Genomic DNA, 72089 nt, shown 5'->3' with positions numbered 1-72089 from the left:
TTGAAAATTCATAACTTTCCTCCCTGCCCTAAATCTCCTTATTATGTAGGCTGGGTAGGGTGAAGGTCAAGAGACTTGCAAGCCTTTAGATGGCATCTGTTTGCTCTCTTGCCATACTCTTTAGAATTTGAGGTGTTTATTGCCTATTGTCCTGAATTTTAAGGCTTCAACGAAAATTCTGAGACTGCAGGAAAAGACATCATCCACTTCTTGATACACTTGCAACAACCCCGTTGGAAAGTAGTATTACCTCTTTTTATTAGGTTTAGCTGACTCCAAAGCCTGTGCTCTTAACTGTATCCTTAACTGTCTCCTGATTGCATACAGTTGCCAGGCACGTGAACTAGTGCTGAATTGGCTAAGTGTTCTTTTTTTCTCAATAGGAAGTCCTTTTGGTCTTCAGATAACTTCAGATACTTTATAGTTGAGATAAAGAGAATGTCCAAAGGCAGGGTTGTTGATTGATTGTTAGAAAGCAAGAGCCAATTACAGGGTTTTTTGTTTTTTGCTTTAGACTAGAAATTTCTAGGCAGGAATTTCATGGCAAAAAAATAATAAGTTATGTAACTAAAATTGAATACAGTGCTGTGCTTCTGTTTTCCAGTGAAACGTGGGAAGAATGTGCTCAAAGGGAAACCTGGGAAGAAGCAGCTCTTCGCTTGAAAAATGTTCGCTTTGCCTCAGTCGTGAATGCCTTTGATGAGAAAGAAAATTACCATTATGTGACAATACTAATGAAAGGGGAAGTGGACATGACTTATGATTCAGAACCAAAGAACACAGAGCCTGAAAAAAATGAAAGTAAGAGAATTATGTGTAATAATTCATGTTCTTTGAGGAGTTTATCATCTGAGTATTACATTATGTTTGCCATGCAAAGAGAATTAGTCTTTTCATACAGAAGTGTAAATACATATACTTAAATCCTGGAGACATAAGCATATAGCAGGAAACAGAACTGGCCTGGAGCCAGACTACTTGCCTTGCATCCTGGTTTTTCCACGTAGAGGTTTGTAACCTTGGGCGAGTTATTTCATGTCTCTGGGTCTCTTTTCTCCTCTGTGATAATAGCAACTACCTCCAATGGGTTGTTGCAGGGATAAAATTAGTTAATACATATAAAGAACCAAATGAACACTGTAAGTACTCAGTAAGTCTTAGTTTTATTTTTAGCATTTAATTTTGCTTCAGACTGATTTTAAGCAAAACGTTGAAGGTGCCATCCTCAGTTTTCTCTCTTGTGTAAGAAAGATACAAATTTCCTTGCATGGAGAGTGACTAACCTGACAAAACAATTATCCTCGGTGTTGAGTCGAGTGCTCTGAAAGCTTTAACAACATTGATGTGATTTATTGTGTGCTAAGCATTGTCCTAAGGGCTTTACATGGATCATCTCTCTTCAAATTTCATAAAACTCCATGAGAAGGAATAAAATATCAAACTTACCAAATATATTCTTTGCCTTGTGAAACCTTATCCAAGCGGTCTTGTGTACTGGACCTCCCCTATAAACATTTAATTTATTCTCCACTATGGAAGAATCCTGTCATTCAACAAATGCTTACTGAGTACTGCATGCCAGGTACCATTCTAGGCGCTAAAGAAACAGTGGTGTGTGGAACAAAGTCCCTCCCCTCTCAGGTTTTACATTTTTTTTAATCCGGGGGAAAGGCAACACATTAGCAGATACTTTACAATGTAATGATAAGGAATAAGAATAAAAGTAAAACAGTGTAAAGGATAGTGACCCATGGGTGCTGCATCAGACAGGGTGGTCATGGAGGGCCTCTGAGGAGGGGCCATATGTGCCAAGGCCTGGAAAAAGTGAAATTTCTAGAATGGATAAATCATGAGTTAAGTGGTTTGCAGATTGAATTCATTGACTGAACAGAAGGGCATGTTCTACCCTAAGGCCTGTTGAGTCATATACGACTTTTTATAAAACAGGTAATGACTTGGAATCATCTCAAGTGAACTAGCAACATCTGAGCTATTTTTACTCACTACACTCCAACACCAAACCTGTGGCTCTTTTCTTCACATCAAATAGTTCTCTGGACATCAATTGGATGCCCTGTAATTCAGTTACATTCTTGCACTGTCTACCTGGAGTCAGTGTCAGATCCCAAACATTACAGAGTCCGTCCCACAAGACTGCACCCACTTCAAATACCAGTCGCTAAGTCCTGGCCTCCTGTACTTCTGGTCACCTGGCTATAAATTGGGGTTCCCACAACCTCCTCCTCAGGTTCAGTAATTTGCTAGAATGGCCTTCAGAACTCAGGAAACCACTTTACTTACATTACCAGTTTGTTATAGAGGAAACAGCTCAGAAACAGCCACATGGAAGACGCACTGGGCAAGGTGGGCAGAGGGAGGGACGCAGAGCATCCGTACTCTCAATGAGCACCTTGACGTGTTCACCTCCCAGAAAACTCTCTGAATCCTGTTGTGTGGGGTTTTCATAGAGGTTCGTATGTAATGGGATTGGTACATATTATCATAGTCTCTATGATTGATTAAATCATTATCTGCTGGTGATTAATTCAATCTCCAGCTCCTCTCCTCTCTCCTCAGGTGGGATGTATCTTTCTGGTCACCAGCCCCCAATTCTGAACCTATCTAAGGATAGGTTCAGCCCAGCCACCCATCAGCTTATTAGCATAAACTCAGGTACGGTTGAAAGAGGCTTATTATGGATAGCAAGTGTTCCTCTCGTCCCTATCTCTTAGGAGAATACAAAGGTTTCGGGAACTCTGTGCCAGAAAACAGGGAGGAAAGCTATATATAGATTATGATATAAGGAATATATCACATATATTCCTTATATCACAGTGACACACACATCAATACCCAAGAAGTTTCCAAAGGCTTTCAGTTGGCCTAAGGTACAACTAAAATCATTCATGCCTTAAGAAGGGCAGGTGAGAAAATGTACCAGGTTCACTGGGGGTGCTGTCTACAAGTTCTTCTATCTCTCACATCCCCAATGATCCTGGATAAAAGGAGGAATAGGAGAGAGGGGAGTCCAGAATAACAGTGGAAACAAAACTCAGTAGTCTTGACATCCTGAAGCTGTGGGGAGGAACAGTTACTTGTCTTTTTAATATTAACTTGCAGTGTAAATATGTATATTTCCACTTTAATACTTTTTGTAGGACTCAATTTACTTTTTTTCTTTAAAGCAAAGTACAGTTCCCATAACGGAATTTTTAAAAATTAGTTCGAGGTGTCATATATTCAGGCAGTAAGCACAGATTATTATTGTTCTCTTAAAAGAGAGCCCTAAACTTGGAAGGAATGACCATATCCTTATTTTTCTCTTTTCTACCAGCAGCAAAAACCTGACACAAGACGAGACAAAATGATGAAATACTTTGGTTTTGCATACTTAGCGTCCTTCACAAGGAGCAGACATAGTATTCATTTGTGGAGAAGGGCTGAGGGGAAAACAGCAGAGCCACTGACTCTCCCATCAGTTCTGACCAATCTCCAGCCGGCTGCCTCTGCCTCCCCGCCTCCGCCTCTGTTGGGGTTGCTGAAGCCTGGAGCAAGGCACGACTTCCTGTCCTGCTCTGCACTGTAGGCCTGTATTTCTAGTTTTCTTCCCCTGACGTTAGAAGGCATCTCAGGTTCAGTTGGGGTGTTCAGCTTCAAATCGTACTCGCTAGTTTTCCTTTACTGAACTTTGAATGCATAAAGAGCAGATGTTTGGGCTCATTCACCTTTGACTCTCCCGTGCCTGGCTCCTATTCAGAGTATATTGTTCAGACCATGTTGAAGGAAGAAGGGAACAAGGGGATGAGGTTCTTCAGTATAGTATCTAGACCGGCCTACATTTAAACAACTTCTAAAAGATTATTATCCTATGTTATAAAGTTCTGTGTTAGTTTTTGTTACTATGTTATGGTATGTAATGTTTTTCTCTTCCTAGAATCTGGTAGTTTTGACTCATTTTTACATGCCTTGTGATTTTTTTTCATTTATATAACTTTTTTTGAGCTTGTCCACCTTCATTTTGTTGACCTTCTCACAGGCTAGTAATCTGAGGTCACACAGTATGATTTTATAAGGCCCAAGGTTACTAGCACCAAGTCAGATTTGATCAGAAACACTGAATCCTCAAAAAAAAAAAGAAAAAGAAAAAAAGAAACACTGATTCCTCTCTAGCCCTTCATGACAACATAGCAGGAGTTATTTTCACTTGCTGGGTAGCCAGCTGCACCACAGCCAGGGTGCAGCAGCTCTGTGGTGGTGGTTTTATTTATAGCATAAAGATGCATTTTCTCTCCCATGTTCGTCAGATCCTGGATCTGGATCACCTGCTTCAGGTTACTGGTTATGACATCTTTTCTCCAGCCATCCAATTATAATCAGGAGGATCAGCCAGATGCTTCATTTTCTCGCAGACAGGATAAACTTTACAGACAGCTCCCTTGAGACCGTTAATTCCGCATCTTGCAACAAATTGTTGGGTGACACCTCTCTCCCTCTCTCTCTCTGTCTCTCTTTCTTTCTCCCTCCTTCTGTCCTACTCTCTTTCTCTTAGACTCTTAGGTCACAGTTGCTGATCACTCCTTCCTGAACTTGTTCTAACTTCATGGATTCTTTGTCCCCTGTCCCAGAGTGAAACTGCACACCTGTATCTTACAGGCAAGAAACACTTAGTGGAAGAAACTGCATTTAAACATAAGTATATGCGTGTGACCATGAAGAAACTTAGAACATGGAGTGTACATCTTAGTAACATAATATTTATATATTCACCTGTTATGAGCATCTGTGCTTTCATGTTCCTTACATTTAAGTCATCAAAGAGAATACTGTTGCCTAGAGCATTTTTCTAGGATTTTGTGTATTTCACAATAGATACTGTTAAATCTTTCCTTTTTCAATGGATTTTTGAAAATCAGTCCCATCCATATTGTCTTTCTATCTAAAGTGTACCACAGCCAGAGAATATTTTTATTCTCTGCACAGTTTCCATTACTTTTTAACAAGATGGAGGATAGCTTAGAAATGTAACTTACCTTATTCTATAGGTGGGGCAGCTGGTTTGTTTTCATGTAGTGTTACCACCTGTCATGCGTAAAGTTCTGTATGTTTTGTTCAGCCAAATATTCAAGCAAAAATTGAATTCTCTTAAATCTGGATTTTACCATCATGGGGCCCTTGTAAGCTTGGTCTCATGTTGAAATAACAGCATGTTTTAAATGATCCCCCTTCTGTTAAGATCTTCATTCTAAAGGCAAATGATGTTGGTACAGCTGAGCTAATGCATGGCATCACTGTGATTAGTAGCATGTTATTATTAGTTGCAAGTCATTTTTATATTTAATTAATTTTTTCAAAGTATAGGTTAACTTGCCAAAATAAATATTCTTTGTTTCCTTCCAGCTAAATAAATTGATTTGGTATCTTTCTTTTCTAGGTTGGGAATGGGTTCCCTGGGAAGAATTTCCTCCACTGGCCCAGCTTTTCTGCGCACTGCGGTGTTTAAAGGAACAAGGCTACAATCCATTTAAAGAAGATTTAGATCACCTGGTAGCATACAAAGGTCATCATCTCTAGGGGAAGAAGAAGATAACCTGATATACTTTGAAAAAACAAAATAAGGTTCTGTGAGAGAATGAAAAATACCTACATTTCAGAACAACTCCATCTTACGTAAAAATTTCTATATGCTTGCCAGTTGATTTGCCGCCTTTTAATATACCCACCACCCTTTCAGCCAGTACTTATGAAAAATTTGCTGGCATGATGTCATCAATTGCATTTCAGACTCAGAAAATGTGATGAATGGTGATATTGTGGCAATTCTGCTTTCTGTATTATTCTGTGATATTTACTGTGCAGTTTGTCATTACCAGCCTGCCCGGCATGGAGGGCTATAGAATCTGCCCTAGTGTTTCTGTTCAAATAAAGATCCTAATTCAGATGCTAACACAGTATGCCTGTTGCGGAATTTATCACATTTGTTGACTTTCCTTGTCTGTTTTATTTAAAACAAAATTTTTGGTACTATAGTGTGACAGTCTTTGCAACTGGAGGGACAGGACAGGTCATTAGGGTATATTTCCCAGGTTTCTGATTCAGAAGCTACCTCAAGAGAAGTGAGACAAACTGTCTGAGATATTATACTGTCATTAACAGGCCATGGACTTTTGGATTTCTCACATAATCTTTGTGAGATCCAGCTTCCTTATAGGTAAAATGAGATTAGACTAGGGCAGTGGTCCTCCAGGTGACGTCTGGGGAGGTCCATGAGACCCTTTCAAGGGCACTCAAGGTCAAAGATGTTTTCATAATAGGCAGGACATTATTTTCCTTTCTCATTGTCATTCTTTCATGAGTGTACAGAGAAGCTGTCCAGAGGCTAAGTGATGTGTGGTACTGTAACAGATTGAATTTAAGAGGAAACCAGGCAAGCCTTATGGATGAAACCGTTCCATAGGTTTATCTCAAATATAGTGGATTGGGAATTCATTGATTCTTCAGGTTAGTGATTATCCAAGCAGATGTCTTATAGCTTCAAAAACTTACCACAAAGTAGAGTTTTTCCATATCTGCTACTTTAAATTCTTAATGGACAGGTTCATTAGGAGCTTATGAGATTGTTTTTTGTTTTTGTTTTTGTTTTACATACACATAATTAGATACGAAGGTTTATGGAAAGAAAAAAACTAACCTGGGCTATATGTGGAATTTGAGAAACTCAACAGATGAACATAGGGGAAAGGAAGAAAAAATAAGATAAAAACAAAGAGAGAGGCAAATCATAAGAGACACTTAAATGCAGAGAACAAACTGAGGGTTGTTGGAGGGGGGGTCTGAGGGAGAGGTGGATTAAATGGGTGATGGGCATTAAGGAGGGCATTTTGCAGGATGAGCACTGAGTGTTACATGTAAGAGATGAATCACTGGGTTCTACTTCTGAAGCCAAGACTATACTGTATATTAAATAGCTTGAATTTAAATAAAAATAAAATGAGATGAAATTTAAATAAGTATTTTCAATAAGATGGTGAAAAAAATTTTTTTAAGTTTCATGTTAGAAGGGGATTTCATTTTCCCCAGCACCTAATATGCTCCGTTGGCATCCGTAATCACTCAGTAAATATTTCTCTAAATAAGCAGATGACTGGAGGAGGATTTAGAACTCTTAGGTAAGCAGTTAATTCTTAGATGGTTTGAGAATTACCTTTAATGGAAAAAAACTAATGCTGACTACTAGCAATATTCTCATACAATTAAATGTCCGCTACAGTTCCTGAAGTATGCCTCGCTCTGCCAGGACACTGGGGAGTCTGAAATATCTCTTCCTTCATCTGTGTGCCAGGTCAATCCCTGAGGTGTCCTGTATCCCCTGATAAGCAAGTGCAGTATCCTAGCAAAAACCCTCCCAGTGGAGCATGTGGTGAATTCAGCCTCCCTTGGAGAAACAGTTCTTTAATAGCTATCCAAATAAGGCAAATGCTTTCAAATAAAATACTGTCTTTGGGGCAGCAAGAATCACATTAACTGAGAACTGTGGAGAAGGAAACTCAGGGAATCATCTACGGGGGAGAAAACAAAGTCTTCTTCCAACATAAGATCAGTCATATCAATGCTGCCTTTTTAAAAAATAATTTGACTATTCATGTTGTACTTAGAAGCCAGTGCTTTGCTTGAGTAGCCTTTGTGAAGAATGCAAATAAAGATAACAGCACACAATGACTGAGAGGCATGGACCAAGCCTTCCGCTTTATGGACTTGACAAAGTGAACACGTGAGTCCATAGTTAAGATCCTCCATAAGCATTTAGTTTATACCTACTGTGTTTCAAGTACTATGATAGGTACTTAATTATATTGTAAGTTGAATCTATCACATTTAATCCCAAATTTCCATTCTAGATTTCCCATTTTTAGTATGCTATGTTTAAGTATTTGGCTTTTTGCCTAATAATAATGCTCAGTAGCTCTGTATGCAATGACATAGGACTCCTCATTTTACTTATCAGAACAGATCATGGGCAGAAGGAACAAAGTAGCAGGTGGGCAAGCCAAGCTGTTCACCAGCTTTTTTGACTTCATCCTCCTGTCCTCTGTTCTTTTCCTTCTTTACAGATTCACTTTCCACCCATTGTTGAGGACTCTCCAAAAGACATTATGTATAGCTCGGACCTTTTTCCTAAGCTTCAGACCCAACCACACACCACCCATCTCTACCTGAGCTTTTCCGTCCTTCTGTTATGTTCCAAACTGAAGTTGCCTTTGTATTCCTCTCCAGGAATGACTCCATCACCTGCTGAATTGCTCAAATTAGACTCCCTTCCCCCACGTAAAGCAGCCACCATCTCTTGTCCATTCTGTTTCTTTCATGTCTTCTGAATCCATGTCCCGTGAGGTTGTCCCAGCTGCCTCTCCTCTAGTGTAGGGGTGCTTGTCCTCTTTTTCCCAGACTGCACCTGCAGTTTTTACCCCTCCAACTGAGGTCAAATACACATGACATAAAATTTATCCTGACTTATTTTTGACAGTACGCCTAGAGAGCCTTTTCAGAAAATTAAATCTCGTGGTCATTTGGCTCGTTTCCAATTGAGGCTGTTACAAATAAGGCTGCTATGAGCATGTGCGCATGCTTTCTTTAGGGTTCACATGTGTACTGATTTCTGTCGGATGTAAACCTACAAATGGGAAGGCTGGGTCACAGAGTATACAAATCTTTGCTAAAGAGATCTTTTTCATGTTATTTATTTATGTATTTATTTAAGTAGGGGAGGGGCAGGAGACAGAGATGGAGAATCTTTTTTTTTTAAGATTTTATTTTTTAATTTACATCCAGGTTAGTTAGCATACAGTGCAGTAATGATTTCAGTAGATTCTAGTGATTCATCCTCTACATATAATACCCAGTGCTCATCCCAACAGGTGTCTTCCTTAATGCCCCTTACCCACTTAGCCCATCCCCTCACCTACACCCCTCCAGCAACCCTCAGTTTGTTTTCTGTATTTAAGAGTCTCTTATGTTTTGTCCCCCTCCCTGTTTTTATATTATTTTTGCTTCCCTTCCCTTATGTTCATCTGTTTTGTATCTTAAATTCCACATAAGTGAAGTCATATGATATTTGTCTTTCTCTGACTAATTTTGTTTGGCATAATACCCTCTGGTTCCATCCACTTTGTTGCAAATGGCAAGATTTCATTCTTTTTGATTGCTGAGTAATACTCCATTTCATATATATACCACTTCTTCTTTATCTATTCATCTGTTGATGGACATTTGGGCTCTTTCCGTACTTTGGCTATTGTCGATAGTGCTGCTGTATACATTGAGGTGTATGTGCCCCTTTGAAACAGCACACCTGTATCCCTTAGATAAATACCTACTAGTGCAGGTGGGTTGTAGGGTCGTTCTATTTTTAACTTTTTGAGGAACCGCCATACTGTTTTCCAGAATGGTTGCACCAGCTTGCATTCCCACCAGCAGTACAAAAGAGATCCTCTTTCTCTGCATCCTCGCCAACATCTGTTGTTGCCTGAGTTAATATTAGCCATTCTGACTGGTGTGAGGTGGTATCTCATTGTGGTTTGGATTTGTATTTCCCTGATGATGAGCCATGTTAAGCATTTTTTCATGTGTCTGTTAGCCATCTGGATGTCTTCTTTGGAAAATTGTCTATTCACGTCTTTTGCCCATTTCTTGACTGCATTCTGCTTTTCGGGTATTGAGTTTGAGAAGTTCTATATAGATTTTGGATACTAACCCTTTATCGGATATGTCATTTGCAAATATCTTCTCCCATTCCATTGGTTGCCTTTTAGTTTTGCTGATTGTTTCTTTCCTTCATTATGCAGAAGCTTTTTATCTTGATGAGGTCCCAGTTCATTTTTGCTTTTGTTTCCCTTGCCTCGAGACATGTTGAGTGAGAAGCTGCTGCACCTGAGATCAAAGAGGCTTTTACCTGCTTTTTCCTGGCAGATTCTGACGGCTTTCTATCTTACGTTTAAGTCTTTCATCCATTTTGAGTTTATTTTTGTGTATGGTGTAAGAAAGTGGTCCAGGTTCATTCTGCTGCAGGTCACTATCCAGTTTTCCCAACACCATTTGCTGAAGAGAATATTTTTATTTTATTGGATATTCTTTCCTGCTTTGTCAAAGATTAGTTGGCCATATGTTTGTGGATTCACTTCTGGATTCTCTATTCTGTTCCACTCATCTAAGTGTCTGTTTTTGTGCCAGTACCATACTGTCTTGATTACAGCTTTGTAATACAAGTCCCAGATTGTGATGCCTCCAGCTTTAGTTTTCTTTTTCAGGATTGCTTTGGCTATTCAGGGTCTTTTCTGGTTTCATACAAATTTTAGGATTGTTTGTTCTAGCTCTGTGAAGAATGCTGGTGTTATTTTGATAGGAATTGCATTGAATATGTAGATTGCTTTGGGTTGTATCGACATTTTAACAATATTTGTTCTTCCAATCCAAGAGCATGGAATATTTTTTCATTTTTTAAATGTCTTCTTCAATTTCTTTCATAAGCTTTCTATAGTTTTCAGTGTATAGATTTTTCACCTCTTTGGTTAAGTTTATTCCTAGGTATTTTATGATTTTTGGTGCAATTGCAAATGGGATCGATTCCTTGATTTCTCTGTTGCCTCATTATTGGCGTATAGAAATGCAACTGATTTCTGTGCACTGATTTTATATCCTGCGACCTTGCTGAATTCACGTATCAGTTCTAGGAGGTTTTTGGTGGAATCTCTGGGTTTTCCATAGAATATCATGTTAGAGAGACGGAGAATCTTAAGCAGGCTCTGTGGGGCTTGATCTCACAACCATGAGATGTCTTGAGCCAAAATCAAGAGCCACTTAACCAACTGAGCCATCCAAGCACCCCACTAAAGAAATCTTAAGTGCTCTCTTTATAAGGTGCCTCTTCAGACCTTGCTGGGGGTATTATATAACATATGATATATAGAGAGATATAGATATAACATATGATATGTGGATATATCTATATATATCCTGCTTTCTAAAATATTTTTAAAAATCCAAATTGTGAAATACACTTAGACCCCAGGGTTTTGGATGAGAGGTCACAGAACTGCATACATAAATTTAAGGTGAGTCTGTAGATAGCAGTTTGATGTCACATGAGAACACAGAAAGAAGGCAAGCCAATGAGAGACTTGCCAAACCTCCCTACACCTTGAGCTTGGACTTCTAACCTCTGGAACTGTGTGAAAATAAATTCCCGTTTAAGTCATGATTCTGTTTTTGTTGTAGCATACCTAACAAACTAAGCTAACAGGTGGCCTAAATCTCAAAGCTTAAGGAACTGTAACAGAATCAATGAACATTTGCTATTGTGGATTCCCACACTTTCCATGCCTGCCATCCTTGAATTGGAAGTTTGGCAGCAACAAAGGCATCTCGTATAACAGGGTCCAGAGTGTGAAGTTAACTTTTGATGTGGAAAACAAAAAATGTTAATATGAAAATTTTCAAATATATCAGAAGTAGAGAATAGTACAATGAACTTCCATACACGCTATACTCAGAGTCAGCAGGTACTAAGATTTTGCCTTATTTGGTTCAGCTCTCTCCTTTCCACCTCCTTCTTTTCCTTTTCCTTGGCTGCAGTGTATATATATATATATATATTTTTTTTTTTAATTAGACAACCAATATTTTATTATACTGTATAACAGACACTGTTATAACCGCAATTTATGTATAGTGGTATGCCATTGGATTCACATTAATATGAAAGTAAAGAAATTGAACTGTGAGGTAATTTATACTTTCAGTTAGAATTCCAAACTAGGATACTCATTTCATTCCATGTATTATTAAAGATATACTTCTAAAAAATGTACTTTGTTCCCAGGAAATTGCAAAAGTTGGAAGACAAATGTTTTTCTATAGGTCATGTTTCATTTAAATATTAAAAAGGAAAAAAAGCTAGAAAAATCGAATTTGCAGTTCATTGCAAGGATGTGATTAAAAACTATATAGCACCTCAGGAAATACATTCTCATTTAAAAAAATGTATATATATGTGGATTTTTAAATCCATCCCATCTTTTATCTTTAAAAAAGATAAAGAACCAAAATGTTAATTTCTATGATCTCTAGATAGAATGTTAGTTTTATTTTCTTTGTACTTTACTATACTTGCTAAATGTTCCACTATGGATGTTGTGTTACTTTTGCAAATCAGAAACAAAAATTTTTTTAAGTACACTAAAACTAATACATCAAAATGTAGTTGCGTAAGCACATTATTTAAACATGGAGATTAACCATCAGAATTTAAAACTGCTTAAAAGTGATTCCTTGTGAAAACTGCAGTAAGAGGGAAGGTGAAGACAAGACAGTGCTTTCCATTCTAAAAACTTTCAGCCAGTTAGTCTTAAAATCAGACATTATTATGGTAAGTTTTTTCGAAAGAAAGAAATGAAGGAAGGAAGAAAAGAAAGAAAGGAGGGGAAGGGAGGGAGGGAAGGAAGGAGACAGGAGGGAAGGAAGGAAAGAAAGAAGTGAGGGGAGGGAGGGAGGAAGAAAGGGAGAGAGGAAAGAAGGGAGAAAGAAAGAAGGAAATCAGAAGTAAAGAAAAGGAAAAGAAAGGGAAAGAAGGGGCAAGAAAGGCGGAAAGGACATGAACAGTCCCGTCCCTGGACAATTCCCGGGTCACGGGGAACTGGTGTTTCCCTTTTCCACAGGTGGGTCCTTTTTCCCTGTTTCCCTTTTCCCTTTGTCCCTTTTTCCCTATTTCCCTTTTTACTTTTTCCCGGACAGGGGGAGGCCCACTTCCGGATCTGCCAGGCCCCGGCCCCCAGAAAAAAGGAAATAAACTAGTGGGAAGACTAATGGGAAAAAAAGAAGAAAGCAACAACTTCATTTTATTTCTTCTGAGACTGTCATTATGGGCCTTTGTGAAACCTACCAGTTGTGATTACTAGTTCAGCTGAATGCATTACATCATGTTCATTCACACTCCAGAATTCTACTTAAGTATGTATAAAATCAAACTGGATTTACAGAAATAATTTCCTACCTAAAGGAATATTTAAATTTAAAAAAATCATACAGAGTACAAACAAAAATATGTTTATTTACACATATTACAATAATTACAGACAGTAAAATTAAGACAACTTCCCGTTACTGTGACAGAAGCTACCAGCCTTCACTTTCAAATGAGGCTTTTGTTATTTTGAGATATGATGCACAGTGATCCACTGCCCTTATTTAAAATGCTTCTCTAAATAATTCCAGGGGCTGATTAGTGATATGTACATGGGTTATTTCCCTCAACTTTTATTTCCAGAAATACTATGTACAAGTCCAACATAACTGGAACATAACAGGATAGGGCAGCACTGAAATGAGTAATTTTTTTCCCAACAATAAATTTTGATTATTCTTTAAATATTCACTTAGCGGTTTAGAACTGAAACGATAATTTTTGGCTTAAAAAAGAAAGTCCAGTGATTTTTAATGGGCTGCACGGTTCCACTATAGGCAGTATTACCTGGCTTTTTTTATAGGCTTGCTATTGTGTAAGAAACAGAATTCCACAGTATTCAATTCTGATGAATTTTGTCTTTTATGTTTTTTAATCAGAGTCACTACTACTGCTTGAGGAGTCTGTTGACATAACTTCTACATCATCTTCATTTTCTTTATTATGCCCTGGAGGTTCCAGCAAAAAGTCATTACTGTGATTCGGTGGTAACATATTCATTGACATGTCATTTGACTGCCATGGATATTGTGGAGCAAGGACATCTGGAGAAAACAAAGCATATATAACAACACTTCTACTATTAATTTACTACTTGATTACTCTTCCCTTCATGCACACAACCTGAAGTAAATATTCTTTTTAAGGCCAGGAATCAAAATATACATTTGGCTAAATTAAAAAAAAGCAAATTTATCAAGGAAAAGCATGATATTTTAATAACTAGAACCTGTGTTTTATTTTTTAGGAAATCATGCTTCCATCTAAGTAACTTTATAGAGTCAGTTGACTAATTTTTCTTTTGTAAGACATTCACAATTACAAATCAAATGTTTTCATATATATGCAAATTATATGCAGATTATATCATTCTCTGTCTATTCTCTCTGTAGATTTTAAATAGCTAATATGTACTATACTAAGTATTACAAGTTTAAACTACCTGTTAAGCTTTAAATCCACTCTTCTCCCTGAACCCTGAAAACATCTCCTTTGCCAGCAGCTGCAATGTTAATCTTTGTCAGCAGAGGGCACTGGAGGGACTCTGCAAGGGGAACAGGCCTCTAAGAGATCCGATGTGATGTTTTCCTTCTCACTGCGCAGTGCCTGGCTGGCGCGCAGGACATCAAGTGGTGCTCACCACCTAGCAAGTTGCCGTGGCGTTAAGTCTCACATTACGCCAAAGGTGGCTTCCCAGCAAGGCTCCCTGCAACCCTAGTGGATCACCTCCTGCTTGCCAGCTCTGGCCTGACCTCATCCATCTAACGTCTCTGCCAGCCAGTGGGCCACAGCTATACCCTCTCCACCCAGGGCGCCATGATATGAACAAACAGCCTTGGGATGGGGGTGGGAGGAGCCTCTTCTCAGTTGGGCCCTTCCTTGGGTACTCTATCCTGATCTTAGATGTAGCAGCTGCTCCCACATTTATTACTACTGTATTTTTAAAAAATAGTTCTCTTTACCCTTTAGTAGTATCATCTTGTTACTAGTTAATAATTCTTTAAATTTTCCTTGTTCATACTGCTGATGTCCTTTCTGCCTTCTGACTGGGCTGTGACTGGCATATAATACAGTATAATCAAAATGAGGAAAATGAAAAGATATCAAGGTAAATTAATGCACAGTGAGTTCTCAGTTTGTACGTTAGATAAACATGACGTTTACATAGCATTTTCAGTAACACAGGAACATCCTTACAATAAAATATGAAGCAGAAAGCATTATCTAGGGCATGTTTTAAACACTGTAAAAAATACAAGGAAAAAAATGAAATAGGTAAAATATTAAAAGTGATTGCTCAAAAAAACCCATAGTTTTTGGTTTTTATAACCTTTTTTATTAAAACTTATTAAATGTTCTACCAAATAAAAACAAAAGTCACCTACAAAAAATAAACGTTGGGGAACATAAATAAAGGTTAAGAATAACACAAAACTATACGCAAAACTTGAGGAAGGATGAAATTCAGAATAAACTGAGTCACACAAGAGTGCTGTTTTATTTAGTTATTAAAAAGTCTGTAAAAAGCTTTGTTATTCATTTGGCTAATTTGGAGTTTTTCAGGAGTGGGTTCACTTTGTATTCTTTAAAATGAACATATATATTTCTTATTCTGTTTATATACCATATTTCACAATTTTATTTAAAAAGCTATGTTTAGATCCTAATAATAATAAAAGAGAGGCCTAATGCCCAAGGAAAATAACCTATTAAAAAATGAGAGAAAAGTCGATTTATTGTAGTTTCATAAACTCAAGCTAGAACAATCTTTAAACTAGAGTAAGCAGAGAGCAGGATAATTGGCAGAAAACTTAGCTATTAAAATGAGTTGGGTCAGATGCCTGAATGGCTCGCTAGGTCAAACATCCGCCTCTTGATTTAGGCTCAGGTTATGATCTCACGATTTGAGTTCAAGTCCTGAGTCATGCTCCATGCTGACCATGCAGAGCCTGCTTGAGATTCCCGCTCTTCCTCTCTCTCTCAAAATAAATAAACAAACTTAAAAAATAAAATAAAATAAATAAAACAACTTGGGTCTAGAACCTCAAACTTGTTCAACAGCCAGATATGCCATCACCATGTCTGAAAAACCTCAGTCTGTTCGAAAGCATTTTTCTGATCAACATTACCTGGCAATCTGCCTGCTGCAAGTGCATCTCCTGGTAAATGACCATTTACACCATTAGTGGAAGGATTGTTCATTTGACCCAATAATCCACTTCTCATCTCTAAATCAGTTGGGTATGGTCTCCGTGGGTCCCCTGAAAAAACAGACTGCTTTTAATTCAATCATATACAAAATAAGCATTGATACCTTCTCTAAAGAAGTATTGATTTTCCTTGGTTCACTCTGAAAAACTCAAACTACATTTCAATTTTGGAACAAGAAGGTCATCTTATCAACTGTTATTAAGAGCATAATATATTTAAAAATACATGCATTTCGTCTCTGAACCTGCATAGAAATATACTACTCTTTATACAAAAAGAGAAAGAGAGAGAGAGAGAGAGAGAGAGAGAGAGAGAGAGAGAGAAAAGTCTGTCATTTTAGCAATTCTAGATGACAAATTAAGAAAATTATAACAGTCTTGATTCTTGTAATTTACCTGCATTTCCTAGTAAAGTAACAAATGATACATACTCTTTAGGGAGAATAAATAGATCATGACACACTTCTGTTTATAAGACAGAAAGGACTGACTGGAATGCTTATTTGAAGGACTGTCTAAATTAAAACTTTTTCTAACCAACCTCTTTGATCTTGTCATTTAAAGACTAATTCCTATGGGGCGCCTGGGTGGCGCAGTCGGTTAAGCGTCCGACTTCAGCCAGGTCACGATCTCACGGTCCGTGAGTTCGAGCCCCGTGTCAGGCTCTGGGCTGATGGCTCAGAGCCTGGAGCCTGTTTCCGATTCTGTGTCTCCCTCTCTCTCTGCCCCTCCCCCGTTCATGCTCTGTCTCTCTCTGTCCCAAAAATAAATAAACGTTGAAAAAAAAATTAAAAAAAAAAAAAAAAGAAAAAAGACTAATTCCTAGAACCTTCCAGGAGAGTATCTAGAGCCAATGTTCATTTCCAATCATGAAGGCATACTGTTTAGTTTGGGGATGATGAAAATTTGGCAGATTTGGACTTTTTGGTAATACTTCTTACTCGCTCCAGATCACTTACCCCCCCAAACTAGTAATTGGTAAAATACCATTCACAAGTTACTGATGTTGAGAGATTTATCTCCTACTCCTCCCAGAAGACTACTGCTCTACATTAGGTCCCTGTCTTATGTACTGTCAATGTATGTTGCAGCTCATTGCTCTTTGCTGTTTCTAATTACTCCTGTTCTTTCCAGTCCCATGTATTTGCTGTTGGGTGCTCAGTGCTTCATCTTTATCACCAAAGAGCTGGAATTGTCTGCTTCCAAGGCCAGAACCCTCGAGGAAACTCCAATTGTTCTAAAAGGTGGGCTTCTGGCCAGCCTGGGTATTACAGGCATATAAATCTATAGGTTTCGAATCATCACGTATCTTCTTGTACTTTTAAACATGAATTTATTATTTTTCTTTAAAAAGGAAAGAAACACAGTTCCTGTGGCAACAGCTTTGTAGAAAATCAAACTGATAAAACCCATGGCCCATATTATTCCTTCTAAGATATTAAAGATGTGAAAATCACCTAAGATTTAAAACCACATATGTCTATTTTAAAAAGAGAAGTATTTTACCTGGAACCCAGGTCAGTGGGGCACATACAGCATTACTCGCACTAATCCTATGTGCGTATTTAATTATTTCTTCAGAGGAGATGGCACCTGAGAGTCGAGAGCATAACATGTTAGTCTAGTAACTTACAAGGGCATAAACACGTGCCTCATAGTCACACATCATACTTTATTTTTTATTATCTGTATACAAGATAATCTGAGTTACCTACCTTCCCTAATAAAGCTAATAATACGTATATTGTTAAACTTAAATCATAGAGATTTCCCAACTAAAGAACAAAACATCCAGAAAAATCATCTGACAAAGTGTCAAACTTGGGACATTAGCATGATAATGCTCACTATCTCAATTATTAGCTACCATTAAATAGTCTTACTGTTCTGAAAGCAACAGTGAACACAAAGAAAATAGAGGCAAGAGTGTTTTGTCTCCCAATGACAAAGCTATTAAATTAGCTATTAAATTAAACTGCTGTTCACACTACATCACTCAATTGTTGGCTTACTGTGCCACTAAGGATATAAGTAGATCTAAGTAGAAACAAATCCACAATACATTCATTAGATTAAAAAAGGTAAGCCACTAAATAATATGTATAGCATGACCTGGTTTTTGTTTTAGAATATATGTACATATATACTTGTATTGTTCCCATTCTATCTGTATTAAACATCTTTAAAAAAAAAAAAAAAAGTGGACACACACCAAACATTAGCAGTAGTTATCTGAAACAGGAAAAGAAGAAGAAAGTTAGACAACTCTGAGGTGACTAAAGGTAAATCATCTACGAAACCATTAAAGTAACCAAAGTTTGGGGCACCTTGGTTGGTTGAGCTCAGTTGGCTGAGCTTCTGATTTCGGCTCAGGTCATGATCTCACGGTTTGTGCGTTCGAGCCCTGTGTTGGGCTCTGTGCTGACAGCTCAGAGCCTGGAGCCTGCTTTGGATCTGTGTCTCCCTCTCTCTCTGCCACCCCCCACCCCCCGACTCACACACTGTCTCTCTCTCCTTCAAAAATAAACATTAAAAAAAAAAAATTTAAAAAACCAAAGTAACCACATTTTCATTGTAACTCTACTTTTAGTACACAAACTAAAAAATCCAAAATGGAAGTCTTTTAAGGAGAGGAGGAGGACAGGAAAAGAAGGTCTGCTGGGCTTCTGCACCATTAAATGTGCACACACCCCAAAGCCACATCTAGTTCTGACTTCATGACACTCTAGTCCTGCTCCATTTGTCCACTGCACATTCTCTTTCACTTTTGCAAGATCCATCTTTTCCAAGATCTATCTCAAATCCCACTTGCTTCCAGATCACAGTTCTTTTCCCTTCTCCCAACAACTTTATACACTCATTGTCATTACTGCGCATTTGGATACAAGGCCGTAACTTGCCATATGTTACTGTTTCTTATAACCTGAGAAAGGTGTGATGTCTCCTCAGTAATACATAGCTCAGTGCTAGAACCTAGCACTTTACAATAAAAATTTATTGGAACCATTTCAAAAGCAGCAAATGATTACCAGTTAACACTCTCATCTGCTTCTTCAAACAAAAACTTGGATTTTTCAGAAAGTCATTCAGTGTTTCCCACTGTACTAACCTTTTCTTGCTTTTTCTATTGATTTGAGTTTTTCTTTTGCTTGGTAAACAGCTGTTGCCTAATTTGAACATTAAAAAAAGAAGTACGGTTTATTCTTAACTATATCAAACAGTTTTTGGCTTAATTCACAAAATCATTAATTCCATATGAACAACATGCAAAATTTAGAAATCCCCACCATTTATCTGTAATGTTCTCAAACATGTGGGTATCATTTGTATCAGTTAATGAAAGAAATAATATATGTCCATGAATCAGTCTCCATTCACAAATTCTATCACAAACATGCAAAAGAGATTCTGACCACATACCACCCCAAGAGCATTCGGGTTCAAGGATAAAATATCAAAATGTTTTTTTAGTTTGTAAGATACATTCTTGGATTGATGGTCTTATTCATTTATACATTACCACTATCTCTAAGCTTAATGACTACTATAATGAAAACACCCACAACCACCCCCCACTCCCACTGGAAAGATACATGAAAGGGTAAAATGAAGTTAAGCTAGTATGTATATGCATCTTCAACTGTAACACAGTGGTTAGGAGTATGGAGACAGAGAGAACTAGGTTTAAGTTCCATCTCCCTACTTTTCACTCTCCCTGGGCAAAGTAGTTATCAATTTAAAATCTCAGTTTCTTCATCTGTAAAATGGAATGGTACTAACCTCGCATAATTATTAAGAAGATTAAGTTAAAACATTTAAAGTGCAAGCAAGCACAAGGCCTGATGAACAAGTGCTCAATGTTAGTTGCTATTACCTAAATCATAAAATTCAGTCTTTTTATGGTCCTTGTGTTAACTCTATTTAACTCCATAATTATATTTTTGGAAATCTAAAGAATATAATCTGAAATGCAGAAGAAAAACAAAGTTTTTTTTGCAATGATATTCATCAAAGTATTATTTTGTAACAGTAAGTTGGAAAACTAAACAAAATGGATACAATATACGAAAAATCCCTCAGTTTTAACAAATGGTAATAGAACACCAGTTGGTATCCTACTAATTACAAGATACAAAATGAATTCCTCAGAGGGGGAAAAAAAACTATGTTGTACACCTGAAACTAAAGTATCAGTATCATGGTGTATCAACTATACTTTGATTTAAAAAACAATTATAAGCCTACTGGGAAATTAAAAAAAAATAAAAGAATACACCTGAGACTGAAATGAAAAGCAAAAAACTATGAATAACAGCACAGAGGGACTGACGGCATTTTTTCCCTCCTCTTTCTACTTTTCTGTATTCTCTGAATATCTTTTGATAAGCAAGTATTACTTTCCTAATGGAAAATAGATTTTACTATTTTTTTTTTTAAAGCATTTACTTGGGGTCATTTTTTCAGCAGGAATGGTTAATTTACCCTGAACCACTCAGGTTTCTATTTATTGGAGCCCATTTGGACACATTTTGAAGATTCATCAGGGATAAGGATTCCAGCAGTGTCTGGTCCATATGAGAATCAAACTCAGCTGTTTTTGTAACATCACCATATAACAATTATATTAGTTAGTATTTAGTGAAATAACTAGGTAAATATGAGCAAAGAAATTGCTTTTTTGAAATAGTAGCCAAGAACTAGAGTCCTGGGGACATATGCCCAAATCCACCTAGTTTAGAATGGAGGATGAAATAAGTTAATGTCAGTTTTAACCAATTTATAAAATTGGTACATATTTCTACTGATTTCAAAATATTTTTAAAGTTGAAGTAAAGATTTAGATTACTAATAACTGAAAACTTCTATCAGGACAGGATAAAAGTACAACTTCTATTAATTCAATTCAATTCCATTAGTTCTATTAATACAACACTGTGAAATCTTTAAATGATGAAAATACGGTTCAAAAGTAATGCAGACTACCTTAAAACATTAAGTTAAAAAGGGATGACAATGGCCTTTCATTCAAACTGTCAAGTTCTCATTTTTACACTTAGGAAATTAAGTTTTCTGCCAATTCAAAATACTTTAAAACATATTTATTTTTCAGAAATAAATTGAACAATATCCCTTTTTTTTTTTACCTCCTCTTCTATGAACTTACCAATATTTGCTCTGCTTCCTTTAGCTGTTTTTGTAGTTGTTGAATATCACTGTCTCTCTTCTCTACTTCCTTTTCTAAAACTTGCATTTCATGATGGATTTTTCCCTGATTAAGTGCCAATTTCATCAGTTCTTGAAATTCCCCATCTCTGTGAATTAACAACTCCAGGACCTATCAGATATTGATTAAAGCAGACAACAGAATATTGAAAAGTGGCATTCCAATGAAACAAAGAGTCTACATGTAAATTGGCTAGGCTATAAAATGTTAACACCTCCAAAGTATTATTCTAATCAATGTTAAGAATAAAAATAGCCTACTTCTGATTATTTTGGAAAAAAGATGATGAAGACTTTTTACTTTTTCTCATTACATGCTATTCTTTCATGCAAATAAGAACTACCAATATGCCAAAATGAGGTTTATTCACTTCCCAGGAAAGATAAAATTTTTGTGTATCCTTAAAAATACAAAATAAACAGCCTGATTTAAAAAATGAGCAAAGGAAAACTGATGCAAGCCACTCTGGAAAACACTACGGAGGTTCCTCAAAAAATTAAAAATAGAACTACCCTACAACCCAGCAATTGCATGACTAGGTATTTATCCAAGGGATACAGGTATGCTGTTTCGAGGGGGCACACGCACCCCACTGTTTATAGCAGCACTATTAACAATGGCCAAAGTATGCAAAGAGCCCAAATGTCCATTGATGGATGAATGGATACAGACGATGTGGTATACATATACAATGGAGTTATTACTCGGCAATCAAAAAGAACGAAATCTCGTCATTTGCAACTATGTGGATGGAACTAGAGGGTATTATGCTAAGCGAAATTAGTCAGAGAAAGACAAATATTATATGACTTCCCTCCTATGAGGACTTTAAGACACAGAACAGATGAACACAAGGGAAGGGAAGCAAAAATATAAAAACAAGGAGGGGGACAAAACATAAGACTCTTTAATATGGAGAACAAACAGAGGGTTATGGGAAGGGTTGTGGGAGGGGGGATGGGCTAAATGGGTAAGGGGCATTAAGGAATCTATCTATTCTTGAAGTCACTGTTGCACTATATGCTAACTAATTTGGATGTGAATTTTTTAAAAAATTTAATTTTAATTTTTTTCTTTTTTTTTTTTTCTTTTTTTAATTTTTTTTTTTTTTTTAACGTTTTATTTATTTTTGGGACAGAGAGAGACAGAGCATGAACGGGGCAGGGGCAGAGAGAGAGGGAGACACACAGAATCGGAAACAGGCTCCAGGCTCCGAGCCATCAGCCCAGAGCCTGACGCGGGGCTCGAACTCACGGACCGCGAGATCGTGACCTGACTGAAGTCGGACGCTTAACCGACTGCGCCACCCAGGCGCCCCTAATTTTAATTTTTAAAAAAGTGCAAAGGAAATGAATAGACCTTTTTCTAAAGACATACAAATGAACAAAGGTACATGAAAAGGTGCTCAACATCACTAATTACCAGGGAAATGCAAATCAAAACCACAACTGGATATCACCTCATACCAGTTACAACAGTTGTAATAAAACAAAAAAAAAAAGATAACAAACGTTGGTGAGGAGGTGGAGAAAATGGAACCTTCATGCACTAGTGGTGGGAAACCCACTGTGGGAAACAGTATAGAAGTTATTACTTAAAGAGTTAAAAGAGAACTAACAGATGATCCAGCAATTCTACTTCTGGTTACTTACCTGAAGAAAATGAAATTATTATCTCAAAAAGATATCTGCACTCCTATATTCACTGCAGCATTATTTACAATAGCCAATATAGAAAGCAAACTAACTATCCATCAATATATGAATGGACAAAGGACATGTTGTATGTAAGTTTTTATTTAAGTTCCAGCTAGTTAACATACACTGTAATATTAGTTTCAGGTGTACAATATAGTGATTCAACCTTCACATACAATGTCTGGTGCTCATCACAAGTGCCCTCCTTAATCCCCACTCCCTTAACAACCACTCCTCTGGTAACCATCAGTTTGCTCTCCAAAGCTAAGAGTCTGTTTCTTGGTTTTCCTCTTTTTTTCTTCCCTATGATTGTTTGTTTTATGTCTTAAATTCCATCTGAGTGAAATTACGTGGTAATTGTCTTTCTGACTTATTTTCCTTAGCATAATACTCTCTAGCTCCATCCATGTTGTTACAAACGGCAAGATTTCATCCCCCCCCCTTTTAAAAAATTTTTTAAAAAACATTTATTCATTTTTTGACAGAGAGAGATAGTGTGAGTGGGGGAAGGACTGAGAGAGGGAGACACAGAATCCAAAGCAGGCTCCAGGCTCTGAGCACCCCTTGGGGCTTGAACCCATGAACTGTGAGATTATGACCTGAGCTAAAGTAGGATGCTTAACCGACCCGCATTCCTTTTTTATGGCTCAGTAATATTCCTGTGTGTGTATATGTGTGTGTGTGTGTGTCTGTCTTCTTTACCCATTCATCAACTGATGGACATTTGGGCTTTTTCCAGAATTTGGCTATTGTTGATAATGGTGCTGTAAACACCAGGGGCATGTATCCCTTTATATTAGTAGAAAATGTGTGGTATGTACACACACAGATAGAGAAATACTATTCAGCCATAAAAAAGAAGGAAATCTTATCATTTGTGACAATAAGGATAGACCTTGAAGCCATTATATTAAGTGAAAAAAGTCAGCAAGAGAAAGACAAATACTACATGATCTCATTTGTATGTGGAATCTACAAGAGACAAACTCAGAAAAAGAAATCCGATTGGTGGTTGCCACGGGAGGGGGTGGGTAAAATGGGTGAAGATGATCAAAAGGTACAAACTTACGCTTATAAGACAAATAAGTTCTGGGATGCAATGTACAGAAATGGTGACTATAGTTAACGATATTACATTGTATACTTGAAAGTTGCTAAGACAGAAAATTTTTGCAACTTAAAGTTTGTAGAAATGTACAGAGAAATGGGGCACCTGGTTGGCTCAGTTGGTTAAGTGTATGACTTTTGATTTCAGCTCAGGTCACGATCTCACGGTTTGTGAGATCAAACCCCGCATCAGCCTGCTTGGGATTCTCTCCCTCTCTCTCTTCCCCTTCTCCACACACACACACTCTCAAATAAACTTAAAACATATATATATATAAAACTCACACTAAACCTGTGATTTCATTCATAGTATTGCTTTACAATGAAGATGGTTAAAAAAGAGTAATTTCCAAAAATAGTAAATAGGTGGTATGTAGATACAACCTTTGACCTATGAAGGTTAAAAAGCATAAAACAGAAAGTCTGGGTCCAAATCTCTAGTCTTTCGTTTACCAGGGATATAGTAACAGCACCTTATCACATAAGGTTATTGTGAGGATTTATGATATAATGCATGTAAAGTACACACAGGAAGAGCCCAATAAAGGCTAGCTATCATCATCACTACCCCACTACAGAATTAAGATGCAATCTTACCTAAATACCCTTACTTAACTGTGCGAAGTGGGGAATAATACTTCAAGAAAGGAAATGGCTATCAAAATTCAGAACCAATTTTAAAACTGTTAACAAAAATTTGTTAAAGAGTAAAAAGTATAGACCTGCCTCTTCAAGTTCCTTTCGATATGAAGTTCTTCTCATTTTTATAGGACTCAGACAAAGACTGAGCTATATCCTCTGTCCATGTATTAAAAGTATTTACTTTGAATAATAGTTTCTTCTATAAAAAGTAGTATATTCTACTTAATATACCTACAGTCCCTATTCTTCTCAAGTCACAAGAGAAAGCAGGGTTTCCACTTCTATAAAAGTATATTTAAAAAGTTATTAACCAACTTGTTGTTTCACAACACATTTCAAGAAGTTTACAGTTTGACCTATATTGTATACTACCATAGAGCAGTAAAGATTCTTTGGAGATTTTATTGTTGAGTAGAGAAAAATTATTCAACTGAAGTCAGACCTCGATTCTAGTTCTATTCATCCATCAACCTCTAGTTCACTTATCCACTCTGGAACTCAAGCTCTTTTATAACACAGGAGGTTATAAAGACCATTAATGTCCCTTCTAAGTAAAATTCTACATACATGAAAATACGAATATTCAAATAAAATGGAGGCTAGAAAATTTTCAAATGGGCACATCACACTAATATTTAACAGTTTCAATGAAAATTCACAGTACTAAGTATAACGTTTAATTCTGTTCCAGAGTGGTGATGATAACTATCCACCATTACTAAGCTCTCCCTATGTATACTTAAGAATGCAGTATAATACATCTTCACAACAACCTTATATGACAAGGTACTGTTATTTTTAAGGACAGAACTGTTAGTTTTTAAAAAGTGTAAGAAATATTAGTGCTGATAAGACAGGTGTTAGTTATGACCTACTGAATCATCTGTGTGCCTGGCTCATAGCAAGCATATAATTGCCTAGGAAGTAAAGTTAGAACTTATATTTCATTTTGCTTATTTTGTAATTCTTAGTTGGCTTCACAGGTATTTATGAATAAAGTATCTGAGACTAGCATTCTTTTATTACCATATTTCTCTATAAGCTTTTTCTAAAAACAAAATAAGCAATATACAAAGAACAACTTTAATATCCCTAAAATTACCAACTTACACTACCTGTAGCCTTATCTAATTCCCCCCTCTCTTCCTGAGGGCATTAATCCTTGAAGAAAACAGTTTTCTGACACTTCACTACTGACAATCAACCCAATTTCTCTGCCCTCAAAACATATGATAAAATTAAAATGATGAAGGGGTGGAAAGTAAAGAGAAAAGATCTATTAGAGATTTCTCCTGTCTCACATCATTAAATAGGCTAATTCTTCCTATCTGTTTCCTCTTAAATTTTTTTTTTTAATTATGGCAAAAAAACACAAAGTGACATTTACCCTCTTCTTTAAAAAGTTTCTGGGTCAGAAAATCAATCTCACTGTAGAAGATTACAAAGCACAGAAAGGAATAAAGAAAATAAAAACTACTTATAAACTTAAAATCTACAAAATAACTTCTATTAATAGTTGTATGCTCTTTTATTTCTATTCATTTTCAAGATTGCATTAGGGGGACAAGCCTATAATAAAAGGTTTATGGGAGCATTAACTTTCTTTATTCCAAATATTGTTTTAATATCCATTTAACAAGCCTTTGCTGGTTAATTCAAAAGACAAAAATGAATAAATGTGTAACTACAACTATAAGAGAAAATACTATTCACCCTTAGACAACTATTTGCATCTTAAGCAGTATGACCTTATATAAGAGATTCAAAGAAAGTATCAATTTAAAAGTTGTAATTAATAATGTAATAGAATTCAATCTTCCTATTTTCAAACAAAGTAAATGTAAGTAGGAAAACTGCAGTAAATAATGGGGATTTCTTGTTTGTAATTTAAAAAGAAGCCACTTACCTGGTTTTCCTCATCAGGCGGCAACAACTTTTGGTTTCTTGAAATTGCCAGCATTTCTATAAGTTCTCTAGAAAAAGAAAAACAAAAAACAAAACACCTTCGCAAAGCAAATACAGTAGAAGCCTTCTCAACTATCTCTAACTGACTTACTGGATTCATGGTACCCACAGTATGTTGAGTATTCACAGACACTGCTCCACGGTGACTATGCGCTTGGGCTCTCACCAGCTTCAAGACTCAGTTTTGATTGTTACCAGATGCATCTATGCAAGTTTTACTTACCAGTGTAATTACATAAATTAATATCCATGACATAAATACCAATGAAATATGACTGCCAACAGAGAAGACTGTTTCTATAAAAACCTAAGCTGAATGCTGGGGAAAGACTCAAGAGATGTCTGCAAAGGCCTACTTCAAAGAAGCAGGGAAAGTCATACAAATTCAGCAAGAGTCTGCCCTAAGACTGTCTGATGAGCATCTAAGTTCTCATTTCACTTTATCATTCATTTAAAGTAATCTCTACACCCAACATGGGGCTCGAATTCACAATCCTGAGATCAAGAATTGCATGCTCTACTGATTGAGCCAGCCAGGCACCCCTCATTTCACTTTAAAGAAACAAACTAGAAACTGATAGACTTTGCATTATGGGTGGTTTAGCAAAGAAAAACTCCTACATTCAGCACATTGGCCATGCCAATCCAGGGCGTTTTCCCACTATAATGGCAGAATAGGGTAGTTGCAGCAGAAAATTTATAGCTTGCAAAAATCAAAAATATTTATTATCTGGCCCTTCCTCTACAGAAAAAGTTCTCTGACACCTGTCTTAGATGAAAAGATTAGTGAAAACATAAGTTTATATGCTTTAAGGTAAAATAAAACAATTAAGGAGTAGATGAATCATTTTTTAATCATTTTCTACTTTAATTGAATTTTTTTATAAAGTTTATTTCTTTTAAGAGCACATGCACATGCGTGGGAGAGAGGCAGAGAGAAGGGGAGAGAGAGAGAGAATCCCAAGCAGTGGGGCTCGAACTCACAAACCACGAGATCATGACCCTGAGCTGAAATCAAGAGTTGGACGCTTAACCAACTGAGCCACGCAGGTGCTCCTAATTGAATTTTCAAAAAATTTTTTGACGTTTATTTATTTATCGAGAGAGAGAGAGAGAGAGAGAGAGAGAGCGAGCGAGCAGGGGAGAGGCAGAGAGGGAGTCATAGAATCCAAAGCAGGTTCCAGGCTCTGAGATGTCAGCACAGAGCCGACACGGGGCTCGAACCCACAAACCGTGAGATCGTGACCTGAGCTGAAGTTGGACGTTTAACTGACTGAGCCATCCAGGAGCCCCTGAATATTTTAATTAACCGAACAGGTTATCAACTAAGAGGGATTCTTACATATAATAAAATCCTATCTTTCTGGAATGAGTATTTACTAGATATACCAATTTTCCTATATGAAACTTGGTATAAACATAAAATACACATTCTAAAATATATCACAGTATTAAAAAGTATATCACAGTATAAAATATGTCACAGGTAGTATCTATATATTAGCTTCAAACTTGCTGACAGATGGACTCCAGAAATTATGCAAGAGGCACAGCTGCACAATTAGCTACCTGACACGACCAGTCAGCCCCAGTGTTTGTACCTTCTTGATGGCTGCTAGGCTATCTTCACCTTCCTATTTCCATCTTCCTACTCTACCTTCATACGGTTTTCCTGGATGGTGCCAATTGGACCCAACCTTCCCCACTACTAGGTTCTAGTACCACCGTGTATGAATTTGCTAATTAATGAAAAAGGGGGATATGGCAATGGAAAGTCTTCATTCACCCATTCATTAAATATTTCTTGAGTGCCTCTTACGTGCCAGGCACTTTCTAGATGCTTGAGTTATAAAAGCAAACAATGGAGGGGTGCCTGGGTGGCTCAGTTGGTTGAGCACCTGACTCTTGGTTTCAGCTCAGGTCATAATCTCACAGTTTGTGGGATCAAGCCCCCAGTTGGGCTCTGTACTGACAGTGCAGAGCCTGCTTGAGATTCTCTCTCTTCCTCTTTCCTTGGCCATCCTCTCACTCACACATGTACACACACACTTTCTCTCTCTCTCTCTCTCAAAATACATAAATAGACATTTAAAAAAAACAGTGAACAATGGAATTTAAATTCTAATACAGGAGACAAAAATAACCAAGAAAACAGGTAAATAAAACTAAGGTTATAAGGGTTGGGAAGAAAGTAAAGCAGAGTGTCAGTGAGCTGGTCTTCCTACTTACACTGGGTAGGGTCAGGAAAGGATTCTCCAAGTGAGAGGAGCCAGCCATGAGGGGAGAATGCTTGTAAAAAGTCACAGCTAGTTCAGGAGCCCAAAGATGGTTTGAAGAAGTGTGGCCAGAACATAGTATGCACTGGGCATCAGGATACAAAATGAGGACAAGGGGAGGGAAGGAGGGAGGGGCCAGACTACTGTGTCAGGTCCTTGCAGGTCATGGTAAAGGATCAGTGTATCATTCCAGAGAATGAGAAGCAACTGGATCATTTCAAGCTGGGAAATGATATGACCTGATTTATGTTTTAAAACAAGCTAAGCTATCTGGAGAACAGATTGTAAGAGGGCTAGAATGGAAATGAAGCTAGGTGGCTTCTGCAATGTTCCAGGCAAAAAATGACATTGGCTTTGACTGGGTCCGAGCCACTAGGATTTAGTAATGGTAATAGGTGAAACATGTACAGACTCAGAATATATTTTGGAGGTAGAGCTGGCAAGACAATGATGGATTAAACAAACATTTCATGAAAGTAGCATGTTATATTAATCATTTTCTGTACCCCATAGAGGAGATATAAACACTTGAGAATCTCTGATCTATATAAAGGCTGGTTTCGGGGTGGGAGAGGTGGGCACGGGGTGGGGGGGGGGGGGATGGTGGGAGATGTGGAATGAGCCTCTTCTGCCTTTCTTGCAAATCTGGGAGTATAAATCCACAGAGAACCATAAAAGGGCTTGCCCTAGGCACAGAACTACAGGGGGAAGGAGAAAGCTGTAAGACAGTACATTCAGTAACCATCTAGAACAAAGTGGAACCTTCTGTCTTCCCCAATGGTAAAAAGAGGCTGAAGGAAGCCCTGAGCCCACTCTCTGGTTACAGGTGTGAAAGACAGAGCCCCGTCCTCGTATAGAAAAAATTAGAATCCATCCACAATTCCCCTTAAAATATAATTTAGATGGGGGTTAGGTTGGGTATTAGTGGTATTACAGTTCAGGTAAATTATAGGTAAACAAAATTAATAGGCTGCTGTGGAAACCTCAAGACTCCTATCAACATGGTTTGTGAGGGACAATGAGTTCTGAGTTACAAACACGTTAAGAAAAACTTTTAGGGACGTCTAGACGGCTCAGTCGGTTAAGCATCCAACTTTGGCTCAGGTCATGAACTTGCCATCCATGAATCCAAGCCCCACGTTGGGCTCTGTGCTGACAGCTCAGAACCTGGAGCCTATCTCCCTATCTCTCTGTCCTTCCCCTGCTCACACTCTGTCTCTCTCTTTCTCTCTCAAAAATAATTAAAAAAAAAAAAAAAAAAAACAACATTTAGACAATTTGTTTATTTAAATTCTTTTTAATGTTTAATTTTGAGAGAGAGGGAGAGAGAGAGAGAGAGAGAGAGACAGAGCATGAGCAGGGGAGGAGCAGAGAGAGAGGAAGACACAGAATCTGAAACAGGTTACAGGCTCTGAGCCATCAGCATAGAGCCCGACGCGGGGCTCGAACTCACAAACTGCGAGATCATGACCTGAGCCGAAGCTGGACGCTCAACCGACTGAGCCACCCAGGCACCCCAGACTACAATTTGTTGTGTTTTTTTTTAAATTCATCTAAAGACTACCTCATTCTATCATATTTTCCAAAGTAATAAAATATACTAAAAAGCTATATAATCAGGTAACAGTAAAAGATATGTCCTAAATTTCAAACTTACTATTTTCTAAAAGCCAAGAAGTTATACTAGTGAGTTTTCTTTTCGTTTTTTTTCATAACAAATGCAAACACGAGAAAAATTTCATTAAGAGGATAATGACAAATTTCAGATTACAGAATCAGTATATGTAACTATACGATTGCTAACAAAATGGGATTTTTTTCAAAAGTCAACCACACTGGAACAACCTCACTCTGTGAAGTCTCAATGAATCCTAGGTGGCAAACTACAAAGTGACATCTCTTCCACTGCCACCACCATCCATCTCCAGGGTCATAAAAGATAAATTTTCACTTACTGTCACTCAGTCTTTCTTTAGAGATGAATAAATAAAATAACAGCAGAGTAAGTCAGGAGAAAATCAGAGGAAAAGAAAAACTTTTAAGGCAATTATTTATTACCAGGGTGCAGAGCACCTCAAGAAAGAAGCAGCTTATCTCCAATTTGTCACAAGACTCAGTGGAGGCTACAAATCAACCAGAAATCAAAGTGGCATTCCTGGGAAAAGGGCAATAGAAAAACGACAGCTTCTTTTAAAGAAATCAAAAGAGAACTCAGCGCCTCAACTAATCATGCACAACTAGAAAGCTGAAGGGGGAAGGTTTCAGAAATGCTGAGATTCTTTTTTTTTTTTTTTTTGGTCTCATAGTAAACTCATTTTGTGCTTTATTGAAAGATTGTGCTCTGAAGATGCACACATTGCTGGGACTTAAGAAATGTATTCAGGAATATGCTGGTCTAATGGATGGTGGTACAGCAGACTGTTTGCAACTTACAACCAGTTTTTTCCAACGTTTATTTATTTTTGGGACAGAGAGAGACAGAGCATGCAACTTACAATCAGTTTTTACTAAAAGTTAGGGTTAAGAATTCTAGTTAATTAGTGGTTGAAGCTACTAGAATAAATAAGGGAAACAACTCTGTCTGCAAAAAAAAAAGTAGGATTCATGTTTTCAATAAAAGAAAAGAAGATGCAACTTTCTCTTGAGGAAAAAAGAAGTAATGGTATCTTAAAGTGAGGTTGATTATATAATGCGAGAAAACCTAGGGTTGCCTGGGGGCGCTGAGTGGGTTGGGCGTCCAACTTCACCTCAGGTCATGATCTCATGGTTTGTGGGTTCAAGCCTCGCATTGGGCTCTGCTGTCAGCACAGAGCCCGCGTAGGATCCTCAATCCGCCTCTCTCTTTGCCCCTCCCCCACGGTTCTCTCCCTCTCCCTCTCTCTCTCCATAATAAAGAAAGTAAAACAAGAAAGAAAAAATAAAGAGGGAAAATCCAGGACAAGAGAGAACTCCACACTCAAAGTCTGCTACAGACTGTGACCCTGATGTGACTAGAAGCCAATGTGGCCAGAAGCTGATGTGACTCAAGGACTGCAGAGCCCTGTGGAATGACTGAAGAGCTCTACAAAGAATGCATCGGATTTCAACCTCTTCCTGACGAGGTCAGAGAAAAGCAAAACTACATTAGGATCTGCTGCTGTGCAACTTCTGAAACACTGAGATTCTTGAGGAAAACTGAAATGATCCACTACTCCAGCAGGTCAACACATTTCACCAAGCAGAAAATGCCATACTCAGTAATCAAGGAAACAATCAAATAGGGAGAGAGAGAAACTGGTCAAACCTAGCTAGATACAAGAGAATTCCAATTTAGTCTCAAATTTAACACAGCTGGTAAATTACTTAATTATGCTATCTCAGGTGAAGACTACATGACTATCATGTATATGCACTCCTGCAGGTACCGACATCGTCAGGAAAACGCACCTCAGATATACGGCCAAATAATCCCGGAACAAGATCTTAAGAGTGACTACGGAGTCGTCCAATGTCAGAAGAAATGTTCAAATACCATTATCCTGGATGAGTAGGTTCAAAAAAACCATAGTTCCCGAACTTGCAGAGTATGAAATACACACTAGGGTCACAAAACAGACGAATTATGTTACAGCAAGTGAGCTCAGAAAAGAAATGAATTTACTGGGCTCCAGAGTAAAACGGTGGGAATAATTCACTGACTATACTAGGGCAAAGATTTGAAATTCTAAGACCAAGACTTGGAGCAAAAGGCAGCAGCCACTACTTCCCAAAGGGGGTGTCACTTCTTCAGAAGTCAATATAGTCACAGGAAAGTGGCACACTAAGCTAGACATTTGGTTTCTACCTCACCGGGCGGTGGGAACTTACCAAGTATTTCAAAGCAGAAAAGTAATACGAGATGTCTTTTAAAAAGATAGCTCTGACCCTGGGCAATACAGTAAGATAAAGTGCAGAAGCATAAAGACAAGTAAAACTTTCCGGAGACTGCGTTAAAAAATAGTTAACGACAGTGGGGGTGGGAACAAGACGTCAAATCTGCGCAAGGTTTTAGGGGGAAGAATCAAAACAATTTTAACATCCAAGTGAATGTGAGGGAGTTAAAGAAGGCTTCAACTTGACAAACAGCCACGAACCATGGTAGACTAAGGAGAAAGGCATCCAATTTCTCCTATCTCTTCCACACACGCTGCACGCCTGCCCTCCCAAACTTGCAAGTATGTAAGCACCACTAAGTCGTGCGTGCTCATGCTTCCAGGCTTTTGCACACGCTGTTCCAGCCACCTGCCGCCTACTGAGTCTGGTGAACTCATTCTTCCCATGCAGTCCTTTCTCCAGGAAGCCTACCCTGACTACAACCATGACAGGCACCCTGAGTCCTCGGGTTCCAGTATCCCGCAGTGCACGACTCTGTAAAAACAGGCTCTGCACCACGGTCGCTGTTTACGTCTGTCTCTTCCCCTTGACACTGGGCTCCTCTACGTCGGGACCTAGTCCCCCACCCCCTTCACTACAGTCTCCCAGCGCTTGGGACCCAGGGGGAGTTCCTTAAGTGTCTGTCGAGTGTCCGTGGACGACGGTACTCACACCGGACGATCTCTAAGGTCCTCTACAGTTCTGACCGTGTCGGGGTTCCAGAGTCACTGTCATTATTAAAACGTCTTCTAAGGCGGGGGGCGGGGGGATCCCATGTCGGCGTCTCGGAGGGTTGCAGACCTCAAGTGCCAACACCTGTGTATCGTCTCTGGGAGCGCGGCCTCCCCACCGAGCCCCGGGAACCGGGAACGAACACCCCGGCAGGCCCGGCCGATGCAGAGTCAGTCCTCCGGGCCCAGCCCTCTCAGGCCTTCAGGCCGACGGCATTACCTTGACAAGACCTCCAGATCTTCCAGCGCAGACAGGAGCCGCTCTCGCGTGCTGTTACCGCCTGCCGCTCCAGAGCCGCCTGCCGGCCGCTCCTTCTCCTTCTCTCCACTCGAAGACGCCGCCATGCTCCCCACAGGCCCGTTTCCGCGACTGCGCAGCTGAGCACTGGGGAGCCGAGGCGGGCTCCGGAGGCGGAAGCAAGAGTCACCGAGGCGGGGGAAAAGAGGCCAGTACACAGCGCCCCCTATACTCTTGGAGATGCACTGAGGGCGGCGGCGCCATCTGATGGGCGAGCGAGAGTTTCTCAGTCTAACCTAGGGAGAGAGCCGGAGAACAGGGAGGAGCAAGGCGGTCGGGTTCTCCTGCGCCTTGTCGTTTTCACAAGGAATGGGAAGTTCAACGGATTTCAAGCATTTGCGGAAATTGTATAATGACCCACCTGTTGTATCTGGTTCTTTGTGAAATGGACTGGTCTCAATATTAACCTATCTTTAATCTGCATCCCTATGATGCTAACCCCGCCTTGGCTGTACCTCAGACCCTCTCCGCTGTCCTGGACAAAATTTCACACCATTTCCTGTCTCTCCAAACCTCCAACACCTCTTTCCCCCAATTCCCACTCGCAACTTAGGACCTTGCTTTCTAACTCACTGAGAAAGAGGAGAAATCTGAAGATAGGACTCCCACACACTGCGGCCCCCACGAGTGTCTGCCCGCCAGCACCGTGCCCCCCCCCCCCCGCCCGGCTAGCTGCTGCCCGTGCACTTGCCTTGCTCCTAGCCAGAGAAATTCTCTGCCAATAGCTGTATCTTTCTGAAGGCACCGTAGTCCTCCTACCTCCCAAATGACAATGTTTCATCCTGTACTTATTCCTATCGCCATACCTGCTACTTTCCTAGTTTTAGAATATTCTTACCCCACTTTCCCTACCAGCAACCACTTTACTTCTTTGTTCCCCTCTGCAGCAAATTTGTTTCCAATTCCATTTCTTCCTTATACCCATTTCAGTTAGTTTTCATCCTCATTTTCCCACCAAAACTCAGATTGTAAAGGTCATTGAAGACTGCCATGCTGCTAAATGTAATGGTCAGCACTCACCGAGCTTGGTGGCTCCTAGGCCCTGGATCTGTTAACATCCTCCTTTATCCTGGAGAACACTTTCTCCACTTGGGTTCTAGCATGCTGGTCTCTCTTTGTTGTTCTCCTTCCTCTCTGATCTCCCCTCTCCATCTCTCTGGCTGATTCCTCCACTCAACCTTGACCTCTAGACAGAGGAATGGTTGGGAGACACTTCTAAGTCCTCACCTCCCCAGCTCACTTTTGATCATCTCACCCAGTCCAGGGGCTTTAAACACTGTCTGTATGCTGACTCCAAAATTTGTATTTCCCACCCCAACCTGTCCTCTGAATTCAGGCTTGTATGCCCAGTTCTTACTAGATCCTTCTGTTACTGCACAGAGAACCGGTTCTGAGCTCAGGTGGGGCTACACTCTGCTGGAAAATCAATATTCGAAAGACAGGTAATGGGGGGAAAGGAAAGTTTACTTTATTCAGGAAGCTGGTAACCTAAGACAGTGGGCTAATGTCCCAAACACTATCTTCCCTGTCTAGGTGAAGCTGGACGGTTTTAAAGGGAAAGACTTGGGAAACGGAGGAAGGTGCTCCAGGCAGGAGAAGCAGGTGCCCTGGCGGTTAGTCCGAGGTGGACCTGACCCTGAACAGACTTGCTGGCATCAGCCGCAGCTGTTTGGAGATACAGTCAGGACTTACCTTCTGGGGAAGGTCCTTCACTCCTCTAGGCCAGCGGTCTGCAGGTCTCAAGGCAAGTGGGTTAGTTCTGCTACACACCAGGGAACTTTGGTCAGCAAGCAAGGAGTGTGTAAGACTGAAGCAAGTTAGTCCTTAAGAGCAGCTGGAGGGCTGTTACAGTTCCCACTGGGTGTCTCAAATATATGGGCAAACCCAAATTCCTGATCTAGGTCCCCTCTCGCCCAACACACATATCACAATACCTGCAGCCCCAGCCCCCCCCCCACCCCCAGTCCAGTTGATGGCAGCGTCTTCACTTTGATTTTTCAGGCAAAAGACATAGGGTTTTCCTTGTTTCTCATACATCACGTCCATCAGGAATCCAGATAGTTCTGCCTTCAGGACATGCCCAGAAGTTGTCCATGTCTCATCTTTCCGCTTCTTTTTTTTTTTTTTTTGATGTTTATTTATTTTTGACAAAGAGACAGAGTGTGCATGGGAGAGGAGCAGAGAGAGAGGGAGACACAATCTGAAGCAGTTTCCAGGCTCTGAGCTGTCAGCAGAACCTGACGTGGGACTCAAACTCATGAACCTTGAGATCATAACCTGAGCTGAAGTCAGACGCTTAACCAACTGAGCCACCCAGCTGCCCCTCATCTTTCCATTTCTAATCTCAGGTCCACATCTCCATCATGCCTCAGCTGCATTTACTGGGATTGCCTTTGTGCTGTTCTCTCTGCTTCTCCCCTCACATCTGCAGGCACAGCCCTTTCTCAAAGAAGCCCACCTGGCCACCCTTTTTCCTACTTGCAATCTACCCCCACATCCTATACCCTTTCCCCTGCTCTACTTTTTTCCATAGCATTTGTCCTTTTCTAACCTTCTATATAAGTTAGTTGGTGGGGGCACCTGCCCCGAGGGGACACCTCAGTTGGCTGAGCATTCCAATTCAGCTCAGGTCATGATCTCATGGTTTGTGAGTTCAAGCTCTGCCTTGGGCTCTCTGATGTCAGTGCAGAGCCTGCTTCAGATCCTCTGTCTCCTTCTCTCTCTGCCCCTCCCATGCTCATTCTCTCCCTCTGTCTCAAAATAAATAAACTTAAAAAAAAAGTTAGTTGATGTGTGTTTTGCTAATTATCTCTTCTGCTGGGATGTAGGCTACACGAAGCCAGAATTTATGGTCTTTTGCTCAGTGATATTGCTCCAGTGCCAGAAGGCTGCCTGACAGAGTGGGCACCGATGACTATTACTGGATTTGTTGTTGACAGAGGTGCTAAAATCACCAAAGAGCTGAAAACAAACTGTAGATATCTGTAGTTTTGCCTCTAAATGGTAAAGCCTTATTTTCTGTCTTTTCTGTCCACATTCTCCTTAAGGATTCTCAAAAGCAACTCCAAATATTTATAATATCCTCAACCAGAAATGCAATATTCTGCAGCATAGTAGTAGACACTCATGGTTACTTTGCAACCCAACAAACACTAGTCCGGAAGCTTATTTCCCCAGCCAGTCACCGAAGTAAGTTTGAAGGCTCATGTTCAAGATCACACTCACTAAGAGTGGGGTAGAGAGTCAGACTCAGGCAATTCTCTCCCCGTAGTCAGGCAGTGAGAAAAGGAAAACAGACCAAATACATTCATTAACTGTCTTTAAGAAGCAAAAAACCTTGACATTTTATTTCAGAGCCCCTAATCCCAGGTAAAAATACCACTCAATTCAGGATCAAGCTTCCATCTCAAAAACACCATTTATAGTTTTTGAAACCATGAATTACCTCTCAGAAAGCTACTGGGGGGAAGGGGTGGGTTCCCAGCAATTTGCTGGCTTTTAAGACAGCAATTTCAGTTTTTGTGGGTTTTTTAAAAGGTTTATTTATTTTTGAGAGCGAGAGTGTGAGCAGGGGAGGGGCAGGAGAGAGAGAGAGAGAAAGAGAGAGGGAGACAGCGAATCTGAAGCAGTTTCCATGCTGTCAGTGCAAAAGCCCGACGTGGGGCTCAAACCCACAAATCATGAGACCATGACCTAAGCCGAAGTCAGACACTCAACTGACTGAGCCACCCAGACGCCCCAGCCACATCAGTTTTTAAATCAATTATAAAGCCTCAAATGTGCCATTTAAACTGCTTTTAACAAGTCAAGTTATCTCTGGTATATCTAACTGGGGCTGCTCTACATCAAGAGAAGTTTCACAGTCTGAATAAAGCCTCTTATCTCCTTCACACCCCTGTCCTAGTTACATCGTGAAACCTTCATCAGAAGAACTCATCCTCCACATTCCAAAGCACAAAAGCTCCCACTGCCCCAAACTGCTCAGTGTTCATTAAAATTATCAGCCCCGTGGAAACCATGGCATTTGTCTTTAACTCCCTACATTCCTGTGCCTTGAGAATAAAAAAACAGGTTAGGTTGCACATCTTATTCCCTTTAAATATTTGTGGTGTGGTTTCAATGGAAAGGCCTTCTGGAATGAACAGACCTTCTGTAAAGAAAGTCTCATCTTCTCCCTGAAATTCCCCAGGCGTCTCTGAAAACTAACCGCTTCTCAGTAACTCAATAGAAAGGTGGGCAGCATTACTGGCCTCCTTTCATAGATGCACTTGTTTTTTCAATAAATGTTTACCAAGCTGTGTTTATATGCCAGGGACTACACTAAATGCTGGGCCTGTAAAGGTGAACAAGACAACAGTGGTCAATGAAGTCTTCCTGGAGGAAGTGAAAGCAGAAACTCCTAAGAAAGCCGATGGGGCAGGAAGACTGGCAGGGATAGAGGAAGGAAAAATTAGAGTAAGGAGTTAATGTCAGATAGAGAATGGTTAAAATATTTCACTGACTTCTTTTTTAAGTATGTTTTTAAGTTTATTTATTTTGAGAGAGAGAGAGTAAGCATGAGAGTGGGGAGGGGCAGAGAGAGCGAGAGAGAATCCCAAGCAGTCTCTGTGCTGCCACGGCAGAGCAAGAAAGCGACCCTGGGCTTGAACCCACGAAACGTGAGATGGTGACCTGAGCCAAAATCAAGAGGTGGACGCTTAACTGACTGAGCCACCAGGCGCCCCGTAACTCAGATGCATAGTGGATTGAATGGTAGACCTCCAAAAAGATATGTCCACATTCCAGAACCTGCAAACATGACCTTATTTGGAGAAAGGGTCTTTGGAGAATTAATTAGATTAAGGACCTCAAAATGTGATGACCCTGGGTTATTCAAGTGGACCTTAGATCCAGTGACAAGTGTCCTTATGTGAGACACAGAGAGGAGACCCTGGAAGAAGGGAAGGCCATGTGAGGACAGAGGCAGAGATTAAAGTGATGCAGCCACAAACCAAGGAACGCCCGCAGACACCAGGGCCAGGGAGAAGCAAGGAAGAGCACTCTCCTAGACCCTTCGAGGGAGACAGCTCTGCCAGCGATTTGGGGCTTCTGGCCCAGAATGAATGTCTGTTGTTTTTAGCTACCCAGTTTATGCCAATTTATTACAGCAGCCCTAGGAAACTAATACAAACTGGTTTGAATGAGTAGACATTCTAAATTAGATTCTGGGGCGCCTGGGTGGCTCAGTTGGTTGAGCATCTGACTTCGGCTCAGGTCATGATCTCACGATGCATGAGTTCCAGCCCTTCATGGGCTCTGTGCTGACAGCTCAGAGTCTGGAGCCTCCTTTGGATTCTGTGTCTCCCTCTCTCTGCCCCTCCCCCACTCACACTCTGTCTCTCTCTCACTCTATCAAAAATAAATAAACATTAAAAAAAATTTAATTAGATTCTAAGGAAATACAGGTTCATTTCTTCTCATAAGTAAAACAAATTGCTAAGTGTTTCTTGGGTGCCTGAAGATTAATAAACTAAATGCATTAATATTAGCAGCGTCGATTTCTTGTATCATGAGCTAAAACAATTAAAGACATCTTGGGCTCAGGGCAGTGGTGGGTGGGGGTGAAGGGGTCCTGGGTTGCTCAGTTGGTTAAGCATCCAACTCTTGATTTAGGCTCAGGTCACGATCTTGCGGTTTGTGAGTTTGAGCCCTGTGTCAGGCTCTGCACTGGCCTCTCTCTCATCCTCTCTCTCTCTCTCTCTCTCTCTCTCTCTCTCAAAATAAATAAATAAACTTCAAAAAGTCTTGTGCTTGGGGCACTTGGGTGGCTCTGTCAATTAAGTGTCTGACTTCAGTTCAGGTCATGATTTCACGGTTGGTGGGTTCAAGCCCTGTGCTGGGCTCTGTGCTGACAGCTCGGAACCTGGTACCTGCTTAGGATTCTGTATCTCCTTCTGTCTCTCTCTTCTTCTGTCTCTCTCTTTCTCTCTCTCATTCAAAGATAAATAAATAAACTTAAGAAACCTTGTGCTCATTAGTAGAAGTCCAGGTTACGGATTAAACGCTGAAAGAGATCTCGGAGGTCATCTGCTCTAGTCTGACCCCAGCCTGTGATTAAACATTTTCTGCTAGAGGAAAGCTAGCTTCCTCAACCTTCAGTCTTTTTCATTTATTTTGAGCCCAAAGTACATGATGATAATTTTCACACATTGGACCCAAACTGTCTTCTGAGGTCATAAGTAATACATTTAATCTGTCTTTCACAGAACAGGCTGTCAAGGTTTTCTTCTTTCTTTTTTTCTTCTCAGTGTGAACTGTATTTATAGCATTAACAAGGGAAAAAGTGGTTATGTTTTCAAATATATATTTCAAAATGTCAGTTTTAGATTTCAAAATAAAACCTGAATAATTCATTTTTTAAAAAGAGGCTAAATATTATGCTGGATATTTATATATAACCATTATTTTGTTATAGTTTCATTGAGATGCAATTGAAATATAATACTGTATAATTGAAGCTATACAACATAATGGTTTGATATGTGTGTATATTATGAAATGATTACCAGAGTAAGTTTAGTTAACTTCCATCACTCAAGTTTTTCTCTTAACTATGATTTGTTAATGTTTTTTCTTATTATAAAAAGTATAAAAAATAAAGGCAAACCAAAAGAAAAGCATGTTCATCTTTAAAAATCTAGGAAATATAAAGAAAAAATAAAATCACCTTTTAACCTTCCATTAAGAAACACATATTGTTACCATTTTATTGTAATTTCTTCCCAGCTTTTTACTTTCCATACCAATCATCCCTAGTTCCTTCAGTAGCACCTCATTTAAAAGGGTTTCTAGATGTTTCATTACTCTATCATCTCTTTCACACATTCTAGTTGGTCCTTCATAATATACAGCAACTCAACGTGAAGGTACAGTTTGTCTACAGCTAAATAAAAGGGGACTTTTCTTGTGCTCTCGAGAATCACTGCAGTCAAATTAAAAGATCGGAGCCTTTGCAATATTGTAGACTGCAGTTTAAGTCTTGATTCCATTGACTTATGGCCTCTGTGTTTCAGATTCTCCGTCTACAAATGGGGATAATCATACTCCTTTGAAAGGTTCTCGGAAGACATAAAATAATATATATAAAGTGCTTGTTACATGATATGTGGAAATATTATATGTTATAATGATAGCTAATATTTATCGAGCCAAGTACTGCTGAATGCTCTATAAGTACAATTATTCTCCCTGTTTACAGACAAGGACACTGAGGCCCAGAAAGTTTAGGCAATCTAGCCCAGCTCACACATATTGGGAGGTGACAATCTGAATTCCAAAACTGTGTTTTTCACCACTACACTATGTTTTGTTTTGTTTTTTTTTAATTTTTTTTTCAACGTTTATTTATTTTTGGGACAGAGAGAGACAGAGCATGAACGGGGGAGGGGCAGAGAGAGAGGGAGACACAGAATCGGAAACAGGCTCCAGGCTCTGAGCCATCAGCCCAGAGCCCGACGCGGGGCTCGAACTCACGGACCGCGAGATTGTGACCTGGCTGAAGTCGGACGCTTAACCGACTGCGCCACACAGGCGCCCCACCACTACACTATGTTGTACAGCAACTAACATTATAACTGCTTTACTTTCCTCAATGCATCCTAGTATTACAGTAACTTTTTGGAAGTCACATAATTTTCGCTGATTTATTTTAAGTTTGCAATTTATTAAAGCAATTCCTAAATGGAAGCAACCAATATATCTTTCAATATGTTGGAAGAGTAATAGAATAAACAAACATCAGTATGTCCATGTAATATGTTACTATTCATCAATAAAAAAGAATGAGTTATCTGGGGCACCTGGGTGGCTTAGTTGGTTAAACGTCCAACTTTGGCTTGATCTTGATCTTATGGTTCATGGGTTCAAGCTCGAGTTGGGCTCTGTGCTGACAGTGTGGAGCCTGCTTGAGATTCTCTCTCTCCCACTCTCTCTGCTCCTCCTCCACTCTCTCTCTCTCAAAATAAATAAATAAACGTTAAAAAAAAAGAGCTATCAAGCCATGCAATGACATGAAAAAATATTAAACACATATTGTTAAGTGAAAGAAGTCAGTCTGAAAAGGCTACATTCTGCATGATTCCATTTATACTACATTCTAAAAGAGGCTTAACACATTGAGATGGGAAACAGATCGTGGTTGCCAGAGGCTCAGGAAGTAGGAAGGGTTGAAAAGGTGAAACACAGAGGATTTTTTAGGTGGTGAAACTATTCTATACAATGTTGCAGTGGTGGATACATGACACTATGCTTTTGTAAAAACCCATAGACCTTTACAGCACAAAGAGTGAACCTTAATGTATGCAAATTAAAAAATTATTTAGGAGGTCAGAATACCCTAGGGAATGTGACAAAATCAACTTACTATACTATAAATGTATGAATCAACCTCACTGAAAGGGGTGAGTATAAAAGGTGCTGATCTAAGTAACTTTCATCTGTAAGACTAAAGGCAAAATAAATGATATATAAATACTGTAGTCTAGGTAATAAAGTTTTTTCCCAATGGAGTATAGGTTAACAATTCTGAAACTACTATACATGTATGCTGGAATTGAACAGTTAAATAAATAGATGGCAGGTGTGGGAGCCAGATTTCTCCCTGTTGGGGTAAGATATTATAAACAAGCAAGGTGAGAAGGCTAGAATAATCCATGTGGTAGTGGATTAGAGTTGGACACATCAGTATGAACTCATGTTTACTTAATGGAGATACAGATGGTTACAAAGAGAAATATTTATATGCGTGTGTGTGTATATATATCCTGATTAGTACATACACATATATTTCCTTGATCCATCTTCTTGAGAGGGCCTAGAAGCAACAATCCCTGTCCCCTCATAGCAACAAGCACACTTAGGGTCTTGATCTTGGTTCTTGGTTTCTAATACCATTCTTCATTTCCTTGGAGAAATGGCTGATTTGAGCACTGGGACAAGAAATATACAAGATGAACCTGGGGCATCTTGTAGCTCCAGCAAGTAAGAAATGTTAAAAGAAAAAAATCTACAATGGTGGGGTATGTCAAAGGGTCATCAGGGCCAATGAAAGAATTCCTAATGATGAAAGGTAGAACAATCTGAATAACAAAATAAATAACACAGTGCTGAATCATAACCTAAAATACAAAATAAGTATCCATGAGTACATGCTGATGTAAATAAGTGATTGGATAAATCAATAAATTGGGGAGAATAGACAAATCTCTCATGTAGAATTCTACATAATTTATGTAGGTGCTCAACACACAAGGAGTTGGTGCATAAACTCCCTGCTCCCCTAAATGTATGCTGCTCATGGTAACTTTCTTCCAAAGAGTGCAGTATGTATGGAAAGGGTAGGGGGAGAAACCTTACAGTGGAGAAATCTAACAAATACTACCTCAGCCATGTGATCAAAATTAATATCAACAGAAATAAGTCAATCATAAGTATCCTTGATATAATGTGATGACAATAGCACTTTACTGTCCTGATCTTCCTCCAAACTCATAATCTCATCAGACAAATCCCAACTGAGGAACATTCTACAAAGCAGCTGACTTCTCTAAAATGTCAAGGTCATCAAAACCAAGGAAAGTCTGAGAAACTGGTGCAATCAAGAGAAGGAGCCCTAGGAGTCATGACAACCAAATGTAACATGGTATCCTGGATGGATTCTGGAACAGAAAAAGAATATGAGGTAAAAACTAAGGAAATCTGAAGAAATCATGGGCTTTAGTTAATAATAATGTATTAGAATTGGTTCATTAATTTTGACAAATGAACCATATTAATATGCCAATAATAGAGGAAACTGGTGTAGAGTATATGGGAATCTCTCTACTATCTTCATAATTTTTTCTGTTAGTCTAAAACTATTCTAAAATAGAAGTCTATTTTAAAAATTCTGATGTTTTTCAGGCAAACTACCATTAAACCATGTTAAATTGCTCAGTGATGTTTACAATATTATAATTTATATAATTGTTGCTCGGGGAAGAACAAAGTAGGATATTAATATCATAATCCCTTGCTATACAACTGTTAGTTTTTATAGTAGTTTCTATTCTCTTTCTTCTCTTAATCTCTTACAATAATTCTTCATTTATTTTTCCAAAAGTTCCAACATATCAGGAAGTTTTCATGCCCCCTTTTTTTTCTGGAAGCCTTGCCTCCTAGAGTGCTCTGGGTCCAGTGAGGATGATTTTGTGAGAGGCTAATTTACTGTTGTGCAGGCATATAGTCTTCTGGTGATATAACCTGATTTGAGGATAGAATTTAAGGTAGTTGGAAGAAGGAATGAATTGCATACACTGTAAATGTTCTTTTCTGTTTTTCTCTGTTAGTGTTTGCTGAATAAAGTCAATACGGTTCCAATCCAAAGCAAACATATGTGATGTTTCAGTTAGCCCCAATAGCTTTAGTGCCTTTAAGAATCTTCTGGGATGCAGCAGACATCATTCAACAATCAATGCAGCTGGGGTATGGTCAATTAACCAAATACAAATCCACCTAATTATACCTTTACCCACATTGCTTCGGTTGACACACAAGGCATCCATAATAGATTGTGCCAAATTCATGAACTTCAAATACAATATTTAAAAAAAATTCTTCTACGTTTAACATCCTTAAACAACAACCAAAAGAAATAAATAAATAAAAGTTTGAGGACAAAAGAACTTTGTTTTGCATGGAATAACACATGTTTAAATTTGTCCTCATGAATGTTGGCCATGTCTTTTTAATTTCATATAACCACTACCTACCACATAGTAGAGGTTCAGCATTTTTATTGAAGTTGGTTGACTTTCCTCGCATCTTAATGTGAAGATCAGTTTTACATTCATTTTAACTTTTGTTTTCTCTGAGATCTAAATATTTATTTTGGCTAGATTGAGGGAGATTTCCCAGAAAAGTTTCCTTTTTGGCTGCTAGAAAGTTAGTTCCCTTCCTGTCTCTAACTGTGGACACAATTCAGAAAAGATTAACTATAATCTCCATGCTGCTGGTTTGTTTTTCATTTCCTTGCATTTCAAATCCTGTTCATTTTCGTGTGTTAGCCTCTCACACGATACGCAGATGCCTGATAAATGTTTACTGATTTGATTTAATTTAGAAAAACACCTTGTGAGAGCTAAACACTATAGTTCAATTGGCAAAATTGGCCTCAGATCACCTTAATCTTGTCTCTCTGAATGTTTATCACAATCCAAAAAGTACTGTATGACCCTGTGTGCAAATGAGTCACTGTATCCCCTGCAAAAGCAGAGATAAATATTGAAGTGCCAGGAAATGAAGAATTGAACCCACCTCAAAACCACCAAATTCCCAGACCATTTATATTCCCTTAGTATAATGACATCATCATTCTTTCCCATTTTTCCATTTACTTTCAAACACATCCATCCTCGTATTATCTGATTTCGACCCCAACCAGAAGATTTTTCCCATTAAAGACATAAGGATGAGTTTCCTGCTAAGTGTTTGAATAAAAGCAATGAGGTTAACGGAGGTATCTTGGCACTCATCAGGGCAGAACAGTGGCTTCTTTGTCTTTTCAGATTCTCTGGTGCTTGGCCCTTGCCTCTTCTTGGATAACTTGTTGCTCTTTGACATGCTGGGCTTCGGCCAGGTCTGGTCCTCCAACCAACCCGCAAGTTATTCCCTTCAGGCCGCCCCAAGCCAGCAGTGAGCACAGTGACTCTCTGTCCTCAGCAATCAGGCTTCCAGAGACTGGCCTGCCCATTTTGTGAATCTAACACCTGATATAAAATTTCTAATTACAGACACCAATTTCTCCCTCCTAGGAGATCTGAAAATGCAAGCTCCACTCTTTGTTAGGACCTTTCATTTTCATTGGAAAGCCCCTGCCAAACGTTGGCCACATTTCACTCTGTCTGGTCCATGCTTTTTTATCTCTTCTCAACCAGACAAACGCATAATGCTTCATTTGCTGGATGACCAGGCAATCCATTTCCAAGATCGACTTGTACACAATGCTCCTGCTGGGCCAATGTGCTGTGCACAGCGCTCCAAAGGTATTTCTTGGGCTCTGGCGGGACTACTGTGTGGTTCCTCAACAAAGGCCTTACAATTTCTGAGTGAATTCAGATCATTCAGTTTTAGCTGCATCGGTGGTTCTTCCCTGAGTCTTTAGACACCAGTCCTGTTGTGGGTGTAATGCTGGATTTAGAGGTGAAATGGTGGAATTGTGGAACATAAACATTGGACAAGTGACCATTCTGACAGAGGCATATTTAAATCTTTTGCAAAATTATGTCTTTTTGGCTTGCTTGCATCCTAAGATATTGGTCAGTCAACTTTACAGCCACAGTCCTACTGGAGAGCCTGGCCCTGTCGGTGCCTCAAGTACGGTGAAATGGGGAGAAGTCCAGGGATTATAAAGCTCTAACTAATCCTCTTTCTTATTCCAAGTAATACTTGATATTCACACGGTTTCTGTTGGGTATGGATGCACCCCAGGGACCTGGGTAGTACTCACAATGGCCCCAGGCAGTAGGGAAAAAGAGACTGCTGAGGTCTGACACTGCCCTGGGCTGTCCCTACAAGACAAAGAGTCAAGGTCAGAAGGGATCAGGGAGAGAGATGAGGAATCCTAGACTAGTCTGCAGGGAAGAGCAGATAGTGCACAGGCCTCTGTCAGGGACAGTTGGCAAACATTTGGCTAGACTGTCTCCTTCTCGCATTTCTTTCAGGAAATAATACAGTAGTGGAAAACTGAAGAGGGTTAGATTAAAAAAAAAAATCTTGTGTCAACTCTGGGCCCAGGCCTTCCTGTTCATTCATTCATTCAGTGATATTTTTTAAGTTTTAATTAATTAACTTATTAATTTATTTATTTATTTTTGAAAGAGCGCTAGAGACAGCGCATGTGCAAGTGGGGGAGGGGCAGACAGAGAAGGGGACAGAGGACCGGAAGCGGGCTTCACGCACACAGCGGAAAGCCCAATGTGGGGCTTGGACCCACGAATGATGAGATCATGACCCAAATCGAAGGCAGACACTTAACCGACTGAGCCACCCAGGTGCCCCCATTCAGTGATTTATTGAGCAGTGATAGTAAGTACTGTTCCAGATTTTTACAATACAGCAGAGGATGAACCAAATAAGTTCCCTGCCCTTTTAGAGCTCACCTTCTACATGGGGATGGAAGATAATTAATGAGCAAACATGCCAGATCATTTTAGTTTATGATAAATATTATGAAGGAGTGGGGGCCATTTTACATAGAGTGGCCAGTGAAGGCCTCTCTGAGGAGGGTGATACTTTAGGTAAGAGCTAAAGGATAAAAAGGGGGACCTCACCGTGCAGCGATCTAGGGAACATAGTTCCAAGCAGAATGAACAGCTAGTACAAAGGGCCTGTTTCCTAACACCTGGAATTATATGAGGCCCTGAGGAGGCTGGAGCATAGTGAGTGAAGCAGTGGGCTCGATGAGCTGAGCGTGTCACACAGAGGCCTCATCGCATGTCCCGTAGAGCTCTTGCAGGTCATGCAGGGAGTTAGTATTTTAGTTCTGTTACAATGGGAGTGTAGAGGGCAGTCATTAGGTTGCTTTAAGGTGAGCGTCACAAGATTCCAACAACCTAGTAGTCATTTGATCTTCAAGGTCACAGAGACAAATCAGATTTTGAGTAACTGTGTTAAACATTTCAATCATGTTGTCTATCAGGATTACAGCCCCTACGAAGGGAAGCTTCTCTTCTGACAGATCTGCTTAAGATATATCAATTAGAACAAAGGTACATCCAACAAAGTCATGAACTGCCCCTGCTCCCAATATCTAATAGCATCAGTGACCTAAGGTTGGGCCACACTCATTTGTCATCTTTTTTTTTTTTTTTTTTTGAGAGACAGAGGGCACAAGTGAGCAAGAGGCAGAGAGAGAGGGAGAGAGAGAATCCCACGAGGGGCAGAGAGAGGGAGAGAGAGAAGTGGGGCTCATGTTCACCCAAAGTGGGGCTTGTGCTCACCTGATGTAGGACATGAACTCATGAACCATAAGATCATGACCTGAGTGGAAGTCAGATGCTTAAGTGACTGAGCCACCCAGGTGCCCTTTATCAAATATTTATGAAGTGACTGTTATGTGCCAGGGATATAATCGTGAGCAAAACAGACACCTTCCTTGCTACCCTCAAGCTTACACTCTACCTAGAAAGACTGACAATTAAATAGGCAAACATAAGTTATTTTGCTAAGATAGGGAAAGTGCAGTGCTATGGGAGCATATAACAGCATAGTCAAGTAACCTGATCAAGGAAGACTTCCTGGAAGAAGTGGTGTTTAAGCTGAGAGCTGAAGACTAAGTAAGAGAAGTCCAGTTCTAGAAGAGGAAGAGCTCTCCTAATGAAGGAACAGCATATAACCAGAGGTGAGGGAAAACATAGCATATTTTAAGCAACTTAAATAATTTCAGTATGATGGGAGGTAGAGTACAAGATTGAGAAGTAAGAAATGAGGCTGGTGAGGTACCTAGGGACCAGGTCATGAGGCTACAACATGAAGTGTATTATAAGAATGTTAAGGGGCACCTGGGTGGCTCAGTCGGTTAAGCGGCCTACTTTGGCTCAGGTCATGATCTCGCGGTCCGTGAGTTCGAGCCCCGCGTCGGGCTCTGGGCTGACAGCTCAGAGCCTGGAGCCTGTTTCAGATTCTGTGTCTCCCTCTCTCTGACCCTCCCCCGTTCATGCTCTGTCTCTCTCTGTCTCAAAAATAAATAAACGTTAAAAAAAAAAAAAGAATGTTAAAATATCTGTACTTTATCATGTAAGCAATGGGAATTCTCTGAAGTGTATGGAAAATGGATTGGGAGGGGAGGAAGACAGTGGTAGTAAAATCATCGTAGTAATTCAGATGAGAAATGGTAGTCATTTGACCAATAGTAGCCATAGAGATGGAGGAAGGTTGACTGATTACAGATACATTTATCCACAGCTTGAAAAGATAACCTGGCATCAACTCTCTTTGTGAAAAATTAAGGAGAGAGAGAGAATGAAATTAACACAGAGAAAAGCCAAAGAGGCCATGATAAATTGTGTAAGCCAGATTTATAAGGCGGTAAGGATATGTAGATGCTGTGAGGAAAAGGAAAGGTATGCAGAGTACAGGGAAAGAAAAGGGTAGTGGGAAAGAAGAGTACATGTGGCCCATGAGAGAGGGAGGGGAGCGAGTGTCAGTCCCTAGCAGCCCAGTTCCTGACAGTTTTCCAGGTTCAATTCCCAAAAGGTTCAGTCAGCTTTATCCTGTGCTCTGTTCATAAATTCCCATGATCTCTTGTCTCCCTTATTGCTGCATCAAAAGGATCCTACCCCTGCTCCATTACACAAGCTAGTTTGATTGAGTTTTATTTCTTGCAACCTAAGGAATTTGAATAAAACAGTAATGGTTATACAAGTGAATTCTTCAAGAAGTGAATTAATTAAAACGGAATGCAAATTAATGCAGTTATAATGAAAAATATAACTCCTGACTGATCATAGATGTTCGGGTTTACGGATCAACTACTTTTCAATGTGGTTAGTCCAGCTACGATCCAAAAGTAGCTTCAAGAGCATAGATTCAGAACAAAAAGTATTGAATGGCCTCATGTCTGATGGACCCGTTTCTCTCCCACTCAGTCTCTAGGGGGTGATGCTAAACGGCAAGAGACCACTTCTGAGGCAAGACAGCACAAACCCTGAGGTGGTTACTCTTGGAAGATGTGGCAAAAGAACCTGGAAGAGAAGCTACCTCCTGGTGAAGAGATAAAGAGCCAGGGGGAAGTGAAGGGATGACAGAAACCCAGGTTGATCAATCATGTTGGACATCAGGAAGATGGGGCGGAATGGGACAAGGCTCCCAAGTGTGATGACCATTGGGAGATCAGTTTGGCTGGGTACAGTACAAGAAAATTAAGCAACCTATTATGTTTCAGGCCTTGTGTAGGAGCAAAACAAATGACGATCTGGCCCATGTTCTCAGGGACTTACAGTCTAGTGGGAAACACAGACATGTACACAGGTAACATAAGGTGGAAAGGGAGAAGACAGGTAAGCACAGGCGCTATGGGTTTACAAAGAGGTTCAAGATATAACAGCTGAGCTTAGACATTCCATTACACAGGAATGTCAGAAAGAGCAAAATTACAAGTGTATTTGAAAGAGCTGAAGTACCAGAAGCAGACTGTATTAGTAGAATGTAAATAGAAAAGTAGGGAATAGCAGAAGAAAATTCTGGAGGGTTAAAGGAAAGTCATATCATGAAAGACATTTTTATTTCCAAGACTTAAAAAAAAAATGGTAAAAGTTTTTTCAACAAAAATGTTTTCCTAACTGCAAAAATGAGTACACTAATTATATCTTCCAATTATAAAAACAAAAACAAACCCCAACAAACTAGAAACATAAGGAAACTGACAAAACACCATTATAATATAGCCATTGGTAAGTAGATTTTTAAATTCCAAATATCAAATAAACACAAAATAACATTCTATGGAAAAATTTAATCAAGCTCAATTTAGTAGAAACATGTTAGGATATGGACACTACAAAAGGTGAATATAGACCTTTCTCTTTGTGAGATAGAAACAAGCACCATATATTCTTTTCTATTTTGATGAAGCATCTACTAATATGGGTCATGTATTTAGCTACAAAGAAAATCTTAACAAGAGATCTTAGAGATTTTATAAAGTTTTTCTGATTAGATTCAATTAAGCTAGAAATCAATAAAATTTGACTTGGTTTTATAAGAGGTCACCGAGTGCTTTTTAAGCAAGAGAGCAACACAATCATGTAGCAAATGGGTTGGAGGGGAGTTGGGAGAGACAGGAGGAAGGAAACCAGGTAAAGAAATATTGCAACAGTCCCGGGAAGTAGTAATGTGGGTCTGAACCAAGATAGGAAGAGTGGGGAATGAAAAGGCGTAGACAACTTCAAATATATTTAGTAGATAAATAACAAGGGCTGACTAATTGAATTTAGATGAGAGGGAAGTGTGGGTAGGGGGATGGAGAAGAGTTAAATGATTAAATTAGGTGGTGATGTGGGGAAGGTAGTATCATCAATTTAGTGAAGAAGACATGAGAAGGAACAGGTCTGGAGAAATGGGGAGTTCATCTTTGAGCTTGATGAATTTGAGGAACATGGCCCAAAGTCCAGTTTAAGGATACAAAGAGAACTGTATACATTGCTATTACCAGGAAGATTATTCTTTTTTTGTAGAAATTCAGAAGCTCCTCTTCTATTTGGTGCCCAGAAGGGAATGAGAGTGGCTTATCAAGAGTACTTAGTAGAACTTTCGCCACGTACTTCTTACACCCAGGAACAATTAAGACAGGTTTAGGAGTATCTTAGGTGGGACAGAATGAAATCTTGCCATTTGCAACAACATAGATAGAATTAGAAAGTATTACGCTAAGTAAGTCAGTCAGAGAAATACAAATATCATATGATTTCACTCATTTGTGGAATTTAAAATACAAAACAGATGAACATAAGGGAAGGGAAGCAAACATAATACAAAAACAAAGAGGGAGACAAACCATAAGAGACTCTTAAATACAGAGAACAAACTGAGGCCTGCTGGAGTGGTCGGGTGGAGGGTGGACTAAATGGGCAAGGGGCGTTAAGGAGGACACTTGCGATGAGCACTGGGTGTTATATGTAAGTGATGAATCACTAAATTCTATTCCTGAAATCATTATTAGACTATATCTTAACTAACTTGGATTTAAATTAAAAAAAAAAAAAAAAGACGGGGCAAAAAATGTCCAATCCAATTGGGAAGATAATACTAAGGACTATATAGCCGGTGCCACAAATGTCCACTAAAGCAATTGTCCACTATTGGAAGAGGAGGCAGACTGTATGTGAAATAAGAATGGCCTTACTTTTAATAAGTCCTGGGGAACACCCCCCCCCCACACACACACACCACATACACAAAGTCCTAGGAGACACAGAAGTCTTTAGGGTGCAGGATGGATCATAAATAATGGCTCACAGATAGGAATAAGCTGAGAGGTGGGAGGGAGCCGTGGAAGTCTCAGGACGCAGAGGGGCATGCTGGGGAGCAGAAGGGAGAGAGGGAACCCAAAGCATGGAGAGGAGTTGGAGCTCATCAGGGCAGACAAAGGGCGATGTGGCAAAGACTGTGTCAAGAAGCTAGTGTTACTTCATGGCTCTTGTGTAAATTAAAGCCATTAAAATTAATTTTGCCCTGGGAATTTTCCTGAGAATTTCTCTACACTTCTTTGGATAATTGATATCCAAGACCAATGAGAAAAGTTTCAAGAGAAACTTTTATCTAACACGGACATAAAGATAAAGCCTTACTTTTTGTTTTCACATTTGAGGATTAAAGGATTTTGAGTACTTGAGGGGGCTTAGTAAGTGTTGATTACAATGATTTAGAAAATCCTTAGGGCGTCAAGTGGTGACGCAGCATAAGCCTTCTCAGAGAGTGTATTTAACCCTTACAGGCCGGAAGTCACGTGGTACAGAGGGCATGGCCAGGGAAGAGGCAGACCTGCTTGGCCAAGTGGTCTCAAGAAAATGATATGATCTGTTTCATCTGTGGTTTTCTAGACTGTAAGATAGGAATTGTAATTTCTTCACTCATTCACCAAGTGTTTTATGAGTGCCCACTATGTACCAACTACTGCTCTACCTGCCTTGTAATATTAGTTTGAGAGTTAAATGAAATAATATAAATGAAAATACCTAGCATAGTGTCTAGAATCTATCAGGTTCTAATTATATTCACTCTTCTAACCAAGAGGATTTTTGGGGTATTTGAGTCATTATTGGGTCAGGCCAACAAAGGGCCAAGACACTCAGGGTGTTTGTTACAAATATCAGGGTGTTTTGTGGAGCAAAAGAATTGACTGAATTGTGAATCAAGAATGTGAAGACCTTTAATTTAATACATTTTTGAAGCAGTAGGATGGAGGGCAAAATGTTGCCTTCAGGGAAGTGAAGAAGGTCTAAGCCATGGTTATTCTAGGAAGCCTGTAGAGGGTGTGATGGGGCAGCAGGGGTGTTCCAAGTTAAGATCCATTGGAAATATGAATGTCCTCCTGGGTCTAGAACATTTAGAAAGAACTACAAGGTAGTTTGCTTCATCAACATGTTCAGAGTTAAGGTGCATGACAAAATAATTGTTCTGAGACATCTTTAACTGTAAACACTGCAGTGCACCCACTGAAGCCTAGAAAGTGAATTTGTAATTCAGGATAAATATTTTGAATTGACTGGATAAGGGCCTTGATAACTCAGACATTCCTGTTTTCCAGTGCTTCAAAGCTTCAAGTAATTCATTTGAAAAAAAGAAAGGAAGAAAGCTGACCCAAGCTGCAAAACATGTTTTCTCTCAGTATTACTTTTGCTTCTGAAGTGGGCTGGTTTCATTATCAAAGGGTGTGGCATTTTCCACTTGTCTTTTATAAATTGAACTTTAGCCCAGACCCTGAAGAGCCTAATGAGGTTGGTCAGAGGTCACAATGAGATGGAATATGCCTGACCCAAAGAGAAAATGGAAAGATCAAGGCCATTTGCAGGTGCCCCCTTAGTGCTCAGAAAGGCCATCACATTACTTATAACAATGTGTGATTAACTGTAACTGCCCTTAAGGAGCTTCTAGTCTATTGGAAAAGATTGAGAGATAAATGGGCAGTTACACCCTTTGATACACCCTGTCCATGGAGTAGCAATCCTGAGAGGCAACGGCTCTATCTATTTGACATAGACTGGGTTATGGGTTTCTTGGGCCACTGAGCAGTCCTCATAATGGATAGACTTGTGGGGGAATGAGGGGTGGAGGAGATCTGGGAATGCAGTCAGTGTGGCCTTGCTTGCAAGCTACAGTGTGGCAGTGGTGAGTTCCAGGGAACCATCTGTTGCTATTGAAGGATTTGGTCAGGTCACCCACAGCAAAACCTGTATCCCTCCATGGCAACTCAGACACTGACAAAATGGAATAATAAGAGAACAGTAATCCGTTGATCCCTCCAAGAAATGGAGAAATGGCCTCCTCATTAAGGCCCCTGCAGACCTATAAGCAGCCATGAGGGGGCAGTCTCCAAAAACAGCATGCCCAGGAACTGAAGGAGCTGGGGGCATGGAAGGCCTGTAGTTCCCCTCCCTGAGCAATGCTGACCTTTGGGAGGAGGTTGTGCCATAAGAAAGGTCATCGGATAACAGAGTCTTTGCCATTCTCCTGGCCTGTGGAACTTGGGAACATAGATAGACTCTCAACTAACTGCATGGAAAACAGCTCTGGGACTCTCTTACACAAGGGTGCCCCTTGGTAGATGATTCACACACATGCCAAGCTTATAATTCATATGTTCATCAAGGGGGGTATGTTGGAGAGGAGGGCCAAACATACCATACGAAGGGAAAGCTTGATTTGTAGAAGATTATGCTGCAGCAATTGCCTCTATTAAGGAGGTAACAGAGCAGGGTGTTTAAAGAGCATGGACTTGGGAGCTAAATGCTAGGGTTTCAGGCTTGACCTGATTTCTTTGTCTCTGAGACTTTGAGCAAGTTTCCTCATCTCCTAAGTCTCTGCTTCTTCATCTGTTGAAGGGGATAATAAGGGGACCTATGTCACAGAGTTGTTAAGACTAATGTGAATAATCCAAGTCAATGCTGGCATATAATACATACTTGATAAATAGCATACATATAAAGTATGACCTGACTTATAAAATGTGTATCATAACCTATTTGTCCAAACATAAGCAAGATTTCTACTTAATTGCTTATAGAGTAGTAACTGGTCATGGGGTGGTGATTGGAAAAGATGAACTGGGACACAAATCAAAAGCATATTCTGCAATATGCCCTTTTTTTCTAAGATGCTCAAAAATCCCTCACTGATCTAAAGTTTTTATGGAACATAGTTTGGAAACCATTGCATTGTTGGACCAAAAATAAAAGCTATATTTCCTAGGGGCACCTGGCTAACTCAGTCAGTGGAGCATGTGACTCTTGATCTCAGGGTTGTGGGTTCTGGCCCCATGACGGGTATGGAGAGTGCTTGAAAAATAAAATCTTAAACAACAACAACAACAACAACACTGTATGTCTTAAGCTGATTATGGTGAGGTCAGGCATACTTCCCACTTGTGCTAGAAAACCAGAGGCAACGTTTAAAGTTGGGCCCGCTGAAGGCATTCCTTCTAATGCTTGGTGTCTATGCCAACAAGTGTGATCTTGATTTTATTTGAAGGGTTTATGACTGACAGTGTCATGGGAAACAGTTAACAAGAGACCAGCTTCAAGGAAATAAAAATCTGTTATTTGGGGGGCACCTGGGTGGCTCAGTAGGCTAAGTGTCTGACTCTTAGTTTCAGCTCCAGCCATGAGCTCCCAGTTTGTAGATTTGAGCCCTACATTGGGCTCTGCACTGACAGTGTGGAGCCTGCTTGGGATTCTCTCTCTCCCTCTTTCTGTCTCTCCCTCTCCCTTGCTCACTCCCACTGTCTCTCTCAAAATAAATAAATAAACTTAAAAAATCCGTTATTTGGAGCTACTGTGAATATACACAGAAGCTTTTTTTTTTTTTATAAATTTTTTTTCAACGTTTATTTATTTTTGGGACAGAGAGAGACAGAGCATGAACGGGGGAGGGGCAGAGAGAGAGGGAGACACAGAATCGGAAACAGGCTCCAGGCTCTGAGCCATCAGCCCAGAGCCCGATGCGGGGCTTGAACTCCCGGACCGCGAGATCGTGACCTGGCTGAAGTCGGACGCTTAACCGACTGCGCCACCCAGGCGCCCCAACACAGAAACTTTTAAAACATGAATAATAGGACATTGGTGAGATAGTGAGTAAAAAATTTAAGTGCCTGTGTATTTCATATACTAATACAAATAATATTATTTTAAACAAAGGACATAAAAAGCAGGTGAGAAAACTTTGACTAAGAAATTAACCACCTCGAATTTGCCTAGTGCTCTAAGAAGAACTGGCCAGGGTTTTTGTTAAGTTGCTTAAGTCATTTAAACATGTGATATGAACTGTAATTTCTATTTATGTTAAGAAAAAGGCTCTGAAATGTAGATTGTCATTCAAGGATGACTAGAGGTTAAATCTGAGATTCATTAATTTTTAAGGCTTGTGGTTTTCAGATATTACCTCTGGGTGGTGACATTGAGGGAAAGGCCCGGGGGGGAAAGTTATCCCTGACTTCTGGGAGTTCTTTGTCTCACGTCTACCCTCCCCTGGGGTCCCTTCTCCTCTCCATGCCTCAGCCTTAGTCTCCCCCATGTAGCAAAGGGTTAGGAGTTGAATTTCATGTATTTAATTACACACGCCTGGCAGGAAAAATGCCGTGGACAAGGCTGTGATCAAATGATAAGGCTACAGACAGCGACTAATTAAGAACGCCAAGCATATGTGAACAGTTTTGTTATTTCAGAATAGAGATTAATAAAGTTAATGTTTTAGGGGCACCTGGGTGGCTCAGTTGGTTAAGCTCCGACTTCAGTTCAGGTCATGATCTTGCAGTTCGTGGGTTCGAGCGCCACATCGGGCTCTGTGCGGACAGCTCGGAGCCTGGAGCCTGTTTCAGATTCTGTGTCTCCCTCTCTCTCTGCTCCTCCCCCACTTGTGCTCTGTCTCTCTCTATCAAAAATAAATAAATTTAAATAAAAAAATTAAAAATAAAGTTAATGTTTTATATATTTAATAATACAAACTCTATATTATTATGCCAATAGACAATCAGGCATAACTGGTATATGCAAATTTTACTTTCATAGCTTAACTCTTCTCACTTTTGGTCCTCACAATAGTACCATCATGGCAAAGCAGGGTTGGGACAAAGAGAACCAAGGCCAGAAGTGGCTGATGGAGCAGAAGACTCGTGAAAACAGGCCCTGCATTCCTGGCATTTAAAGGTCTTGGTCTAAAGTGAGAGGAAAGAAGGATAAAATACTAAGGGTGAGGAAAGGAAAAGTTGTTCATGTTGAGATAGGAAGGAACAGAATAGGGATGGAGAGGGATTTTAGAAGAAGGAAGGGGTTCTGGTCAAGTAGGTAGACCTGCTCTTTAGCAGAAAAGGGGCCTGGTAAATACTTGAGCAGGTTCCTTCAGATATCTTTGAGGCTAATTGAGATTTTTCGTTCTCATCTCCCACTTTCCCCTACTACCTCAAAACATCTGTGGTACCCCAACTTCCTTAAACAGGGAATCAAGTTTTTCATTCCACAATTGGAGACAATGCTTGATAAGCAAACCAGCTGGTCTCACTAAAATGTTAATAGCTGATACTGGATCCTTTGCTATTTTGATGGGAAGAGGAAGTAAGAGAATGTGAAAGCCCTGGAATGAAAAGGCTTCCCAGAAAAGGAAAGGAAGCATATTAAATAACAAGAGAAACAACTAATATTTATTGAGTACTTATGTGCCAGGTTCTGTTCTAAGTGCTTTACATGAGTTAGCGTATTTGATCCCCACAGCACCCTGTCTGAGGTACATACTATTACTAATCACCATTTTACAGATGATGAAACTGAGTCATAGAGAGGTTAAGAAACTTGCCCAGGGTCATACTGGTAGGATCAAGGTTCGAACGCTGGCATTTCTAGTCCTAGCGTCCATACTCTTGGCCATGGCTGAAAGAAAATTGGCTCAGAGAGGCGATGGCCCAGGAAACAAAACTTCCCTACATGAATGATGTTGTCTGAAGTCAGCTGGTTTTCTTCCAAGCGTTAGGGATAAAGAGGAGTCCAGGCAGAGGTGCTTTTATCTTGCCACAGATGCTGTCTCTGCCCCTCAAAGGAACACCTGCAGAGGTTGTTACTACATCCAACCCTATGGAACATTGTGACATGCTCTTGGTCCCATGTGTGTACTGTTTTCCTGCTTGAATTAGTGATCCCGTTGCAGTTATTTAAGCTTTCTGTGCATTGGAGTCCACATTTGGAAATGGGGTTATTTCCACTTGTCAGCTCTCTGACTCAGAGGAATGCAGAGGGCTAATGGGCTGATACACACAAAGTGCTTTGAGCCATGAACCAGGACTGACTGAACTTTTAGAGAACACTATGACTTGCCAGGGGTATTTAAACTGACATAAATGTTAGAATATTCTGCTAGTGGATACTTTGGATGTTCTTGGTTAAGCTGCCTGGTCCACCATGACTGCCTAAGTTCTTCTCTAGACTTTCACACTGAGCAGTGCTAATGGAGAACTGTCTGGTGGACCTACGCAATGCCTGTATAGTCTGGGATTGTTCAAATTATGTAGAGATAAGGATTCCTAATTCAAAATAAGAATCTTCAAGCCAGGACCTTGAAAGCCATTGCTTATCAAAAAAGATAAAAAACAACTGGACCCATTCCAAGGAAACATTTAACCTAATTGCAAACACCATACCTTGGCATTTAATTCCAATGAGAGTGTTTTAACTGACACTACCTAGGGCAGAACCAATTGCAAATTAAAAATAATAGTAATAATAATGATTTACAAAGAGATGTGGGTAAGAAGATACCAGAGACTAAAAGAATGGGGAGAGGAGTTTCAGCTGCAGCTATGATTAAGAACCAACAGGCACAGGAAGTAATTATCAAGGTAGGGTTTTTGTTTTTAAAGAAAAGTGTGTCTGATTAATCCACACCATCTAATGGAATTTCCCTCCCATTTTTTACAGTACAGAAGTATCAGTTGTCAACCTATGTTTTCAAATAAAACAATGAAAGCAGAAAGATGATCCCAATATTTTTAATAGATGCAGTCATCAATTCAATGATATTTATGTCTTGTATCCATGCACCTTAGCACAGTCACACTTCTCCAGACCTGAGAAAGGAAGCAATCATTGTGAGCTAATAAATAAACACGACCACTGGGAACCAAGGGGGAAATTCAGGAGCAGAAATGGGACAGTTTAAAATAGTTTACAAAAGAGTTTGAGAGCAAAGGAAGGAAACTGAACAACGAAAGGGAGAAGGTAGACCATGAAGACCATATAGTATTAAAGAACTACAAATCCAAAGCAAGGAAAATAAAAGACAGTTTTCCTGAGTGCTGTTGTGATGCAACCCATTTCAGATAAAAGCTATAACAAATTTCCCAAAAAAAATTTAGATGCAAAGAATTTGATTTTAAGATGCTAAGCCTTCTTTTTGGCAGCATTTTTTCATATTTACAGACTCTTCTTTTTAAGCACTGAAAGTCCCTACCTATTCCTCACCAAAGGGAAAGTATTGATGCCGTCTCTTTAGTGTGAGAGTAAAGACAGGCGTAATCTTCCCAGGAGAATTTACAGATTAAAGCTCTTCTTTACATGAGCAGGAATTTTTAGCTGGAAAGCTGTGGAAGAGGTACAAGAACTTCCCTGGTGTCCCTCCTCCCAAATCTCACTGAAGGCACTTTCTGCTTTTGCCTCTGTCTTCCTTTGTCATCACCATTTATGATGACGGTTGTATCTGGTTCCCCAATACATCTTCACGTTGTCTTTGCCCAGATTGAAAGAGTTTCTTTTCAATAAAGAACAATGGGATTTGTGTAAGGCAAAGGTCATTTTGGTAAAATTGAGCTGTGATAATTTGCTACTTCCAGTCTATGATAAGGCCACTGAAAACCCACTAATGAGCATTACAGCGTAAGGGAGACCAGTAGTCCTTTAACAGCCCCATTTCACCTACAAATGTTCGCTGCTTTTGCTGAGAACTGGGGCGCAGGGGCTGGTGCTCCAAGTCTCTGTGCCAAAGCTTGTTTACAAGGGGGTGAAGGATAGTTTCCTTGGCCACACTCTGTGGTCCGCCCTACTCTGCGCTGGACTCAATAGGAGGAAGGGTGGAGTAGTCACACAGAGTTTTGACAATGCTCCAGTTCTTTGCACCCCAAATATTTACTGAGAAAGTCAGGTCATTCTTTACAGATGCCAGGCCTAAACTACAAAAGCTGGCAGACGGACAGGAGGAGAAAGAAGGGCTCTCTCAGTTTGGTAAAGATGTACTCACTGGGTCTGGAGTAATGCAAAAGCAGCAGTACAGAAATGCTAGAATGGTCCTACACCCCCTCCTCAAACTGATCACCCATTTGAAAACTCAGCTTCAGGGCAACTTGCCTATACAGATCCCACCCACACATTCCTGAGTCTACAGGCAGCTGTTTTCTTCTGCCTGGAATAGTCTTCTCATCTAGAGTCTACCTTTTCTTCTGGATTCCTCTCCAGTCTTCTCCACATCCCACTTCCTGTTTTAAGCCTCTCCCAGCATTAAGTCCCAGCCCACAGGAATCACTTTGTTCCTTAGCCTCCTACACCACTTGCCCAACACTGGTAACTCTGTGGCATTTATCTGTTTATCCATTCAGCTCCCCATTCCCCCAGCATCTGACATGGCACATAACAGTCAACCTTCACTCTGTGCCTAGAAACAATGATAAATTATTATGGTAGACTGGTGCAGGCATGCCTGTCTCAAGTTCATGTTTAGGTAATTTCTTTTTTTTTTTTAATCTTTTTATTAGAAAAAAATTTTTAAGTTTATTTTTGAGAGAGAAAGAGAAAGTACAAGTTGGGGAAGGACAGAGAGACAGGAAGAGAAAGAATCCCAAACAGACTCCACACTGTTAGCACAGAGCCAGACATGGGGTCAAACTCATGAACCTTGAGATCATGACCTGACGCGAAATCAAGAGTGGGACCCTTAACCAACTGAGCCACCCAGGCACCTTTTTATGTGATTTTTAAACTCAAATGAAAGGTTTTCCATGGTTAACACATGTGAAATGTAGTAAATCCTTAATATGTAATTGTTTTCAGACATCATGGGTTTTATTAGGACGCATAAGAAACAACACTTGGCAGATCTGTGGTAAAAGGAAGACAATTAACTATAGAGAGAGACAGGAGCAAAGAAAGGATTCATACAGTCCTAAATCCATACTGGTATGACCAAGCGGTCCAGTTTACCTGGAACTTTGCCAGTTTTAACACTGAAAGTCCCATGCCCTGGGCAACCCCTCAAACCCAAATTGGCACAGTTGGTCACCTACCAGATGGCCGATGAGCATTTTGACAAGAAGCAAATGCAGGTTTTAAATAATGGGCTGAGCCCCCTTTCTCCTCTCTCACCTCAAATCCTGGTGCCACAAGCTTCTCCAAAGACACTTCACTCTTCGATGACAAGTGCCCAGTTCCCAGAAAGGAATCCTGGGTTTATTCAATTCTCTCCACTTCAGAAGCAATCTCAGGCTTGGGAGGACAAATGGTCAAGGGAAAAAGCTTTATACAGAGTTCTCACAAAACAGAAACTAAAAGGAGTATTTGGAACAGGAAACAGTGACCTTTATGGCATGATTCCCAAAGGGAAAGTCAAAGGCAGAGACTCAGAAAGGCAAATGTCCAGAGTCCACGGGAACTCCAACTTACTCTGAACATTCCATACCAGGCCTGCTAATTGCAGAGCAGAGCAGCTGGTGTGATAATGTCCCTGTGCAGTCGACCTGACTGCGACAATTCAAGTGCGTAGATTAACAAGAAAACTGGGACCTAGGATTATGACTATATCTGAATGTTGTCACATATAGCAGAACATAGTAATATGTTCTGAGAGACAAAAATCTATATGACACAATAGACACATTCTGAAAAACTGAAATGGACCTGAAATAAGCATAATGGTAACATCATAAATAATGGTATAGTCAAAAACCAACCCTAGCTCTGTAGTTTGTAGAATGATGGGAATTGTTTTCCTTAATAGAATGATAACAAACTTAAGAATTTTGATCTGCATGATGTTGAACACAGTAACTTAGAGCAATAAAAGCATACCTGGGAAATGGAAATTTTTACCGTTTGTATCTCTATATATCACTCAAGGGAAAGGTGGGGTTGATTTCTTTAAGGACAGATTTCTGGGATTGCCTGGCCGGCTCAGTCAGAAGAGCATGCAACTCTTGATCTCAGGGTTGTGGGTTCAAGCCCCACATTGGGTGTAGAGATTACTAAAATAACAATAATAATAATAAGCTTTAAAAAAAAGTATAGATTCCTGTGACTAAAAATGTTCACATGTACTATGGTACAAGTGCAGGTAAGGCAACTTGGCCTAAGGTTGAAATTTAGGGTACACGGTGCAGGATATAATGTTACCACCAGAGGGTATTGTTTCCTCTTCCGGATTGTTGGCAAGTTTATGTAACCACAAACTAACTCTAAACCAGCCCCCACTAAAAATGGGCCAGGCCAGATCCCAGCAAACTGGATTAATCTATAATATTCCCACAAATTCCCTTTATCCCCCCCATTTTCGATAGTGTTTGGTTTTCCTTCGGTTGAGAGAACCATGCTGGCAGCAAGCCAAACTATACAAACTGTACGGAGAAAACAGATCACGCCCCTCCTACTGGTCAAAACAAGAGAATGGCCACTTAGGAAATTAGCCCAGGTGGCTATTTCTGATTATCCCAGGAGACAGGAGTTTCCAGGGACCGAGAGCTCAGCAGCTCAAAAGAGTGAGCAGAGAGATTTCAGGAGCAGCACGGCCTCCCACATGAATTTTGATGTAAGCTGATTTACAACTGAAAAAGGTCCATGTCTTGTCAGAGACCAAAAAGCCTAGGAAAGTTACCAGAGAGATTTTGACAACTTCCAAAGTCAGCCAGGGAATCTGTCCCAGCCCATTAGTATACCGAATTTAGAAACCAAGGCCCTGGAAAGGTGCCCCAGGAAGATGCCCAAGAGAGTCAGTTTGAATCGGGCTAAATGCTTACTCTTGAAAAAAGGAAGGCTTTGTCCCCTCCAGCTCGTTCAGTGCCAGAGGCTGTCAGGGAGACAGGCTGCAAAGCGCAGAAATATGGGATATTAGGTCATCTGCCTGACCGAAAGCAAGTTCAACAAATACAAACTTAAAGTCAATAAATAGTTTCCCTTTTTTTTTATGACCAAAAATAATACTTGTTCGTTGCTAAAACTTCAAACAATACAGAGGTAAAAGTAACAAGTGAAGGACTTTCCTCTCAAAGCCAGCCCACTGACTGAGGGCTGAGGAGCCCCATTCACCAGGAATATTCACTGTTGATGATTTGCCCATATTTTTCAGGGCTTCCAATTTCTATGAATAATAAAAAAATTTGATTGGTCTGTCTAACTTTCTATCTATGTATTCATCCCAGGCATCTCTCAATCACCCATTGGTTTGTTTTTTGTGTTTTTTTTTTTTTTTTTTTTGCAAAAAAGAAGATCCTAAAATATATTCTTATAATTGAATTGTTCATTCCATAGATCATTGAATTTTTCCAAGTCTGTCTCATTCTTTTTAACACTGACATGGTATCCCATTGTACGGCTGTCTCATAACTTTATTTAGCCCTTGCCCTATAGATGGACATTGATGCTATTTCCAATTTCTTTTTCTATTATGAAACTGTTATAATAAAATTCTTAATTAAAAGAAATAGTTATTAATGGGTGTGTTGTGTTAAGGATCACATACTGTGCTAAGTCCTGTTATAGGATTTTAAGATGAATAAAAAATATTTTTGCCTACTTGGAGTTTACTCTCTAGTGGGGAAGAACTATAAATATCTGACACATGAAAAAAAGACTCAAATACTAAATCATCATACAAAGAATATTTCCAAACAAATACCATTCGCTGACCAGGGAGCAGAGAGAAGGGAGGCATCCGATTCTAACAGTTGGATTGGGAAAGGTTTCATGAATTGATTTCATCTATGTAGGGATTTGCTTTCGTGTATTTGATGCAGGGAAGTTGAGCTGGAAGCTTGTAGAACTCTTAACAAAGTCACCCTTTTCACCATGCACTGAGATACGATTTTTGCTGTCTGAATTTCCTTTAACAAATATAATTCCAGAAAGGCCTGGGAATGCTTTGTCCTTCTAAGCTTGTTTTGTTACGTTTAATCTACAACTTTATCTGATAACCTGAAAACTCACTACAAATGTCCAACACGGTACTTTTTTAGATAAGAGTGTGCTCTCCAAAATCAAGCACGTCATAGACTGTTCCATTATTCTTGTTACATGTGGTGTGACTGTCCAGAGAAAGACATTTTTATCAGTAAACTAAGGCCAACGGTGTGTTTTAAAGGGAAAACATTCGAAATAACTCACTTGTGATAACAAATCTCTTTAAGTCCGAATCCTCCCAACAATCATGTGAGCCTGCTGAAAGGAGAGTTTTTCTTTTTAAGCAATCTTAATTAGCAGGTCTTTTTCTTATTAACATCTTCAAAGTGCTTTGAGCTCCTCCCTAGATGAAAGCTTCTATGTGAGTACAAATTATTATTATGCTCACAAAATACACACACTAAATGCAGGAAAAGTGCAAACAGTTTAACTCTGCAAGCCTGCAATGCCCTTGAGACACTTTGATCTGCCAATATAGCCATCAATTATTCTATATCCTTTACTCTCTAAATGCATGCATCAAAGCATTCTCATGCACACCCTTGTAAATCCAGCTGTTTATTCCAAAATAGTTCCTCTTAATTAACCCTTGTTTCCTTTCCCCTTTGTTGGCAGCTGCTGATTCAGCTTCTGTTGAGAAGGTATACACAACTTGGCTGTGGAATGGAAAAGAACTCCAATTTTTCTTTACCAAGATGGTCATGACATAAAAGAAGTGCATTAATAAAGATTCTTTGATGACCTGGGAAAATGCATATGACGCAGTAAGTGAAAAAAACATGGTATAAAAATGTATAGAGTGTTATCTCAACTGTAATACTAAGGATTGCTAGCATGAATTGAATACAAACATTTAGCTCACTGACCTGAATGCCTTACCTATGCAGTATACTTTAATTTTCACCATGAGGTGAATACTATCATCTCCCTTGTTGTCATAAAGACTGAAGCTCAGAAAGGTTAAACTGATGAGGTTCTGTCTGGCACTGTCTGGTTCCAAAGCTCATTCCCTTAAGTGATGGTCATGCTGCCTTTTAACAGTGACTGCCCCTCGGTAGAGAGATTTGGGGTGATTTTTTCCTCCCAACGGTTTTTACACTTACACATTTTAAAAAGAAACAAAAATAACATATTAACCACATGAATTAATCAAATAAAAATAAAGAAGGCATTATTTATAGGCGTGCTGACTTGGGATAAATATAAGAAACATGTCATTAATTAAGCTCAGAGTTCTCTGGGTCTTTACTTCTTCATCTTTAAATTTTTTTTTAATGTTTTATTTATTTTTGAGACAGAGAGAGACAGAGCATGAGCAGGGGAGGGGCAGAGAGGGAAGGAGACACAGAATCCAAAGCAGGCTTCAGGCTCTGAGCTGTCAGCACAGAGCCTGACACGGGGCTCGAACTCACGGACTGTGAGATCATGACCTGAGCCAAAGTCGGCCACTTAACTGACTGAGCCACCCAGGCACCCCTACTTCTTCATCTTTAAAATGAAGGGATTGAACCAAGAGATTTCAGAGGCACCTTTTAGTTCTAATAACACTTCAGTCTTTTGGTTCCTGATTATGCCTCAGGGATGGCACTTTCCTTCAAAACTAAGTATGTTCTAGTTCCCTAAGTTTGCTCAAAGAGCTCTGTTAAGCACCAAAAGAAGAACCATAGTACTGTTAAATGAATCCAGGTGGTAATTCACCTTTGAACACCAGAGAATAATAAAGACTACTTTTGGTAGTAATGAATATTGAATAAGCATTAATGTAAAGTTATTATGTAATTAATAAATTCCAATCATAAGTGAAGAATACGCACATTTTTCTGATCTCATTCCAGAGTAAAAGACAACAAGTTGCATTGAAAATCAGGGCCAGGTCTTTTTCTGACCAGGGTTTAGTTTGGACATGTCTGGAATGCAGGAGTATGAAACCCTTTGAAACAACACGGAGAGTGGGTGTTTCCAGCTGAGAGGAGCATTTGATCTTTTCTTGGAAAATAAGTACCTGCACTACAAAGGAGGGTTGCTATCCCCAGAGAAGGACACAGGAAGCATGTGGGACCAACCATGAAGAAAGGACAGAACCATCTAAAATACTATAAATGTTAAGTTGTTTGGGAAGCATGATGAATTTTTATTTCTGGCCACTGAGTATTCTATTTATTTAATACTTTTTTTTTTCAAGAGTGGATGAGTCTTTACTTGGAACACTTTGAAACCCAGAGTCGCATTTTTCAACAAGAGAAATGTAAAGATTTAGCACATATGGATGTTCAGTAAATTCTAACTCATTGAAGGAAGCATATTAATAATAAAGCTTTAGTTAAAAGTATAGGATTTTTTGTTTTGTTTGTTTTTTAAGATGAGACTTAGGAACAGTACCCTTTCCTCAATGAATGTCTAGAATTTCATCTTCTACAGATGGAAAAACTTTTCATACCATGTGGATCAAAAATTCAAATATAAAAAATGAAATCATGATAAAGTTAACAATATAATAGCTTAAAATTTCAGGGTACCCGGGTGGCTCCGTCAGTTAAGTGTCTGACTTCAGCTCAGGCAGGTTATGATCTTGCGGTTCGTGGGTTCGAGCCCTGTGTTGGGCTCTGTGCTGACAGCTCAGAGCCTGGAGCCTGCTTTGAATTCTATGTCTCCCTTCTCTGCCCCTCCCCTGCTCTCACACTGTCTCTCTGTCTCTCTGTCTCTCTCTCTCTCTCTCAAAGGTAAATAAACATTTAAAACTTAAAAAAAAAAGAACTAGAACAAATTTTTGAAAATAATAAAATAAAAGAAATTTTCAGTCTGGCAACAATAACAACAACATACACACATGACAAGAAAAAATGGGTGAAATGGATCAAAGTTTACAAACTTCCTTTTGCAAAATAAGTCCTGGGGATATCATGTACAGCATGATGACTATAGTTAATAATACTGTATGGTATATCTGAAAGTTGCTAAGAGAGTAGATCTCAAAAGTCCTCATCTCAAGAAACAATTTTTGTCACTATGTATGGTCACAGGTATTTTTTAGTTAATTTATTTATTTTGAGAAAGAGCAAGGAGGGGCAGAGAGAGAGGCAGAGAGGGAATCCCAAGCAGGCTCAGAGCTCTCAACACAGACCCCAACATGGGGCTTAATCCCCTGAACTGTGAGATCACAACCTGAGCCACAATCAAGAGTTGGATACGTAACCAATTGAGCCACTCAGGCACCCTGTATGGTGACAGATATTAACTAGACTAGTTGTAGTGGTCATTTTGCAAATGTACACAAATACCAAATCATTATGTTGTACACTTGAAACTAGTATAATGTGTCAATTATACCTCAAAAAAAAATAATAATAAAGAATCTAAGAGATAATAAATAAATAAATAAATAAATAAAGCAAACACATAAAAAGGATTTGCAATTCATATCAAGATAAAATGCATCTACCAATGCATAAAGAGTTCCTGCCAATCAAGAAGAAAAGGACTAACAACCCAATAGAAAAAAGAGGGGAAAAAATGAACTGAGAGTTCACAGAAGAAAAAACACATATGGATCTTAAAGCTAAGAAAAAAATGCTCAACTTAATTCATAATTTGAGAAATGCAATATACAACTGTCCTAAGTTGTTTTGCCCTACCCATCAGGTTGGCAAAAATCTACAAATTTGGTAATGCTCTCTGCATTCAAGACCTTGGGAAAGGAAGCCTTTGCATTATGGGTAGAACAGTAACTTAGTATAACCTCTATGAAGGGCAATTTGGCAGATTTCCTTTGGAGCTAATGAAGCATAAACTTTGGGACTCCTCACTTGCACAGGCCCTTTTTGAGGCCCTGGGAAGATACCCAACAATTTTTCAACTTCTTATGTTGTTTTTGAGAACTTTGCAAAATAAGATATTTTAATCACAATTGGTTAAGACCATTGTTCTCTTTCCACTCGGAGGTCCTCTCCAACATGCTTTACTTTGTGAAGTGCAGCATTGGAATGGCATCATGAAATCCTTTTATTGTATTTTTTTTAATATTTATTTTTTGGAAAGTGCAAGGGGGAGAGGGGCAGAGAGATTGGGACAAAGGATCCAAAGTGGACTCTGAGCTGATAGGCTGACAGCAGCGAGCCAGATGTGGGGCTCAAACTCAAGGAACCGCGAGATCATGACCTGAGCCAAAGTCAGACCCTCAACCTACTGAGCCACCCAGGTGCCCCAGGAACTCCTGAAATCAGGTAAAAGGAAGCTGACTTGGAGACACATTTAGATTGGATTTAGTGGGATGCATTCATGTGGTGTGCAGTCACCTCCATCAGAGCCAGGTTATTGGTAGGCCTCTGGTGTAGGAATGGTTTCCACAAATACTCCTACAACTTACTTTGCCAACCACCTGCTGATCTGACAACAAGCTGCAGGGCCAGAGATCACACTGAAATATGAACATGTCTTACGGTGCCTGATATTAGAGTTATGTAGGTAGTGGGAAAGAAACAAGGCTCGAAATAAATGGAGCCAGAAGCCAATCTGTGGGAAATTATTTTAATTGTTAGGTATGCAAAATTATAAGCAGGATGCTTACTTTTTACAGATATCTGGTCAAAATGGCTATTCTTGCCTATTAGGACATATTTGATAAATTCACCATATATTTATAATCTTTTTTTAAAATGTGAATCATGTGAAATAGAATTTATCAGAGGTTCTGAGTTGTAGGACACAAACTTGTAGCAGTACTACATATCACATTGTGTGAAACTGAATGCTTTATGCATCCCAACTACCAAATTAAAAAAAAAAAAAGAATTTCAACCAACCATGCTAAAAAGAAGTCTGAATTATCTTTCTGCTCTCTGTCTTTAAAATTATATTATAAAGCTGTGGCCATAGAAGAGGTAATCAGGGGGTGCCTAGATGGCTCAGTTGGTTAAGCATCCGGCTCTTGATTTTGGCTCAGGTCATGATCTCACAGTTCGTGGGATCTAGCCCTGTGTCTGGCTCTGTGCTGACAGTGTGGGGCTTGCTTGGGATTTTCTCTCTCTTACTTTGCCCCTCCCCCACTCACCTGCTCCTCTCCTCAAAATAAATGAATAAACTTTAGAAGAGGTAACCACTGTATGCAACCAAAGAGAAAGAGAGACAGAGAGGGAGAGAGAGAAATGTAGAAATGTGTCAGGTAGTTCGTTAGTAGAGATATTATGTTCTTTTTCAAGATTCTGTGATATTCAGAATGCATTTTTCAGCTTTTTAAAATTAGTAACCTATTGTGATTTCCCTTCATAATATATATATATATATATATATATATATATATATATTCACTTTTCTACCTACCTCAAATTAGATAATTTTATAATATTTTTCTTAGTGAAAGCCTACAAAATTATGATCTGCAGGTTCCATACAATCAATACTTCATTCCTTGGGGTACCTGGGTACCTCAGTTGGTTAAGCATCTGATTGCAGCTCAAGTCATGATCTCACGGTTTTTGAGTTTGAGCCCTGCATCAAGCTCTGTGCTGACAGCTCAGAGCCTGGAGTGTGCTCCAGATTCTGTGTCTCCCTCTCTCTCTGCCCCTCCCTCACTCATGCTCTCTCCGTCAAAAATAAATAATAAACGTTAAAAAATTAATTAAAAACTTCATTCCTTTTTATGGATGGATATTACTCCACTATATAGATATTTCATATTTTGATTTATCCATTCATCTGTTGATGGACACAGATTACTTCCTCTTTTGGGCTATTGTGAACAGTGCTGCTATGACTTCCTACATTTTGATGGGCAGGTGAACTGGTACTGAATAGACTGACCACCAAGCCTGCTGGGTCCTTATCCAGAGATGGTATCTAGCAGGGATACCCCATCATGACACATTGGCTGGGACTGACTGGTCAGTGCCTCTGCCATTGGTAGTTACATATTTTGAATCGTTACAAGCAGATTATCACAAGTTCAGTGAAGGAAGGTCACATTCTATTTTGCCTAACCCCACAAAGGATTGAGACAGAAACGAGCACTTAGCCGAGAATAACCAAATATAATCTGTCCAACTGACCAATGATGAAGTCTGAAGTAAAAATTCAGTCTCAATAAGTATGATGACTATTAGCTGAACCAGTTATTAATTCTGTGGTGAAAATGAATTGAAAATAGGAAAAGGAGTTGAGGAGTCGGTGATAGGAACAGAAGATGAAAGAGACCGGTTGTTAACAAGGGATCTCTAGGGCAGAGCCTCCTGGGCTGTGAGTGCTCATGGGTGACAAGTGACAAGCTGCTCCCCAGAGCTCCCTGCATCCTGACTGACCTTCAGTTGCAGCCTGCGTGGCTCAGATAATTCATTTTCACTCTGTGACATTACATGAGGCCTGGCTTTTATGGCTTGGATTCCTGCCTTAGGTTTTTCTCCAATTGTCATTCCTATAAACTTCCCAATGACTGAGGCAACCTGAATGACTCCTTCCATCCAAAGAAGCTTAAGGAAAACAACTATGAAAAGAAGTTAGGTTGTACATCAGGAGCTTTCTAATCATTCATACTCTATGATTTAGTAATTTCTCTCAGAAATCCTAGTCTAAGTCAATAATACCAAAGTCAGGAAAACCATATGCCCAGAGAAGTTAATCTCAATTTCAGTTTAATGCAAAAAGTTCGAAATACATGTCCAAATGTAGAATGATTTTAAAAAGGAAAAAATAAATGAAGTTACCTAAATTAGATTACTGATTCAAAATTATATAGTTTTGTATTAACATTGACATATTGTCATAGTGTAATCTTAGTTGAAAAAAAGCAAGAAATATATATTCATGAGAAGAATATTCATAGAAAGGAACAGGGCAAAACATGAATAGCGATTATTCCAAAAGTTGTTGGGTGATTTCTCCCCCATATTTACATTTTTTTAAATGAAATTGTGCATATGTTGTTTTTATAATGGGAAAAAAACTGTAAAAAAATAAAAGCAGAATATAACATGGATTTCAAACAAAATTAATCACTCTGAATATTCTAAATATTCTAAAGATATTTATTGAAAAAGAGGCAGGGGCCTAGGCTTCAGTGCAAATAGAAAACTAAAAGAAAAAGATCATGGATTCTTGCAGGATTTGCTTTCCACCATATTACTGGAGGAACCAGATGGGTCTCTGCTTTTCCAGGAGGCACAGGACACTGCCTTTTGCGGCAAGGACAAACAACGGTGGGGGTAGCTGAAAACACTATCACTCTGACAGTTCTAAGCCCTTAATGGCTGAGAAGGGCCAAGACACAGAGCTTATTAGAAAAAAGCTAGCGCTACTCCAGATGGCAGTTCCAACTGGCCAGATTTATAATTTTTTCCATGTGGGTCAGAAACATATGCCCAGGATGTAGCATTGGCATTGTAGCAAGACTATAAGAATGCAGCCTATGGAAACGATTTGTTTTATATGGATTTTATTTACTTTTCACACATGCTACTAAAGAGTGCCCCTCAGCTGCTGAGCAAGCATTTGTAGCTGGTGGAGTGGGCATGGGCAAACGGGCCAAAAGCTTAGTGTCGTGACTGGTTTTAAAAATAGTCTTGAAACAGTTTAAAAAGAAAACAAACAAACAATGGTAGCAGAGAGAGACTGAGTAATCAATTAATGGATTAAACACGCAGTTATTGAGTGTTTACTACGTAGCAGGCACTGTTGAGCCTTGGGGATATTAATTCCTGCCCCCGTGGTGCACACATTCGACTGTGTTGGGCTGCCAAGTGGAGAAAGGGGGATGCAACAAATGAAAAAAATAAGTAAGTTACGTAGCACGTTGGAGGGCTGTGGAGAAAATAAACAGTGGAAGAGGTTAAGGAAAGTCAGTTGTCAGGTTCTTAGAATTTAAACAAGGTGATTAGGAAAGGTGACACAAGGATACTTGAGCAAAGATGTGAAGAAGAAGAGGAATAGAGCTCAGAAAAAGTGTTCTGGGCAAAGGGAACAGCAGGTGCAAAAGCCCTGGAGCAGGTTTGTGTCTGCCTGTTCAGGGACAGGCAAGGAGGCTGGTGGGCCGGGAGCACATGAGCAAAGGGAGAGCAGTGATGGAAGAGGAGTAGGAGGGGAGGGCCAAGGCACCTACAGTCTGGAAGGACATTGTAAAAAGAACAAAGGGGCCAGATGCATCAGCAGATGCTGATTAGCTGTGGAAGATAATAAAGACAGACGTGGCAAAGATCACTCCAAGATTTGTAGCCCAAGTGACTGGGAGTAAGCAGTGTCATCAGCCGAGACAGGGAACAGAAGAAGAGGAACATATTTGTGCCAGGCAGGGCATGAGAGGAGAGAAAGGGGAGAAAATATGAGTTTGTTTGGAAGGTAGTTCTTTTAAGCTGGAAAGTTTCTTTTGAGCTGGAACCTCAGGAAACAGGTCAAGTTAGAGATTCAA

The 72089-nt window shown here is 39.6% G+C and overlaps 2 protein-coding genes across 2 annotated transcripts in view; one reads left to right on the top strand and one right to left on the bottom strand.

Annotated features, from left to right (window-relative positions):
- NUDT15 (nudix hydrolase 15) overlaps nt 1–5951 on the top strand; it is a 9129-nt gene extending 3178 nt beyond the window's left edge. Inside the window, exons 2-3 of the mRNA XM_030310677.1 lie at nt 605–801; nt 5432–5951. Coding sequence (XP_030166537.1) covers nt 605–801; nt 5432–5571 — 337 coding nt within the window. The 3' untranslated portion in view covers nt 5572–5951. The remainder of the gene's footprint in view (nt 1–604; nt 802–5431) is intronic.
- Nucleotides 5952–13079: 7128 nt separating this feature from the next.
- Nucleotides 13080–33870, bottom strand: MED4 (mediator complex subunit 4). Its single transcript, XM_030310667.1, has 7 exons — nt 33696–33870; nt 26519–26585; nt 21107–21277; nt 19052–19109; nt 17449–17535; nt 15862–15993; nt 13080–13776 (listed from the first exon to the last, which is right to left on the bottom strand). The coding sequence occupies exons 1-7, from the start codon at nt 33818–33820 to the stop codon at nt 13604–13606; spliced, it is 813 nt and encodes a 270-aa protein (XP_030166527.1). The 5' UTR covers nt 33821–33870; the 3' UTR covers nt 13080–13603.
- Between the last annotated feature and the right edge of the window lie 38219 nt (nt 33871–72089).

The sequence above is a fragment of the Lynx canadensis genome, chromosome A1 (genome assembly GCF_007474595.2).
Source record: "Lynx canadensis isolate LIC74 chromosome A1, mLynCan4.pri.v2, whole genome shotgun sequence".
NCBI classification, from domain to species: Eukaryota; Metazoa; Chordata; class Mammalia; order Carnivora; family Felidae; genus Lynx; species Lynx canadensis.
The sequence above is the reverse complement of the archived record's forward strand: the minus strand, read 5'-3'. Positions and strand labels throughout refer to the sequence as shown.

Excerpts from the sequence above, each read along its gene's own strand:
- MED4 (XM_030310667.1), bottom strand. The coding sequence starts at position 33,820 with ATGGCGGCGTCTTCGAGTGGAGAGAAGGAGAAGGAGCGGCCGGCAGGC. Across the intron at positions 21,278-26,518 it reads CGCCTGATGAGGAAAACCAG|GTCCTGGAGTTGTTAATTCA; the intron begins GTAAGTGGCTTC and ends AATATCTGATAG. Across the intron at positions 19,110-21,106 it reads AGGAAGCAGAGCAAATATTG|GCAACAGCTGTTTACCAAGC; the intron begins GTAAGTTCATAG and ends TGTTCAAATTAG.